The 69,181-nt window shown below is 43.2% G+C and overlaps 2 protein-coding genes across 4 annotated transcripts; one reads left to right on the forward strand and one right to left on the reverse strand.

The window, feature by feature from the left end:
• Positions 1–14,573: 14,573 nt before the first annotated feature.
• Positions 14,574–21,531, forward strand: TMEM254 (transmembrane protein 254). The gene is made up of 4 exons (XM_056495496.1): positions 14,574–14,740; positions 16,493–16,596; positions 17,783–17,842; positions 19,949–21,531. Exons 1-4 carry the CDS (start codon positions 14,639–14,641, stop codon positions 20,067–20,069), a joined length of 387 nt encoding a protein of 128 aa, XP_056351471.1. The 5' UTR covers positions 14,574–14,638; the 3' UTR covers positions 20,070–21,531.
• A 1,040-nt stretch (positions 21,532–22,571) lies between these two features.
• On the reverse strand, positions 22,572–57,927 carry LOC130255118 (L-threonine ammonia-lyase-like). Of its 3 annotated transcripts, XM_056495488.1 has the most exons (12): positions 57,516–57,927; positions 52,880–52,906; positions 49,445–49,784; positions 45,133–45,249; positions 44,004–44,242; positions 39,774–39,939; positions 39,255–39,351; positions 38,261–38,336; positions 37,434–37,559; positions 36,118–36,285; positions 35,746–35,803; positions 22,572–28,145 (listed from the first exon to the last, which is right to left on the reverse strand). In XM_056495488.1, the coding sequence occupies exons 1-12, from the start codon at positions 57,605–57,607 to the stop codon at positions 28,047–28,049; spliced, it is 1,605 nt and encodes a 534-aa protein (XP_056351463.1). In that variant the 5' UTR covers positions 57,608–57,927; the 3' UTR covers positions 22,572–28,046. The 3 variants fall into 3 exon arrangements, with proteins under 3 accessions (XP_056351463.1, XP_056351464.1, XP_056351465.1); XM_056495489.1 differs by lacking the exon at positions 52,880–52,906 and having other exon boundaries at positions 57,687–57,927; XM_056495490.1 differs by lacking the exon at positions 52,880–52,906.
• Positions 57,928–69,181: the final 11,254 nt, after the last annotated feature.

A 69,181-nucleotide genomic window follows, 5' to 3' on the forward strand; every position in this document is an offset into this window, starting at 1 on the left:
TTGATACCCCTCTTCATGCTTTGGATTTACCAAAGGAGGACTAGCATTGCTGTCTGCAAGCAGAGGTGAACTGTGCCTCATCTGCTCGGGCTCAAGCTTAGGTTCTCCCCCACCATAACTGAAAGTGGAGCCCTTCCCAAAGGGAGAGGCGCTTGACTTGGCATACAAACAGTTCTCAGCACCCAGGCCCTGGTTACCACTGAAGTAGTTTAAGACAGGCTTCCTGTACACGTTCTCTTTAGCTTCTGGGTACTGGTGATCTGTACAAGGCTGGAAAACATCTGCATCTGAGTAGAAGCTTTCAGGGGAGGATTTCTTCAGGTGCGGGTACTGCTGTGCCTGCTGCCCGGGGAGCGAGAACGGAGGGGCGCTCCCCACGCTTCCCGCACCTAGCGGGACCCCTCTTCCCGAGCAGTCCAAAGCGAAGTCAGCCGCGGTCTGACCCAGCGCTCCGAAAGCGTTATCCAGGCTCCTGAAATGCATGTCGAGCCTGGAGTACAGCTGCCCCGAGTAGGACGGCGGCTGAGCACAGAAGCTCTGGCTCCCTCCCGGCAGGCCCGGAGGGCAGAGGAGGCTCCGCTCTGTGCCCGGACCCTGCTGCGCCCGGGGCCGCTCCTGCCCAGCGCACCGGGACGGCTTCGCCTTGCCCGGCCTGGCGTAGGCGGCGGCTTCGCTCTTCTTGTGGTTCAGCTGCCGGGCTCTCCTGTTCTGGAACCACACCTGCGGGACGGGACCGGCAGAGATTGAGCACCCGGGCCGCCGGGGAAGCCGCTCCGCCACCCGCCCGTCCTCCCTCCCGGCCCGCCCTCTCACCTGGATGCGGGACTCGGGGATGTCGGTGAGGCCGGAGAGCTGCTCCCGCAGGGCGATGCCGGGGTACGGCTCCTTCTCGAAGGCGCGGACCAGCAGCTCCAGCTGCGCCTTGCTGAAGGTGGTTCGCTTGCGGCGGCCGCCCTCCCGGCTCGAGCTGGGGCCGGCGGGGCGCGCCCGGGGCTCGCCTGCGGGGAGAGAACGGGGAGCGGCGGTCAGCGGGGCCGGGCAGCGGGGCCGGGCAGCGTCCTCCTGCCCCAACACCGCCAGCATCGCCACCAACACCGCCCCAACACCGCCACCAACACCGCCAAGATATCCGCGGGCAGCCCGCCCGGCTCACCGGCGGGGCTGGCGGCCAGGCTGGCGGAGGGAAGGCTGGCCGGGACCAGGCTGGCCTGGGGCAGACTGGCGAGCTCCATGCTGGCCGAGCTCTGCGGCGGTGGGACGGCTCTGGCAGCTCCGTGCCTTAAGAGCCCTCCACCCCGGCCCTTAGCGACCCCCACCCACCAGGGCCGGCCCCGCCGGGGCTCCGAGGGTGACTCACAGCTGTCTCCCACACCTCCATTGTCATCCCATCACCAAAATACACATGATGAGGGCTCGCCCCATCCAAGGAGCCAAAGTGTCTCCCAGAGAAGTCCCCGCTGCTGCCACCAACCCGTTCACCTTTCTTTAATTCAAATAGAGAGCGAATAATTTAATGAAGAAATCTTCCACCTTTGCTTCAGCCCTCTGAGGGAGCTCCCCTTCCCTCTGCACTGCAGGCTTGGAGCTCTGCTGGAAACCCGGTGCTCCCCCAATGCAAGGAGGCCTCCATAGCACCCTTCTCCTAAAGGCAAACCATCCCTGCTCTTACTGCACCCAGGTGACAAGTCCTTGTCTTCCCTATTTTGTTACCCTGCTCCTGTTCCCATCCATGGGACACTTCTTAGCAGCTTTACCGCAGGAAATAAAATGCTGGTGGCTTTACTAGACATTGCATCAACACCCACTGTTCACAGTGAAGGACAAAGCCTCCCCCAGCACACTCTGAGGTCACCCAGGTCTGATGGAGCAGTCTCCCTCCGGAGTGCATGCTGAAGAGCTCAGCAAAAGGTCTTCCTTTTCTGGGGCAGCTTTTTTTCCTCCAGACAGCTCTGCTCGTCCAAGTCAGGTACAAAACAAGCAAGGTCTGTACTATCAGCCCAAGGTGAAATCATGAACAACATATTAATTCAAAAGAGTGGCCAGAAATATCATTTAAGAGAGCCAAGAGTGACATAAGGGACTTACAGGGAGCAACAGTTGCAACACTGAAAAGGATTAGATATTAGAAGAGAAGTAAATTAATTAGTCAGTGTAATAATTTGTCAAATGAGGCCATTAATGGCTATCACTGAAGGTGTTCAAGAACAGCAGCATCATTACATCATGTGTTTTTCTCAACATGTCCCCATTCATTTTTCAAATTTGGGACCCACTCCAGCTTGCTGTGAAGCTGAAGGGTACAGGGACAGTGTGTGAGCTGGGACACACTGTTTGCATTCTGTAGGGACCAGTGCACTCATCATCCATCCTGCCACTTCGGGGTTGAACTGCAGTTGAACTGCACTGAATTACACACACTACCATAGTGCTTCACAACAAAAAATTCATGTCCTTCCACACAGGGATGGCAGTCAGCTCCTGTGAGTCTAGTTCTCTGGAGACTGGATGTCTTTAGCAGCTCAATCCATAAGGCAAGGTACCTGCCCTCAGAAACCACTACACCTAAATAATATCTTCAAGCAGAAGTGCATATGAAGACCTTGAGAATTTCAGGGGGAATGACAGCAGCAAGTACTTCAAAACATCTGCAAACAACAGCTTGAAGCAATTTCTCAGTACTTCTCCCCTTTATTCTATCTTAGCATCCTCATAAGCCTGAACTGTCATAGCACAAAACCATCCCACATGATTTCTTTTCTCCTCTTCAGCTCCAGGAGAGTTGGGAGTTTTTCCTGTCCTGTAAACAGCAAAATTTGTATTTAAGCAAGAATTGTCATATGGGAGAAAGGAAAAAATATGTCAGGTGGAAAATGGTTCAGCAGTTCTAGGTAGTCAAGGGATGTTTCTAATAGTTCAGGTTTATTTAACCTCTGTTACTCAGATACAAATGAAGGTAGGGGTTGATGAAGGCTCAGATACAGTAAGCAGACTTATAAAGATTGGGGCATAGTTTTATTGGCAGTGTTCACTACAGCAAATCCAGCTTCAGCTGTTGATTCTTGTTCTAAGCATGCAGGGTTCACCTCTAGCTGCCTTGAAGTCCCATCTCCAGTACACTCTTGGCTAGCAAAGCTCATGCAGCTGCTCCTTCAAAAAAAGCTGATTTTTTTTCCTATTTTTTTTCCCAGTTTACTTTTTGGCAAGCTTTATTCAAGCATCAGCATGGGATAGGGATGCAGAGGGGCAAAAGGTAAGAGAGAGCTGGGGAGCCTCTATTTGAGCTGGCACAACAAAGTATGGAATTGCATATGACCTTTCCATCTCTCTGCAATTTCAAGACAACTGTCCATGGGGTACATGCTACATTGGTCGGAGGACACCAAGGATGTTTGCAGGGTACAAAGAGAAGTTACTCATTCAGTCTGGTCAGAGGCAATGCTTAAATTTTTCTTTCTGGATTTCCAGTTTTCATGGCAGAAAAGATAATCTCATGGGACAAACTATAACACTCTTCCCCTGTAGGCAGCCTGCAATGTTGAGCTCAAAAAAAAACCAGGGAAACCAAGTCCTCCAACACACATACACACCTTATAGACACAGGCAGTGCAGAAGAGATAAGAAGGAGCCAGCAGAGGCTTGCACAGACTTGCACTGCTTGCTAACAGTGACTGTCCATCACTACTAGCTCGGCTCGAAATAGAACACGCTTTTGTTAACTTCCCCTAGCATAGAGAGAGCAGTTCACACTTCCCGGAGTTATTGTTTGAGGCACTCTGCCAGGCAGCCTCTTTACACCCTTCATTTTCAGAGATTTTCTTTGCAATGCTAATTGATCGAGATTGCGAGTTTTGTTTTTAAGTCAGATTCCAGGAAAGAAGATGACAATCGTTGCCTCCCCCTCCTTTTCCTCCTTTTCTGCTGAGGCATATGGATTTGGCCTAACATAAGAGATAATTTCTGCCACAGCTGCAGTTTGACCATACACTAATCCATCAAGAAAACTGACCACTCCTTGCTGTCCATGTGTCCCTTGGCATCCTCATGGCTGGTGCATGTAAGTGATGAACAACTGTTTGTGAGCTCCTGCATCTCCTCTCTGAATTCTATCAGGAAAATAGTATTCTGACCCCTACTTTTGATTCATTTCACAAAAACAGAAATGGGAAGAGTGTGGGAAAAGAAGCAGGAATACCCAAATCAGCATGCTTAACGAAACGAGCATCTTTTTCGTTCATAGATTGTCTTCAGCCTTCCACAGAAATCCACTGAATTGTGCTATAGATTTGAGTCCAAATGTGGAAACCCACTCTGCCCACTGCCAAGGTTCCTTCATGCCATTGTGATACAAGTGCTTCTACAGAGGAATCCAAATCACAGGTGGGATATGGTGAGAACAGAACAGAAATGAAGGATATATAAGTAAAGTGCATTTAGGAGCAACAACATAATTATTAGTCAAGGATGAGCCACAGTGCTCTTTAAAATGGCTCTAGAAAAAAAGGTTTGCCCCTATCCTGTGCAGGGCACTGGAAGCAGCTCTCCCTCCAGAGCAGTCCTCATGGCAGGAGTTGCAAAGGTGGCCCCAAAGTCATGAATGGCATGCTGAATCACCCACTGCACAAGGGCTCTGTCACCAGGCGCCTGCCTGGGGAGTCTTAGGACAAACACCCTTCAGAAATCCCTACATCAAACATTTTCTAGGGCAGTACAATGCTATTGATGTTTGAGCAGAACTTTCATCCTGAAGGAGGCAAGATCAATTTCACTAGTTGGCCTTCAGACATTAACACCTCATAAAAAGGATACTTATGCCCTGCTTATCTGGAATGCTTCTCTAATTATCTTTTGGTACACCTTTTGCAGCCCATTACTTACCAGTCAACACTGCTTTAATTATGGGTTTGGCAGCAACAGGCAGCTCTTACACCATTGAAATAAAAATGCCAGAAAGCAACTCTGGAGAATTGCAAAGAGATTTCATGTTCAAATGGAAAATGGTGGAATTCAGCAAGGCTCATGGATTGTTATTCACAACGATTTCATACCATGAGCAGCACTCTCATGGCCAGGGGCACCCAGGAACCCTCCAGAGAACATGAGCAGACAAGTGATGTTGTAGTCTCACCTATTCCTCAGGGAAAGGAGCACTTCCAGCAGCCCCACTTGCTTTGAAAAGTAGTTCAGTGTCCAGACATGTCCACTTCCATGGTGTCAGAAGGAGGAGCAGGATGGAGGCACATTTTGCACCTTGAGCAAAAAAAGAAGGCAGAATTCATGACAATCCTTGCTTTTCAAGAGTATTCATTCCCCAGTCCAGAACTGGATCTTGAGAGAGCTGTCACCTGCATTGAACTTTCCCTTACAGTAAAAGCTTACACCTTTGTTATGCCAAAGCATTGCTCCTGCCTTTTCTCCTACCAGAAATAAATGTTGCTTCTAATGCTTGAATGTAGAGGCAAAAATACTGCTGAAAACACCATACACTTTGGGACACACCAGTCTTGCTCTTGGTTGACACTGAAATCTACAGATTTCAAGGTGAAAACTGGCATTAGGCCAGTTTCAGATAACCTGGAGTAATCTCACACGTCAGTATTTCTTATATTTAACTCTTTAAGTAATCTTTGGAATTGATTGTACTGCTCTGAAATCCAGGGTAAGGATAAAAAAGGTCCTACGTATAAGACTGAATGTCTGTCTCACCTGGTATTTAACTGTTCACCAATGACAAAAAAGGTATACCTGCCATTGGAAGGTAGGAATCTATGACCAGCCCAGTAAATGATGTACTGGTACTTTTACTTGGAAATTATGATGAAATCCTCAATCACTTTCAGCCCAGGGTTTCTATTCAGTGAATTTATTCAGTCTTTCTCTGAATGTATGTAAAATTTTAGCTTCCAGAGCATCCTCTCACTAGAACATGTTACATGAAGCAACACTCAATTCTCTGTGTTCTGAACATGTAACCTGCTAAAATCACTTGGTGCTTGCTGCTGCCCACCCAAGAATGTGGAGTGACCTTCACTGATTCCAGCAGTTCACACTGCACCATTTTTTATCCCACCTTATTCATGCTAGCTGGCCCATGGTTATGCCCCCTATGGCAACTGCTCCATGAAGTCATTCACATTGTGTTTTCCAGAGTTTTTTCTGGTTATGCTGTATCCTTTGTGAAAAAAGAAGATAGAATAGCTCTCAGAATTTAAGATGTAGAGGAATCATCGTGATTTTAACTATTATGAAGGTAATGTGCAGGTTTTTTTCCCAGTGCTTTCCTAACAGCTAACACTCACTTTGTCTTTTTGACCTCCACGAGCTTGCATTCTCATAGAATTATCTATCAAACTCCAAGATCTCATTTCTGTATTGTGATGGTAATCTGCTGTGAAACCTGCAAGCAGTTCCTTGCTTGTGCTGTCACTATGATGCCTACTGGTGAGTTTTTGAGTCCTGTGGCAATCTTGAAAGAAATTGTCATCCCTGTCAAAGAGAAGGCTGCCTTAAAATTTAAAGGAAGTAAGACCCCAGATAAAACTGAAGCAAAAATATTTGTAAAAATTGTGTCTTTTATGAAGTATCCCACACTGCTCATTTTTTTCTGGGCAGCAGAAGAAAAGTCTTAAAAGATGGATGTAGAATAGCTGGGAAAGTGGTGATCAGTGCCCCCAGTCCCATACAATACAATGTCTCCTGCTCTGGTGAAGCAAAAATCTGTGTTCTGTGGGACAGACCTGGCTCCCACAGCCACACAGAACACTAACCTGCAGTTTGGATGGGCTGAGACTGAGATTGTAAAGGGTTAGGATGACCACAGGGAAGGACAAATAAGCAGAGCACAGTCCACACCAGTGCAGGAATGGGCTGGAGTAGGATTTCCCTGTTTAATAAGCCTAATGAATAGATTATCAGTATTCTTGACACCTTTGAACACAACGTAGAAAAGCCACACAGCCATGCAATAGCAAACCTATGGTCACTAAAGTCCTCCCTCAGGAAACATAAAATAATTGTGGATAAAATATCCTCCAGAAATCCCGTCTGGGCCTCCAGAGGGTTACTGAGCACAGTTCAGTCTGGTGAGCCCTCGCTTGCTGCAGCACCACTGAGATAAATATGATTTCCTTTAAATGTAGGGGTAGTTCATGCCCAGTACAGTCAGGCTCACAGGCTACATTACTTTATGGTAATGCTTTTCCCTGTAGTCTGTGCCATCTCCTTCCCTGTCTCCTTTCCTTGGTGAGAAAGTGTCTGTCATTGTCCTCACTCATGCTGTTTGTGTAACTGCAGATATATCCTGTGACTGATCAGCTGCAGAAACACCACTGGACTCTCAGCACCCGAGAGGATCAGACCTCTGAACTGCAGACCTTTTAGGAAAAGGATTATCTTCTTTTTATGCTGACAGGATACAAGCATACCCACATGGAACTATAGAAATACAACAGATCTCAACATCATAGTCTGCTGAACTTGATTATGATAAGTAGTCACCTAAAGACGAGTGAATTTGGCCTTAAGGCTCGTCTGCTGGGACTGGAGACAAGTTGTCTGGAGTCTTCTCCTCCCTGTTTAAAGAACTATTGCTCTAACCTCCCTTGTCAATCCTATTCCTGCTCATCTCCCAAATAACACCCCCACCCATGTGGCTGTAATGAAAAATGCTTCCCATCTATCTCACCCATCTGCTAGTCAGTGATCCCATTTTTTTGCTAGATCTGTACTGGCCTTTTTCTACTGCACTTAGTTTTTCCATCACAATATTCCTATTGCAGACACATAGGAAAAATATTCAGGACTAGAAAACTGTATCAATTGACATGTCTTGTTCATTAAGTGAGAAGCACAAAAAAGATCCATTACTTGGTACCAATGTACCCTCAAGAGCAGTAAATTAAACGGAAGCCTTTACTTCTTCTCAACACTGCACTCTGTTTACTGCCATACCACTTGGCAACTTAAAGCAGTCTTTCCAAATAGGAAACAGTGATAAAGAGTTAGGAATGCCTTCAGAGAGAAAGAAAAAATAGTGTCAGATATCAAACACTATATATTAAAATACACATGTACTGCCATGCAGTGGCTAAAGGACAGAACAAGGCATCAAAATGCTGAGAGTCTGGTGGAAATTTACTCCTTCATCCTGTTACAACCACTGTATGTGCAGTTGGACACTAGTGTGCAGAGTCATGGCCCTGCATCTGTATGAAATATGCTTTTGAATAGTTTACACTACTCAGTTCTTTCCAACATGACCAACATGTATAAGGCTGCCTGGTCACAATTTATCCTTGCAAAGTACATTCAGTTTTATTAGATATGACATAAAATCTTTTTTTGCTCCCTTACCTTCAAAAAAATCTTGTCAAATACTTGTAGTTCATATCTAGTTTCTAAAATTCCACCAAATCCATGTAGCATAAATCCAACATTTATAAACTGAGATTTCGAATGGATGTTACTTGTTAATATTTCATTTTCTAAAGCTACTTCATGTAATAAAGAAAGACATCAGAGATGTCCACAAAATATTTTTAGTAGGACTCAGGTTACTGACTTCCAGCAGAAAAACAAAGAGAACTGTAAACTGTGCAACTGTGGTCAAAACTGAAGCTCTCTGTGCAACCTGGACTTCAAACTGCTGAGCCTTGGCTGTCTCTTTGCAAAGGCTTATTAAGGCAGTGTTGGTTGAAGCACATCATGATAATGGTGGCTGTTTCACCTTCCTTTTCCTTTTTATCATGAGAAAGACCCCCACAGTGGTATTGTTAGGATAAGAATATGGAACTCTGACATAAATTCAGCTCTAAAAATTGCACAAATTGCATTTTTAGTAAAGTTAATGATAATTCAAAATATTTCTAACTTAAAGATGTTACTTATTGCTTAATATTTACAAAAAATAAAGTATTTGTCTGGGACCTTTATAGCTGACAATCTCCAAGACTTGAATTATGCTCATAATTGTGTTTAAAAGGTGATAGAAGTAGTTTTATCAAACGCCCAAGGAATCCAATGACAAACAAGAAGGATATAGCAGACATATGCAAAGGTTTAGTCCCTTCTAGTAGCAAAGGCTGTTGACCACAGCAACAAACAGAATTGCTATACCAGATTGCTCCTTCTTATGCACATCTCATTACACTCAACATTTTCTGTAAGGATGGGAATCTGCTGAAAATCTTGTCCATTAACCTCAAAATATAATGCTTGTCAAACTGCAGCACAAAATATTTTAAAAGACCGGACTTTTCCTCAGCTTCTCTAGTCTTGGAACTAAAAGATTAGGGTGATACAATTCTGAGTCCCCATTAAAAATTAAAAGTGGCAGGGGAATAGTCAGGTTAACTAGCTACATTAAGAACCAGGCATTGCTTGCAATGGTTTCCTTATAGCATTGTGCCATTTAGCTCTGATTTTAAAAAAGTCCTGTTGATAATTCTTTTTCCTTCAATAACTTTCCCTGAATGCATCCCATCTCTTTTTTACCAGCTTCAAATCCACTTTAAAATTGGTTCCAGTTTATTTCCAAGTAGCTTCCTAATAAAAGCCCTAACCCCAAGTTGTTATTATACAGAAAGCTGTTTAAACAAGTCACATCGCCGACTCTAACATGATGACTCATGCCATAAAATTTGTTCTGAATTTGACTAATCCTCCCTTCCCCTCCTCCTTTTTTTTTTCAGGAATTTTAAAAGACAGAGAAGAGCTAACGTGTCTCTATCTATTCTCTGGCATCCACAGAGAACACCAAACAAAAGAGGCCGACTACCTGGCAAATACCCTTTGTACTTCCCGATGGAAGTGAGATAGTCAATATCTCTAAGTTAGAGATAGCAAATGTTTCTAAACTGAAGAGGGAACAATTTTCTCCACTAGTAGGTGCAACAGGAACTTTAGTATTTGAAAATTGAAGAGAGTTATCTATTGCTGTAAATGGCACGTGAAATGTGTCTCAGGGATTAAGCAGAAAGAATGCACAGGTCCATCTGGTTGTTTCAGTAGAATTAACCCATCTCAGTGTACACATTAACATCTCACTGTGGAGACCCCTGGATACAGCTTCAGTGAAAAAAGAAAATTTCAAAATTAATGTGGCTGTCTTTTAAACCTCAAAGTTTGGTAAACTTGACTTATCTCAAAGACTGTAAGTCCCATCCTCAAGGTACTGTAGTTACTTTACCTTTTCATTTCATGAACATCTCTTTCAGATTTAGATTATTTTAAAGTACTTGAGTGTTTAATACCATCCTAGTTTAAATCTTAACCAAGAAATACAAATGCAAGAAAAAAAAAAGTTTGCGTGCAATTATGAGGGAATATGCTTTTTCATTTCCAACTTTTTTTTTTTTTTTTTTTTTTTTTTTTTAATTAGGCTTTCCCTCTTTTCTATGGCCTCAACTACTATGAAAACAGACTCAGTTCAGCAATCTGTGCAGCCTGCAGCAGGGTGAAGCTGGGTTAGCTCACCTCCAGGGCTTACAGAGCCCTGTCATGGGGCTGGCAGTTGTGTTGATTGCTTCCTACCAATATCTGTATGTTCTCCAGCACAGGAAAGGCCTGAGAAAGGACAGGCAACTGTGGCAATCCTGTCACAACTGACATGTGTGTTCCAAACCACAACTCTAAATCTGGCTTTGGTAAGCATGGCCAGAGCTCTGCCTGCTGTCTTCACTTAGCCTTGGTGGTGGTCTGGGCTGTGGCATGCTGCTGAGAGCTGCCAATTCGTAACACAATTCGTAACAGTAACACACTTAACTCACTTTTTGGCACTGATTAGGATAAAAGGAAAGAAAATCAAAGTACAAATCTCAGAAGTTATGGTGAAATAGTTTTACTTCCTGTAAACTCGGCAAAGTGAATGCGTTTTGCATTTTTTTTTTAATAATTCACAAAACTGTGTTTGGGATTTTTTGTTTCCAGTTTAGATTATACTTGTCAATAAATGCAAATCACTGACAACATTTCCAATGCTGAAGGCACAAAGATAACTAATCTATCAAAAATATGAGAGCAAAATTGCAAACTTTTGCAAAATACGATAGAGCAAGCTTTTCAGCTACTCTGGGAAATGACTGCCTCAAAACTAGTTATCAGGTGTATCTAACAACACCTTAACAACACAAGAAAGATTAATCAACGAAAGCTGTGGACCTGTTTTATGACACCTTCAAAGTAAGACAAAATGCCCCTTGAAAAGTATCCTGTAAGTAAGTGCAAGTCACTGACCTCTATTCAGAGAAACAAGATAATATTTAATAGGGTGTGCTGGCCAGACTGGATGATGCTACAGGTTTTCTGGCTTAAAATATTAAAACTATATTCAGCTTCTTAAATACTTTAAAGACTCCTCCCTTTTTCAAGTGTAAGAGCCTGCTTTAAAAAGTCAGGTAAAAGACGCTGTCCTGGATTAGAAATGGAATCTCTGAATGTCCGGCCCCCAGAAAAGGTTTGAGCAGGGAGCTGTCTTCATGAACTATTGCACATTCAGGTCCAAGGCTGTTGAGATGCCCAGGGCTGGTAGAGCTCCCATGACAGTCAACAGGGCTGGCAGCGAATGGGGGCTGCTGCCACACATGAAGCTGGAAGAATATCACTTAATTAAAAGACACATCAATTATTTTTGGCAACAGAGAAAGAAAACTCCCAGTCCTCTGTCCACGATGTGCGGGTGGTCCTGATTGGGGTGTGGTGGTACGGGTGGCACAGCACCGTCTCTGACCCCACCCGGCCACCAAAGCCACCAAGGCCAGTGTAACAAGGCAAAGGCAGCAGCAGCGCCTGGTGCTGCCAGCCCTTGCCTTTGCTGTGCATCCACTGCCCTCTGCAGCCACTGCCGGGCAGCAGCCCCGCCACCCCTTCATCCCGGCCATTCCTTAACCCGTCCATCCCTCAGCCCGGCCATCCCATAGCCCGGCCATCCCTTATCCCTGAGCTGCTTTCTGACTGCTTCCCTTAACACGAGCCTTGCTGTGATGTTCCTGGTGCGAGGCAATGCGGACTCTCCTTGTGCGGGGCAGTCCCAGGCTCTCCTACCGCAAAGCTCGGTCCGTCTCAGGATCTCAGCACCACCTTTGGCATTACAGGCAGAAGCAATTGCGTAGAATGTTCTGAAGAGGAAGAATTTAACTAATGGGCTACAAAAAGCCAAAGCAAAGCAAAGCAAAGCAAAGCAAATAAACCCGAGGGAAAAAACCACAAAAAGTTTAATTTTAGAAATTTCTCCCAGATACCTAGATGTAAGTGGGGCCACACACTCTTCTCTCCTGCATCAGCAAAGCAACACAGGGAAATTTATTAATCAGGTGTAATTCCACATAGCTAGCCTCAATGGGATTTGTAGACGGGATTACCAAGAACAATTTTACCACAGCAGGAATTTTTTTAACAAACTCTCCCGTAATCTCCAAAGAACACCCCAGAAAAAGAAGGAAAAAAAGAAAAGGGGGTTGGGGGGAAGAGCACAGGCAGACCTTTAACACATAATTAACAGAGCAATGTGTTTAGCCTTCAGGCAAGGAGAAAGAAGAGCACAGTGAACATTTTGCAGTGTGCCTACACCGTCAGTCATGCCAAGCAAGCAGGCAGCAAAGCCCAAAGGAAAACATAGACGCGCCCCAACATTACCCCTGAGCATCTGTCCCGAGGCCCGGGTGACTCGTCACCGAGACCACATTCCCCAAAGGGCACAGAAGCGCTGGATTTAGTACGGTTGGAACGACTGGTTTTCAGAAGGGAAGGCACTCTGTACTGCTCAGTGGCAGGAAGGTCAGCAGCTGTTTGTTTCACCCGGCAGCGAGCGGCACTGCGGCCCGTGCCCCGGGTGTGCCGCGGCAGGGACAGCGCGTGTCCCGGGTCAGCCCCGGTGTTCCGAGTCAGCCCCGCGTGTCCCGGGACAGCCCCGCGTATTCCGGGACAGCCCCGCGTTCCCGGGTCAGCCCCGGTGTTCCGAGTCAGCCCCGCGTGTCCCGGGTCAGCCCCGCGCTCCCGGGTCAGCCCCGCGTGTCCCGGGTCAGCTCCGCGTGTCCCGGGTCAGCCCCGGTGTTCCGAGTCAGCCCCGCGTGTCCCGGGACAGCCCCGCGCTCCCGGGACAGCCCCGCGTATTCCGGGTCAGCCCCGCGTGTCCCGGGTCAGCCCCGCGCTCCCGGGACAGCCCCGCGTGTCCCGGGTCAGCTCCGCGTGTCCCGGGTCAGCCCCGCGTGTCCCAGGACAGCCCCGCGCTCCCGGGACAGCCCCGCGTGTCCCGGGTCAGCTCCGCGTGTCCCGGGTCAGCCCCGCGTGTCCCGGGTCAGCCCCGCGCTCCCAGGACAGCCCCGCGTGTCCCGGGACAGCCCCGCGCTCCCAGGACAGCCCCGCGTGTCCCGGGTCAGCCCCGCGTGTCCCGGGTCAGCCCCGCGCTCCCGGGCGGCACCGGGACAGGCCGGGAGCCGCGTCCCGCTCGGTGCCACCGGAGGGCGCTCTGGTACCGGTTCCGCACGGGCGGGGGCCGCGGCGGGAGCTGCCGTGGATCCGGGGCTGCGCCTCAGCCGCAGCTGCTGCCATTGCCCCGTTCCCTGCATTTTATCCGCCCCTGAGCAGACCGCTCGGTAAAGCAGCAAGGGGTCACATGGAAAAGTTCACTCCAGCTTCTGTGCTGTTTGTTACACGCTGAGTTCGGTACAGAATCGCAGAATCGATTAGGTTGGAAAAGATCTCTGAGACCATCGAGTCCAACCTATGACTGACCGAACACCACCTTGACCATGGCACTGAGTGCCACGTTCAGTCTTTCCCTAAACACCTCCAGGGTCGGTGACACCCTCTCCCAGGGCAGCCCGTTTCTAATCACCCCAAACTTCCCCTCGTGTGGTTGTGGACTGTGTCGTCTTGTCCTGGCACTGGTTGCCTGGGAGAAGAGATCAATTCCCAGCTGGCTGCAACCTCCTTTCAGGTCAGTGTGGAGACTGATAAAGGTTTCCCCTGAATCTCCTGTCTCCAGGCTAAACACCCCCAGCTCCCTCAGCTGCTCCTCAGCTGTTTGTGTTAGTCCAGGCCCCTCACCAGCCTTGCTGCCCTCCTCTGGACACATCCCAGCAGCTCAACATCCTTCCTAAACCGAGGGGCCCGAACTGGACACAGCACTCGAGGTGTGGCCTCACTTGCCGAGCACAGCGGGATGATCCCTGCCTGGTCCTGCTGGCCACACTACTGCCAGGATGCCACTGGCCAGTGGTCAAGCGGGCACACTGCTGGCTCATGTTCAGCCAGCATCGACCAGCACCCCCAGTCCTTCTCCGCTGGGCCACTTCCCAGCCACTCTGCCCTCGGCCTGGGCTTGTGGGAGCCAGACGCAGGAGCCGACACCGGTAACAGCGGGGCTACCCCAGCCGCGGGCACGCGGTGCCAGGCCGCGCCCGCCCAGTGCCCGCCCAGGGGTGGCCGAGGCCGCCTCCCCCCGCCCGCTCGGCGCGGTGGCACGGCCCGGTCCCGCCCCTCTGAGCCAGGCCCCGCCTTCCTGGCTCTGCCCCCCTCAGCCAGGCCCCGCCCCCTAATCCCAGCCCCGCCCCCTCATCCCGGCCCCGCCCCCTGACCCGGCCCCGCCCCCCCGAGCCCGGCCTTAGCGGCGGCGCGGCGCGCCCTCACAGCGCGACCCGGCGGGATGGCGGCGGCAACGGAGCGGGGCCGCGATGGCAGCTGCCACTTTCAGCGCTCCCGGCTCATCTGGATGGTTGCCATCATCTTCGGCATGGTCGTCCTCGGCGTAAGGAGCGGCGGGGGCAGGGAGGGAAGGAGGGAGATCGTTCAGAAGGTTTCGTGGAACAGGTCCCTGCACAGGTTTCCGTGGAAACGCCGCTCTCTAAAATAAACTGTGAGAAAAAGGCGACTAGAGGTGCTGCGGTGGGCAGGCAGGGAGGAGGCTGGACAGAGGCATGCGGGAAGGCCAGAGTGAGGGATAAACCGCCTGGCTGCTAAGGGAAGCGAGGCCGTGGCGCTGGAGGCGTCCCGGGCCTGGGCAGAGCATCCACAACTGCGGGGCAGGTCCCTGGGAAGGGGCCGCAGCATTCCAGAGCTGCGGGGCAGGTGCCCTGGGAAGGGGCCGCAGCATTCCCAGAGCTGCGGGGCAGGTCCCTGGGAAGGGGCCGCAGCATTCCAGAACTGCGGGGCAGGTGCCCTGGGAAGGGGCCGCAGCATTCCCAGAGCTGCGGGGCAGGTGCCCTGGGAAGGGGCCGCAGCATTCCCAGAGCTGCGGGGCAGGTGAAGGGGCTGCAGCATTCCGGAACTGCAGCATTCCCGGAGCTGCGAGCTGAGGTGCTGAGCATCAGCATGGCTCGCTCGGGACAGCTGAGAGACATGCCAGTCCATAAGGAGCGTTTACAGGTGAGGGCTTTAGGCACAGACTGTATGAACTGGTGGTGCTGGAAAACACACGAGTTCAGTCACCGCGTTGTCTTAATTTCCAAAAACAGGCTTTAGCTAAGTTAGGTTGGATTACTGGAGCAGGGATATTAATTACTCTTTTGATGTATCTGATGAGTTCATGAAAGTCATCCCTGGACTTTCACATGTTGCGATTTTCCTTCTGTGTGCACAGATTTTCTAATCATAACAACCACCACTGTAAAAATGATGGTCAAGGACATCAAGCCACTCACAAAACAGTTTTTGGACTGTCTCAAGAAGGAGAAAGAGCTTTAAGCAGATTCCCTGTTTAAACCCATCACCTCACCACATCTTTGGCATAACTAGTTTTACATCCAGTGAGAATCTACAGCATTGATACCAGGAGAAAGATAAGGCAGTGTGAACTTTGGCCTGGCCTAGCGCTCACCTTCTGTCCCCAGTGGACTCTGAAGTGCACAGCTCATCACTCACTGCCTGCTTCTCCTCCCTGGCTTGTGAGAACCAGGGTGCACAGTGCTAAACACTGCAGACAGCTCTGGGACAGGAAATAATCCTGGAAAGAAGCTCTGCATCCCTGGTCTTGGGATTTGTGCTCAGCTATCTTCTGTGCCCTGTTTAAAAGAAACAAAAATCTGACATTTTCCTTTTTTAGGGGACAAAAGAAGACTGCTCCCCTAGTTTTAGATAAATAGTTATTCCTCCTAAACAGCGTGTTCATTGTTTGGCTTCTTCAGGTCACTTGCCTCAGATTAACTTCTTCAGGACAAAGACAATGTAGGTTTTGCAGCTTCCATGTCTAATCAGTAATGAGCTTATAACTTAAATGCCATTTAGTGTGCAGATGCACTCTTGGTATCCAGACAGCAACCTTAAACTTATCCCCTTGGCATCTGGTATGTCAAGGAATAGAAATTTTCTAGTTGGAATCTTTCAAGGGCTTCTGGAAGAATATGGTCTTTGGACAAAGTTAATAGAATGAAATAAGTATGATGAATAAATGAGACCTAAACTCATGGATCTCAAAAATAAAGTGATTTTGAAGGTTAAATTGATAGTGCTTCTACCTTGAAGTAAGATAACTAATTTTTTTTTTTTGTTGTTTTTGTTTTAGTGGGTAACGCTTTGGCCTTCAACTATACCTTATAGTTACCTGGGAATATTTGGTACCTTCCTTAATTATTTAGTGGAACACCACCACAAGTGGGTATGCTACATGTAAGTTGTATTTGACTATGTAATTATTTTGCCTCTTTCTGACTTTGGACTTAGTCTGTGTTAACAAGCTTTCCTGTAACCCAGTTGTTAATTAGATTTAAAGAGCTCCTTTCAAGCTCATTATAATTAAGGGTGTGGGGTAATAAGTATGTAGAGGACTAGACAGGCTAAGACCAGTTTGATAGTTTAAAAATTCAACTTAGAATTTGGCATCACTGATGGTTTAACAAGAAAGGGTAAAATGTTAAGATATTACTTTTGATGACAGTTATTAGTCCAAAGTTACACTTGTGCCTCTACAGAAAGTCTTTCTTTGCTATAGTTGTTCCTTGTGCAGTCCAGTTCTTTCTTTAGGAATCTCTTTTATCCAGCTTCAATTAAAGGACATTTTCTACCCTGGTACTCATTTATCCTGATCTACATGAGAAATAACGTGCTGAACAAACTGCATAGTGCTAAGTTTTGCTGGGTTACAAAATTTAATTTTTGCTACCTTAATTAACAAAAGAACTGGAAAATATTTCCTTGAGATTGCTGACTTCCTGTAAAAACAGAAATCAGTAGGACTTTCTTGTTTATTTTACCATGCATCGTGTAGAACCTCCATCGTTTTTCAGAGCATCTTTTTCTTTAGCAAGGTATTAAACTGATTCTAACTGAATATCCTCTCTTAACTTTTTTCCTACAAAAGCTTCTATGTAAAATTTTGTAGGCCAAGTGTGGCTTATCAAGTCACATTATATATCTTGAATCTATACACACAGTTGTTTTCCTAGAATTAAATCTGTAAAAACTTAAGCAGCTCCTTAGGACCACTAAAAATACGTGTGTAAGTAAAAGGATAGATTTTGCATGCTTAACTAAGATTAACTTGTACTGCTTTTACTAAGCATTTGGCTTTTTGGCTTAATCTTAAGTGCTGAAAGTTTTGGAAGCCTAGTGGATGCTTCAAATAGGAAGATCAAGGCTTATTGCACAAGCTGCAGTTGCTCTGATCTTCTCATGGGCTTCAGTTTCTTTTAAGTATACACTTTTTTCAAGATGAAAAACACCCCTTCCTTTCTAGGGTAAAGTTTAAGTTGTTGCTTCAGTGCTTCCAGATTTATATTCTCTCAGTAGTGCTTCTTGGGTACAGCAGTCTTTTCCCTAGTTTTCAACACAATAAACCATGTTTTCTTTCCATCAGGTTCTGGGTATCCTGGTTGATTCACATAGTGGAAGCTCTCTACGGTATCAAGTTATGCCAGTAAGTTGTTCCCTCCTCTCATTCCAACATAGGTTTTCTGAAAGGATTTCTGAATCCAGTAACATAAGCTACAGACTGACTGTGGTGGCCCTCAGCAGCAGTGAATTCAGAGGGTGCTGGTAAAATTGTTGCTGCAGTGATAGTTTGCTGTCCCCCACAGTTGGTGCTGCCAATTCTCCCAGTGGTTACTGTTGTGCAGGGCAGCAAAACCAAGGGCTGGCAACTTGCAGAACTGGCAGCAGCAATGTTTGCCAGAGCTTGCCTGGCAGCCTCTGAACTTGCTGTTCACTGGGTAACACTGCTGCTCAGGAGGCAGAGGGAGCCACAGATAGTGTAGAAATAGTCTGATAACTTCAGGTGTTACCATTTTACCAGATGTTGCCTCATCAGGATTGCGATAGTGCTAATACACGGTTAAACAATTGGGTCTGTATTGTGGGAATACAACTGGACACTTTCATCTGGGGTCTTTCAGATCTCCTTGCATCTGCAGGTCAGTGGGATAAAATACTTGAACTGATGGGACTGTACTAGCAAGGCCATCTAAGTCTTAGGTTAGGCTAACAATTTACCTGGAAAGGAGCACTGTCCAAACACATCATCCATCTGTTCATTTGACTTGTGGTTGCAGTAATTCAGAAGAACATAGATATTCCTTGGGTTCTCATGCTCTGCAGAGTAGGTGACCAGTCTGCTTGCCTTTATACAAATGATGGGTTTCCACTTCATTTGGGTCACTTATTGCTGTTTGTCCCAGACAACAGCTCTTGGAAGCAACAGGATTTTGTTTCACAGAATGCTGCATAAGAAGGTTTTTTTTTAAGAGACAGTAAAATATGGATGAATAACTTCTGCCTTCAGAAGGAGAGTTACTAAAAATTTTGTGGTTATCAGACTCTCATTTTAAGTTATGTGCCTTAAATTAAAACTTTAAGTCTGAGTGTGTAAATAAATGGGTATCTGGGCCCAAGGTGGCTTTTTTAAGTATGAGGAAACTTGACTACCAGTGAACATAACAAGTGAATGTATTGTAATTAATTTTTCTAATGAAGTTTTACAGAGTAGTGTTAAAACTCACAGAAAAAAAAAAAAGCAGAGGTGGCCTGCTCTTCATCATCCGTTTAGATTACCTAACAGCTGTAATTCTGTGAGCACCAAACACCATTTATTTTTACTTATGTAAAAGTTATGTCTACTTGGCAACATCACAAGGGAAAAACTTTGAGGACTCAGGCACAAATTTGTTAATTGGCAGTAGTATTTTCATTGGCTTTTGGCCTGCATTGCTGCATATGGTTTATTCATTAAGCTTGCTTTGTACCAACAGGTAAATTTCTTAAGCCCTTGTTCTCCAGGTTCTGCACTAATTTGAAAACATGGCAGGTGGGATTATAAACAAAAAAATACAGCTATGCCTGATGGCATTGTTTACTGGAAATGTGAAATCCCTTGGGTTTGCTGTTGTGTTTATACTCGTTCATTTCAGTAGGAGTACTTCTCAAGAACAATGGAGGAGAAAGTGACATTTTCTGTAACATACAGAAAAAAATCACATATGTTACATTTAAACTAGCTAACATAGGAAGGTCTCCATAAATCAAGTGAAGTGCCTTCAGCCCTGTTATCTGTCTTTGTCTAGCCACAAATTCAGCTATCAGGTTTCTCCATCCCTCATCACACAGTCATTGTCAGGTATCTGCTCTGCCAGCATGAAGACTCCCATGACTAATACAGTCAATAAGAAATTATATTTGGACTTGTATATTAAGATCAGTATTAAGCTAGTCTAGTTTCTTGTCTCTTTGCACACAAACTTCTGGGATAAGTAATTTCAGATATGACAGACGAGATTGAAATTTATGTATTGTTGAGGAAATTGTATGCATAGATTGTTTGAAAGAGCTTTTGTTCAATAAATAGCTTAAAATCTTAAAACCACAAGAGCTGGTATGTTTAGTTAGCACATGAGATGGAAACTAATGTGCTGAGCTGAAATGTTCTAATCCAGTCTGCGTCTCAAGGATGGGTAGAGATAGAAAATCTTACTTTGTAAGTACCAGTACAACCAATTTGTTGACACATTTTGTGTTTTTGTTAATGTTACAGAGCTAAAGGAATCACTGACCCAGCTGTTCAGTTCCAATGGTTTGTTCAGACCCTTTTATTTGGATATGCTTCCTTTGGTCTCCTGGTGTCTTACAAACCTGCAGCCAAGAAGCAGTACTAGAAGACAATGAAAGAAGTCACTTCTCACATACTTCATCTCATTTTTCTGTAAAGACCCCCACATACATGTCTAGGTGCTGTAATTTGCTAAATTACATTCCTGCTGCATGATGCAGTGCCCTTCTACACAAGCAACTCTCCTTTTACTAAGTAACATGATTAAAATTCACAGGGCCCTGTGGATAGTTCAGTAGAAAATCAGCCTTCAGTCTTGGCACTGCCAAATTTTAATCCTATTTATTATGCAAGAATCCAAAAGTTGATCCTCTGCAGATTTTGACATGTATACTGTGTCAGTGACAGCTGGTAGCAGTGGCTGATAAATTACCTTTCCATGAGGAGAATGGTCCTTCTCCAACAGGGAGGGTTATTGAGAGCCAGAAGGCAGCTTGCACCTGTTTTGTAATAGGATTTAAATTTTTACCTATCTTTTCTCTACGGGACTGATGTTGTTGTTAAAGCCTGCTCTTTATTCTTCGTTTTGTCTGCTTATTTTGTTCCACAAAGGACACACCACTGTACTCTGCAGGCACATTGAAAAGACCAGGTCTCAGCTCAGGCTGAGATGCAGTGAGCTTGGATACATAAAGCACTTTAACTTGGTTTAATACAAGTGCCTTAAAATTCCTGCAGCATGACCTCATCTTTTTAATGAAGATTTTAAGTTATGAGTTATTATAGTATAAAGTAGCTTTGAGGGCAGCTTTTTTGAGAAGTAATTTATTATCCAAAGGAAAAAAAAAATTGTTTAAATATCTAGCTGAAAATTTGATATTTGGGAGTGAAATTAGATGTAGTGAATAAACATATACCACTGTTTCCCAGGTCTTTTGAAACCTAAGGTTGAGAGACCATCTTAAGCACCTCTCGAGTATTTCCTGTATGTGTAGAGAGTCTTCCATCAGACTTTTACTTTTGAATATTTAAACAAAAACTTAGCCTGTGTAGTTTTAGCACTTTTAAAATAAGTAACTATTTAAAGTACTAACTCTGGTGTGGGGAGAGGTTTTACCATGCCACTTGCCATGATCCTGTTCTGGAAGAAAGGGTAAGAAAAGGTTGTTCTTTCTCTAACCTCTAAGAGCTCCACAAGGCTGTAAGGAGTGGCTTTGTGCCTTGTGCAGTACCTACAGGCTGCAACACTTTGTGGAAAGCCTTGCTCAAGAACAGGTACATAAGGTTTTTGCTTTCAGTGAGTACTAAAAGCATGGAGAGCTGAAGGATTTGAAATGGTGATTTGTTTGTGGTTTGGGTTTTGTTGCTGTTTAATGGCAAACTGTTAACTTAAACATTTTATGAAAAAGCAGAAACTCATTTAGTGGCTAGAAATCCAATCAAGAGCCTGAGCTACATTTTACTGTGTAACCTTTTGTCTTAGTCTGTGACCCTGGAATAAAGATTTTTTAAAAGTGAAGAAATTGTTTTTAATGCGTCCTAGAAATAAAATGCCCATACAAAATGCATAGACCCCTTCTTGACTCCAGTATCAGTGTTCACACTTGGAACATGCAGGATAAGCTTTCCTAAGTCCCATCACTGATACTATGCTGCCTTCCCCTCCCATGGGGGCTCAAGCACTAGTCAGGCTCACCCTCAGCCCTTCCACTGGGCTTTGGAGAGGCTACAGGTAAATCACTGCTCTGAGAAGTTAACTCCCCCTTTTAGGCAGGCAATGGCAAAGGTTCCTCAGTGCAGCCCAAGGAAGCTGCTATAGAAAGCTAGATTAGAAAGAAATGTGTCCTGCCTTAGTTTAAAAAAACGACCAAGTTAAAACAAGTTTTAGCCAGGCACTGGCATCACCATTTTTTGAAGCCTCTCTGGGATTTTTGTTTAGCATGATAGATTTCAGCAGATTTCTCCATGGAGGTTGCTGGGTATTGCTTCTCAAAGATTTTAGAAATGCAACTCCCAGGTATTCATCTACCTTCACCCACTTTCTCTCCCCAGCCTTTAAATCACAGCAGTTCAGTTTTAACACTTGTTTTAAAAAAACACAGAAAACCCACAAAAATAAAAACCCAAACAAAAGCCAACCAGTGTTTGCTGTCAGCCTCTGTCCTAGAGTCGTAAACAGCACAGATTCCTGTTTGCTAAAGTTTTGGAGGCTTCACAATGAGCTCCCAGCTGCAGACCTGAGGAGGATGGGATAACCAATGCTGACTGGCCTTGAGGAAAAGGAGCAAACACACAGCATGACAATACTGAAAATAATACTGATATACCATTTCTGAATAAGTGTTTATAGTGCCCTTAACATCACAGTAAGGTAACCATACCCTTAATATGCTACAAAATTATTTTTAAAAGCCAGCAGGAGCATGAATCCAGGTCGGCACCTCAGTTCACAGACACAATTCTGGCTTTAACAGCTCTGTGGAAACACTGGTGGTTACACCAGGCATAAGCATTTCTCCAGGCTAGTCCAATAGCAGCAATAAAGGATTACTCTTAATCACTTAGAGCAACTCTTTCCACTGCAATCAAAATGCCATTTCCACAACAGAAGGGCACCCTGTGTTCCCAAAGGCTGGGCTGGGTGTCAAAGCATCCCCATCAACACCCAGCCCGCCCTGCTTGCCAAAGGAAAATGCTTGGAAGTTAAGTAATTCGCTGCAACAAAAGATTTCAAAATGTCACTTCCCATTGAAAGGAAACCCCAATGAAACATACAGAAAAGCTTTTACTTTTTTTACTTACCACTAAATAAGAAGATGATTCACCAAGAAAGCTAAGATGACTTTAATAAAGGTTTTTCAGGATGGATATTTCTGCCAACTAGGCTGGTGACAGCACTGAAAAATAAATGCTGTTTAGACATCCATTTCAAATTGGAAAGAAAAAAAAATCCAACCCTTGCTTTGAAAGCTAAGTGCAAGACTGGGTATGCATCATATTAACAAAGATGCCAAGAAAATTTAAAGCAACTATGCCTGTTTTTTTTCTAGACATATAAGAAAGCCACCCCCATTCATTATTTATTTGACTTGCATCGGTGATCAAAAGAAATTATTTCATACAAGTCACAATCATGTCACTTGAAACAGTGCTTTTATGCTGTGATTGCTTGGTAGCTTTGTTGTGGAAGGAAACAAAGAAACCACCAGATCCATTTTCACCCTTAAATCATAATATATGGAAATGAGTGTAATTTGCTCCTTAAAGGCAAGTTATCCAAATCGGCATGCTTGGCAAATCACTGCTCAAATCAAGCTCTGTTGGGGAGAACTGGATGTGTAGATCAGGACGTGCAGCATCAGCTCAGAGACACTGCTGAGCCTGAACTAAAGCAGTGAGAGGTCTCCCACCCATTTTCAAGAACTGGTTCTAAAGCCTTCAGGGCTGTAGCACATTTTTGTGAGGGAGTGATGAAAAACTTTTCTCAGAATCTCAGTATGTTGTCTTGCTTTGCCTCTTTTTCGTGCTGACCTAGATTTTTCTAAACACAACAGGAATCCACTGAGCCAGACTTTGGAAATACCCAAGTTCTGGTTAATTAAGGATATTTAATTTGCACTGGGGCTGGGCAGCTGGTCCCCTGCAGAACAATAGAACCCTGGTGAAGCTGAGGGAATGGTCACTGCCATGGAGTCTGCAGTGAATTTTACCTCTATAAGCAAGACCCTTGAGGTCCCACAGTCTGATGTTTGTGAGCATTCTGGTACAGTCTCTGTATGCAAGAGCTACATGAACAGCTCAAGAAATTATCATAGCTTGTTGAAAGCAAAAGGAACAAAATCCATCCCTTTACTCCTGCTGTCAGAAGAGCAGTAACAATATGGCACAATCCACGTACTGTAGTAGACCTTACATGGCCCCTGCAACTCCAAACATACCTGCAGCACATGCATGAGGGGAAGGAGGGGAGAGGAGGAAAGAGAGGTGTAAGGAACATTATTGTATCATTTATCAACATTCTTTGAGACCACTTTCACAAAGGAATCCATTCCCTTGTGGGAATGCACAGGGTGACCAGTTTACTAAATGCAGCAATTACACAATTTAAAATATCCTTCTAAAGACACTCTAGGCCTCTTAGCAAAAGGAAAACTACATCCTTCTCCAAAATTTCAAAAGAGTGAAGATAGGGATTTTCATAGTTGCAATCTGCCTCTGCACCCCCTCACACCAGGCAAGTAAATCAGAAGTAAATCAGAGTGCCTGCTCTGATTAGGGGCTTTCAGACATCAACAGCACAGGAGAAGCCCCTCATATCCTTTGTGTGGATGCACTCAGATGTACTGATCTGGCTGTGTCCTTAAGGACTCTTTGTTTTTTCAGACTGACAGGCTGCATGGGCTTAGCTGTATGGGATATTGATTATTATTGACATACTTCAAAACATATTAGAATATGTTCTATTAGAATATTTTCCCAATGCTACCACCAGTTTTTGCTGCAGCTTTAAAAAAAACCATAAAATTTAAAAGTGCTTTTGAACAATGGGGAAATTCATCAGCTCAGGAGGGCACAACATACTGAAGGATTCCTCCTCCTTTGAGATGTAGCAGAAGTTTGGGAGAACGTGAAAACAAGATTTGCAATGGAAGAAAAAACTCTACAAACTTCAATGTCCTATACATGGTAGACTGCTTACAGTTAAACAAACCACAGAGAAAGTGACAGGAGAACCATGCAACAGATAACTGGCAGTAATTACAGCCCAACTCCAGAGTCTTATATTTCCATTCAGTAAACCACGTGCCTATGTTTGGGTCCAGCAAAAGTTTAGCAATAACATGTCAAATGCACTTACTGCTTTGTGGGATGGGGAGGTTGTGGATCTCCCAAAAGCAGGAGGCCAGAAGGCAAGGTGCTGCCTGTGAGGACATGCCACCTGCATGGGGAGATGAACTGCTCCTGATGAAGCAAAAACATGTGCTGGCAGAGATTTAGATGTTAATCCCCAGCTAACAGGACCTGGCTGAAAAAATTAAGGAATCAGTGTGGGAAGAGATTTTGTTTCAATTTAAGATGCACCTTGTTTGCATCAGTGCTGGGAAGAAGTTGTGCCCCTGACAAGCAGTGTGTGCCTAGGACAGCTCCCAGAGTGGCTTAGCTCCAGTGGCACTACCTGGGTCAAGGCATCTTGTGCCTCTGGAGACAACTTAGTGCCTGAATGGTGCAGATTTTGAGCCAAAGTCAATGACAGATAAAAGAAAAATATTAACTCTGATTTTTAAAGTGAGGCTGCTATCAAGAGAATGACAAATCTTTCATTGCTGAGGTGGCATAGCAGAATTTTAATTATTTTTCAAATAAATATGATGCTTAGATTTACATTTTGCTGATGTAACCTTTAGTGAAATTTTTACATAATTATTAAAGTTATTTTTCAAGGTACATTAGAACACTCTATATAAAAATACTTCTTTAAATAAAACATTCAAAACCAAATTATTAGGTGTTTGAAATGCCATAGATCTTATTATATTTCATAATTCAAAAAGGAAAAGGTTAGCAGCACAGGTATTTCATTATTCTTTCCAAACACACAGTCAATTAAATGTCTCATTTTGAGGTTGTTTTTTCCCTTGGAAGATCTTCATTTTATCTTTTAAGCCAATGAGACTTCAATAAAGGCAATATAGAATGAAAAAACACCTCTGGTATTATTATATTCATATATAAAGTGTTTATTACTGAAGAGTGATTAACACTTTAAAGTATGTTTATACTTAAAACAATAAAAATAAAACCAAACTGCAAATATAATGTTGACATTTTAAGCACCTTCTGGACATCACCTTCTTTCCCCACTCCCCAAACACATTTCCAAAATCATATAGTGATTTCAAGTCCATTGATTCTTAGTTGCTCTATCTGCTACATCTTCTTGCCCCAGGTTTGTGAACACTTGCTAAATGCAGTTCCCCCTGATTTGGAAAGAAGCTGTTAATGCTCTGATCTTCTAAAACAATAAAGTCCAGGATAATGCAAAATTTTAAACCAAATATCCAGACAGCAGAACCTGTTGGCCACTACTGAGAGCTTTGGTTATAAAGCTCCATTTTTTTCTCATATAGGTACCTGAGACACCCTCAAAATTTTCTGAGACTTTTGCCAAAAAACATGGGAGGGTAATTAGACTCTTATTGATAGTGGGTTTTCATCCCCAGATCTGCTCTTTGATGGTGTGGTGCATTTCTTGTTCCAATGGAAGGAACAAGTATGTTATATGGACTCTGTCATCTATTTCCATACAGATGTATTAAACTTTTCTGAGAATGGAGAAAGGAGTTATGTCTGACAGGACACAGCTGTGATAGCTGATGGCCTATACCCATCATTCTGGATGGCAAGAAGGGAACAAAACTAACCATTGGGGCATCAATAATTTTTAGTTCCATGTGCAAACCAGTATGGTCCTTCCAAAAACAGACCAAATCTGTAAACTTCTATTTTTTTGTCCACCATTTGTCAGACTCCGTACTCCTGCTCCTTTGTGAACCACAACAAGAAGGAGCAGACAGATTATTTCCCAGAAAAATAATACTGCAGAGACAGCCACAATGCTGCCCTTCTCTTCCCATCCTGTATAAGCTACAGAGAGAGTTAGATCATGGAACCACAGAATGGTTTGGGTTGGAAGGGACCTCAAAGAACATTTAGTTCCAACCTCCCTGTTGTGGAGTTCTGTTCACTAGACCAGGTTGCCCAAAGCCCCAACCAACATGGCCTTGAATCCTTCCAGGGATGTGGCATCCATAACTTTTCTGGGCAACCTGTGTCAGTGCCTCACCACCCTCACAGTGAAGCATTTCTCCCTAATACTTAATATAAAACTGCCCTCTTTCACTTTTAAAGCCATTGCCCCTTGTCCCATGCAGCTTTCCTGTAGGCCCCTTTAGGTACTTTAGAGCTTAAATTAAATTCTGCCCAAATGAAAAGGCACAACTGTGTTGTGTGCACATTCAGAAGAGGGCCTGAACTTCTCTTACATTTCTTGCCATCCCACTCTGTTATATTATTAGTTGGTCTCTGCCTGTAGTGATAAAAATGGTATTTGGGTCAATGTGTTCTTTGTTAATTGCATTAGCTATGTGCTTACTTAGACTTAGTCTTCCTCTACTCCCAGCACTGCCTTTACCTATTAACATGTGGTCTTTAAATATATGTCACTATTAACAGTGTACTTAATCTGTCAGGTGAGATGGATAGAGTCTGTTTTAGACAGACTAAGATAATCAGTGGAATGCTAATTACAAAATTCACCTGGGTAGCAAGACGCCTTTTTGTATAGAAACACAAGCCAGTTGCTACTTTTTGTGCTGAGTCTCCAAAAGCAGAGGGAAGAAATACATTTGTGTTCTGTTCATGAGCTCTAATCATACTCAACACTTTTTTTCAATTTCTGTAAAATATCTTATTTTATTTTGCAAATAGGATCATTTTCCCTTGGGAAAAAAATTTAATATTATAATGGCTTTTATCTTCCAAGGGTTTTCTGTTTGTGTTTGTCTATTAGCATAATTTTTCCTCACGTGGCAGCAAAGATCAGAACAGAAGTGTGTTCAACCCTACACACACGTGTGCACCTCCTGAAGCAGATTTAGCAAACAGAAAACTGCTTCTGGCTTGGAAACAGAAAGTTTCTGTACTTGTAGTGTGGCTAAGTCCAGCAGAAGGAGCTGCATTACTTTAACAAGGGGCATCAAAATCAAAAGACCTTTGAGAGGTCTGTATTCAGATGTAAAGAGAAATGCTTTCTCCCTGTTTGGATTCTACAAACTAGCTAAAATCCAGGCAGCCAGCTGATAATGAATTGAGGAATTCCAACACCAGCAGAGACTAAGAGCTTCCCTTAGCTAAACTAAAGTTTTGAGTTTCACTTTTTTTTTTTTTCCCCAAAGACTACATTTTGAGCAGGAAATAAACATCCTGAAACTATTTGCTAGGTGTTCAGCTTTGAAGGATAACATTTGTTGTGAAGCCTCAGGGCTGGGCTCTGCAGCATCCTGGTCAGAGGTGGTCGTGCCCGTCACCGCTCCGTCCACGCCGTCGTGGGGTAGCGCTCCAAGAGCGCGTTCCTCAGCTGGGCTGCGTGGATCTTGTCTCTGGTCTCCACCGTGCAGATGACCTGGGAAAAGAATTAGGACCGTTCCTGATGGCATGGCAGCAATCTCAGACAGAGTCGTTTCCAACTTAAACCTAAAACACACTCATAAAAACAGTCAGCTCAAAATAAAAACTCTGGCGCTCACATCCGCTCTCTGTGCAGGTAAGAAAACTGACATTGCAGACATCTGGGGCTCTTCCAGCCCATCTGCATGACCATGAAACCTTCCAAAAACCCTGCTTTATTGCCTTCAAAGTTTAAATAAGTCAGGCTGATCCTCTGCTGGCTCCTGGGCAAAGAACCTCCCTGCTCTTGGCCTCCCTGAAGACATATTAGCAGCTTCTCTTTTCCGTTCCTTGGGATATGCACGTGGCATTGCTGCCACCTCACCCACCTCTGACTGCTACCTCAACACATTTCCATATTTCCAGCAAGTGTTTGTTCCAGTACCTCCATTCTTCGAGCTTTTTATATTCTCCTTCTCTTGTCTGTCATGGAGTTATCCCCCAGCTCTTTATCATCTCTGCAGTATATTGGCTGGTTTCACTTCTCACACACCTTCCTGCTTCATTCTGGGTTTTGTTTGCTTGTTGCATCACTTCTAGTTTTCCTTTATGGTTGTTCTGCTGCTAAATAAAACAACTTGGGCATAACTAATCCTGATAGTTCTTTTGAATTCTTCACTTGCCTCCACAGGTACTGTTGAAATCCTGTCATTTAGCCACTAAAGATAATAACTCCAATGGCATCTTTTCAATTTTTCTATAATCTCTCTTTTTTGCATATTCACATCTTTGCCCCATCACTTGAAAGCCTGGGCACTAGCAAAGATGAGGCACCAATGTAAAGGTGCAGAAGGAAAATTATACTTCACCATTTGAGACCACTAATTTCCATTTCTGCCAGTCCTGCTGGAATAATCACTGGTGTTGAAAGTGCCACATGGAAAAAACAGACCTCACAGAAACATGGAAATCTAGCAAGGAAAGGGCCCAAGATGAGTCATGGTGCAACTACAGAGAGTTCATTGCAACAGGCAAATCTACAGAAAGCAGAGAAACAATGAGCTGTGATAACCTGATGGTGGGCTGCTCCAGACATGCCCTGTCAAAATGCTCCTATCAGAGCTGCATCCCTTCTGGAAAGCAACAAGGCAAAAAATACTCTTATTTGTTTACAAGGACATTTCTAAGTAAGAACTCCGAATTCATGTTTTCTGGAAGTGTCTTAAAATAACAATAAACCTTTAGCAAAACTGTTGAATGAAAATATAAAACACTAGCACTCCAAGTTAATCTAAATAGCCATAGCTTACTTAATTAGAAAACTGGCTACAGCTTCTCAAATATCCATCATGAAATAAGCCACAGTTCTGATCTGGTCTTGTAATTCTTTGTCTCTTGTGCTGCACATAGTTCTATTTGTTTGGTTCTTTGGAATGCAAATTAGATACTAATTTTTTTTCTTCTTCAAAAAAGAGGGATTTAATCTCAAGAGAAGGACAGTCATGGAGGGCAAGCAATAATGAGGAAAGGGGAGAGAATACAATGATTGGGAAAAGTATCTGAGAGTGCCAATGTACCAAACACCCATTATCCATTCCCTGGTTCATACAAAATCCCTAAAGCTTTGCAGCCATGTCTTCAAGGGGATACACACATCTCACATGGAGTCTGTAATTAAAAAAAGTAAGGTTTTCCCTCTTCCATAGTAGTTGTGCCTGTTTTGTCCTGGGTAAATCAATTGCTGCTCCTGGAAGCAGTCTGGATGTGGCAGGTTCAGCCCTGAATGTCTGGCAGCAAGCTGCTGCTCTGCCCTGGGAGCAAGCACAGGGAAGAATTTTGATTTTGGCTAATTATCCTCCCTGCCCTTTCCTTTCTGCTCATGATGGAAACCAGGCAGGCCTCACTAGACTGGAGAGAGCTTGTGAACAGTTTGGATAAACACTGTCATTTAGTGCTAAGCATGCAGCACAGCCAGCAGCTGATATGGGAGATACTCTGCTGTAGTGTCTCATAAAAGCAGTAGCAGCAACAGCAGTGATAATGAACAACTCCAGAAATTCACCTGATTTTTCACAGTTGTCAAAGAGAGGAGTAGAGAGCATTTGTTCAGCAGGAGTGAAGAGAGAATCACACAACACCTCAGAGCAGCTACAGATAGCAGCAGGGAAGGCAGGAATTTACTTTCTTGCTTAGATTAAGCCAATTTACACTCCAGTTTTGCTTTCACAAACTGCTCTCTTGCTTGCTCCACCTGGGACACATAATTTACACGTGTCTAACAGAGCAGCCCTCACATTTATGGAGGGGTTTATGGGGTTATATTTTGTGTGGGATGCAGAAACCCCCCAGTACCACTCTCTACAGCAGGTTGCAGCTATCCATGACCTAAGAGTAAGTGCCCCAAAATGGTCTTATTTAGGAATAAATGACAGAACCTATTGCCTGATCTTTCTTGTACACCTGACAAGGTAGTTTATGATGACTAGAGAAAAATTTTCTTTAAACTTATTTCATATTGATAAGCCCTCAGAATTATACATGGGATTTTTGAACCTGCAGAGCTTTCATTGTCTGCAGGGCCAGCTGTGCACAGCTGTGTATCAAAAACCCCACAAACCCACCAAGAACAGAAGTGCATTTCATTAATTTCTATCCTACATATCATATCTTTGCTGGATTAAATTAATTAATTAATAAATAAGTAGCTGTCTGGTCCAGAAAGACCATTAAAATTACCAGCCAGGTGGATCTTTTCCTGCATTTAATTTTCCATTCCCTGTAACAGGTAATCTAAAGATACATCTCAGCCAAAGGGTTTAGTCAGAAAGGTTTTTTCAGAGCAGGCCTACAATAATTAAAGACAGAAGAGATTTCACTGAATATTGATGGCTTGTGGGCTTTATTTAATGACTGGAAATAATTGAGGAAGCAGAACAAAGGCTAAAAAAAAAACAATTAAAGGAAAAAATTTATTACAAGTTACTGCTGTGCAACACCAAAATCCAAATGCATAAATCCAAATACTCTTAGGAATTACACTGATTTCAAAGAGAAGAAATTCCATAACTTCACAAAAAGAAGAAATTTACAAAGTTCTGTGCTGAATAGGCTGAGCACCTCTACTCTTTTTTAACTGCAAGTTCTCATTATGGAGGCACTTTGCCTTTTAGATCATATTTTCCTAGATTTTAAAAATTAGTTTGGTGTTCCTCTCAGCTCCCTGGTGCCTACTATCTGTAGGTTGTGTGTGCAAATAAAGACAGTGGGTGGACATGCTGAGTCAATGTCAGAGAGCAGAGGAAATGTGAGTAGTACTGCTGAATGAGGAGACTTCAGTCTTTTGTGCTTTTCCAGGCTCCATGTAAAGCCAATCCTGAGTAACTAGTGCAGTTCTTTATGTCTGTGAATCATCCATTGAACCCTTGTATCCTGCTTCTTTAATTCTAGAAACCATATTCATCATAAGCTGCTGCTGGTGGATTTGCATAACTTAGTATCCATGATACACACATTTAGCAACATTATAGGTTTGTTAGCATGAAAGTCACTGGAGTTAAGAGTGGAAACTTTATTTCTATACACTGGTTTCAGTTCCATATTTAGAAAATGGGGTTTATTTTTAAAAAATCAACAACTGGGCAATTTTGTGAATTATTTGGTAAACACCATTGTGTAGATCACTTCACATTACAGCTGGTTTGGTAACAGCAGCTCAATTGATGGTTTGGGGATCAGCTGCCAGATTGTCCCCAAGGTCAGAGCAGTGGAATGCTTGAGAAGAGTGCAGCAGCTGTCAGCTGGTTGTGCAACCTGAGCCCTTCCTTATCTTTTGGCAATTGGTGCATTCAGGTGGGTGGGCACGGGCAGGAACAAGCTACAGCCACATTACACAAGGCAGGTGCTAATCCAGCAGGAACACTCAGACCCTCCCAGGGCCAGGCTCTCATTCTCCAGCTGGGCAGTGCAATGCCATTAAAGAACAGGGCCAAATTCTTCTGGAGAGCCTCAGAAGAAATGGAGTGTTGAAGTTCCCACTCCCAGAGTCTCCACTTTGCAGCTGGGGAGTGGAACATGGAAGCAGAGCCTTGCCCAGGGTCACACAGGAAATGCTTTGGGAATGATTGCATCCTCCTGTACACCTGCCTGCCCCTAGGTACTCCCTTCACAGGGCAATAACAGGGCATATGTTGGCAACTGGAGACTCTAATCCAAAATATTCCCTTCCAGCCTTTACAAAATGCAAGTTGGCCCTAACAAATTTATTCAAATTGACCAGAGCAGACTAAAAGATTTTATTGAGTTCTGGCCTGAGGTGAATAAACTGTATGAGAAAAAAAGGCATTACACCACACAAAGCCAGGAATTCCAGCACCACTGGGAGAATGTGTCATGTTACTGAAAAGGGAATATTTGATTTATGATTTAGCATTTCTATGCACAGACAAGAGGAGAAGTAATGTGGCAGATGTTCTTTTTACAGCTGGTCTCTCTTCCAAGCTCTTCAAAACCACAGCACAGTGAAGCTCCCCAGAGAAGTGAACAGACCAGACAACCCATAATGTCAGAGAGGAGTGAGCTCAGAGGGAGCTCTGCCACCACTGCAGTGCAAAACCACCCACTGAAAAGCTGCTGGGGCAGTTCAAGAGCTTACAGAGCCCTCCTGGACCTGCCAGTGTGACTATGCTGGAGCTCCAGTGGTGAGAAGACTTTTCTAGAAAATTGATGAGCTCAAATATTTTTTTTTTCAACTAGGTTGCCCAAGTCCAAAAATGAGACACTTATTAAGCAGGCAAGGTGCTAATCTACTTCATAGCAAAGAATGTCCTTCCCTTATTAAACTGTTTATTGATTTTGCTCATTGACTTCTCTCTGAGCCACTAGTAATATGAAATTAAAGGGACTTAAATAGTTTTAAAGGGGTTTACAGATGGAAGCAATTTAAGTGATAAATTGTCCCAATAGAATCTGAGGAATATCACTGATGGAGAGCAGAGAGAGTTCACAGAAGCAAGTTGTAGCTTCCCCCCATGAACAGGGTTGTCCTTTAGATCTCTGTATCCAGTTAACTGGTGATACCAGATAATTTTTTTCATTAGCTCTGATCTTTTCAATGTCTAGATATTCCCATCTAATCTCTTTCAACAATTGTAAAATGTAAAGCCTACCAGACTGGTTATTTGTCTGACTTGCTAAGAGTTTTCTATTTCAATATAGGGACTTTGGAAGTAGTTCCCTAACCAGCCAGGTCAGAGTGAATTAGGGTGTAGTCCTTTGTGAGGAAGAGATCCAGAATGAATCACAAGGGAAGAGAATCTAAACTGGAGGTATGAGCAGGCAGAATCCTAAAGAAACTCCCATAATATTCCAAGGACCACAAGCAGCTGATCCCTCTGCACAAGGCAATTCTTACTCTAACATAGAAAAATTCCTTCCTTATTTTTTACTAAAAAAACCAGTCTTATTTTTGCCAGTAAAATGTTCCAAAAGCTCCTTTTTTTCCCCAGAAGTGTAGTTTGAACATAAAATTTCATTTCAGGAAGTCCTTACTTTTTCATTAAATCAGACTATCAGCAAGGATCTTCCCACAGAGTGTTTGTTCCAAATGTGCTCTAGATGAACAAACACTAACCCAGGAAGACATTTCACTAGAATGAAAAAACCACCAAAGCAGTTCTATTACCCTGATAAGTGACTAGAAGTTTCTCTTTAGAAATAAAAGGCTTAATCTAAAGGATGATTAAATACTGAGGCAATAATATTGACAGGACAGATTCAGTGTTTCAAATCAGCATCTGTGCTCACTGCTCTGCCCTGTCAAACACCTAATCTATATCCACAGTCAAAAATAAACGCTAAAGTCTGAATGACTTTCTTGTTATTACCACCAGTACAACACAAAGTGACAATTTTGGTTCTTAATCCAGGTTTAAATTCATGCCTTATTTTATATGTTGTGATTTACATAAAAAATGCTTAAAATATTTTGGTGACACAAGTCTTTGGCTCTTAGGAACAACAAAGGAAAAAACCAAAACATCCTTCACAGGTATTAGCTTTACTATGAAAATATGTATTTTTCTTGCACCTGGATTGAGCATATTAATTTTGATGCTTACAAATAAACTATATTTTACCCTTTTTGATTACATGAGTTTTAATTTTCAAAGAAAGCTTCACAATTCACTAGATGTCACCAGACAGAGCTGCCTTCAGAGGTCTGTACGTCTGGGTCACTACTTTGTACTTCACATCTAATTATCCAATAGCCTTTCCCAGACTGATTGAAAGGCATCATTAAAATCCAATATCCAATTAAATTATACAGGGGTGCAAATTCCTTCCTTCAACCTTTTTGTAGTACAACACTGTCAGATTCTTGAAGTCGACAGTCAGTGAAAATACATTGTGTTTAAAGTGCAGAGAATAGCACATGGCAATGTTTTCATTCAGGGCCTGTATTTACTAAAAACTAAAAAGAAACAAAACCCACCAAACAACAACCAAAAAAAAAAAAAAAAAACACCTAAGATAGTAGATTTATTTAATTTGCTTAACAGAATTAATAAACCCTACAAGCCTCACTCCATAAAAATGGCATTGAAAACTTTGTAAGAGTTACAGGTTTTTTGAACCTAGCCTTCAGTGAAAAGTGTTTCCAGAGCTAAGTTAGTCACTCAGAGGGATTTATCCACCTGGTGCAGTGAGTGTTGTGCTATCTCCAAATCAGCCAGAGCTGTGAGCTGGCCTATCATCATGGCACACTGCAGAACAATGTGGGTTAAGTCCTAGATGCTTGAGAGTATTGATGGTATCATGTACTACAGTGATCTTTAATCTACCTCTTCTTTATATCTGCAAGTGAAAAATATAGGACAGGCTTTTGCATCCAGGTGGGAAATGAAATTTAAAGGCCAAAATGAAAAACTTGCTTACCCAGTAACATTTCTGCACCCCAACTATGACCCTGTTTAGCAAAGATCTCTAACTTGACTTCCTCATTACGTTTCTCAAACTGAGTCAGGCTGGACCTGGACAGCATCAGTAGGGCCACACCTTTGCCAAACCAGTTGAAATAAGAGACACCCCATGAGACAAATGGTCCTTTTGAGAGACACCATCAGCTGCTAACACCTCTTCACTGTTTCTGCATCCAATACTTGACAAAGGAATAATGGCTTTCCTCTGTGCCATTGTGGATAAGAAACAAACCTGAGTCTCTAGTTAAAAACAAGGATTCCTTAAAAGTAAAGGTGCTCTCTACATTGCTTTAAGGCAAACAGGTCAGACAATTACAGCCAGCCTACTCAGCTGGCTCGTCAAGTTCTGGATGGAAGCTGCAGCTTGCTCACCTCCTCAGCTCCCTGCCACAGTCAGGAGGGCTCAAACCAGCACAGTCAATGCAGACCTGGAGCACTGCACCAGGCTGTGCAGCAGCAGGTCAAACTGGTCCTGTGTTATTTATATGCCTGCTAAGTGCTTGGCAAGCTGTATAACACAGAGGAAATAATCTCTGGCAATCTCTGTTGGACTTCAACACAGGCATAAGAGAGAGGAAAACAGAATGAACCAGGGGAGGCCAGTACTATGAGAGAAACTGAAATTGCATCTCATCTTACCTGGACAGTGAAGAGCTCAGACGTCACAAATGTGCGTTCTTGTTTGATATCCAAAACTCTGCATCAAATGAGGGACAAATTAGAGATCACAACAATCCCCTGTCACTGCAAAACAGTTTCTGTAAGTGTTTGGAGAGAAAATTTTTTTCCTTTTTCTGAATTAGACACAATTCTATGCTGCAAAGGTGCTTTCATATTGGAATAAAAATGAAGGAAATAAAAACTTTTCTGCAATATAACAAGAAAAAAAAAGTGATTTATTAATTAATTACTTACAGACTTTGCTTCAGAGATGTTTGGAAACATTTCCCAGTCTTGAATAATCTTTGTGCTAGTCTGTGATTATATTTGCCAACTATTAGTTTGATTTACCTTGCTTCTTCCCTAGCCAAAATCTCCAGTAGCTTTGACATGTCTCCTGGGCAGTCAGAAATCACAAGGGAAAATCTGCACACTCTGTTATCCAGGGTCAGGGCACGAGCTATGCACTGTTGCAGCAAATGTAATTCCAGGTTTCCACTGCATATAACAACTGCCACTCTGAAAACAGACAGAAAAATAGGAGTTTTGATTAGTGTAAAGGATCCATAAATCATAAACACTTCAATATCAGCCTAAGGTCTCCCCTCAGTAAGTATTGCATGTCAGAGGGTTCCTGCCTCTCAGTATCCATTGTGAGCAGGTAGGGGAGGCCTAGAAGTTGCCTGCATTAGTTGGTCTGAAATGTTGTTTTCATTTTGCATTTGCTGGAGATTTGAGTTTTGTTAGAGATAATTAGGTCTAGGTTTCAAGTTTTAAAAATTTGACATAATTCTCCCCTGGAAGTTCTAAGTTTCAGCCTCTTACTGATCAGACAATGTGCATTTTCAAGGCTTTCTGTAACCATTTATTAAATTCATCACAACACCAAAAAATGAGTGCAGAAATGTTTGAAGTGGAAGTGAAGAGCCACATGATTAGTCTGTGAAAATCTCTCTTTGCAGAGTTAAACCTAACCAAACTTCTTTGAGACCAAACCTTTGCATTTTCCCTTTTATTTTAGCTGTACTGAAATGTGCTGCTCTGTGTGCACTGTCAGCCTCTTCTGAAGAATTGCCTCAGCAGTATTTTGGTGCACAAAGAAGTTTTATTTTGTCTTGAGGACATGCATGTTTAAATACATTCTGGACTATGACCCGAGCCAAGGCTCAATCCACTTAAGTGCTGAGTCCTCAAGCTGAGAGGCAAGGCAGCACTTAGCCACACGTTCAGCACTAAGCACAAGGATAATCCCTCTGTGTGGATGGTTCTCAGGGGGCAGGAGCCACTGGGTCACTGCACAGCTCCTGTCCCACCCCAGGCAGGGCTGGGTTCACAAGGGGAACCAGAGGAGACAACGGGCTGACAAGAGCAGGACCTGTCCTGGCAGGTGTCTGGAGGTGATGCCTTGTGGAGCTGTAATTGCCTTTCCCTCAAATACCTGAGAATCAAGGAAAGGGACAGGCTGGCATTTTCTGGTTCAACACAACCTTACCACCTGTGACTGGTTTAGTCAGTCTGACGTTTCTGCCACCGCTGAGCCCCTTGCCAGTGCAGGGGCAGGAACTGCCTTGTCACCCACAGAGCAAGTAGATTTTCACCATTTCCTAGGACCAAGGAGCTCAGTCCCACGATTTTGCCACAGTTCCCTGTTTGCAGTAGCTGTGTACCTTTTACCCTTGAGCTCAGGCAGCTTCCCTGCCAGCAGGGCTGCCAGGGCAATGGCCCCTTCTGCATCAACCGTGGCTCGCTCGTACTCCAGCAGCCTCAGCATGGAGATGAGGATGTCCTCCTCCCTGAAAGCAACAGACCTGGGTCAGAACTAACCAAATGAGCTCCCCACAGCAGCAGATAACACATTTATGTGTAACTGGGTTCTTGCCATCCACCCAGAGAGATGTGACCCCAAAGTGGTGTTACAGAATGCTGTGATGCTGGGGGTGAACGTACACCTCAGACTCTTTATTAACTGAAACACAGGATGGCTTTTTAACTAGAAATATTACCTAAATCCTAGTAGTAAGTATATTCCACAAATGTGGACTTTTTGTAAAGATTTTGAAGAGGTTTGTCAAGGGCTGCCTTCAAGTGTTGTAGAACACAAGGACAAGTTTTACACCCAGAGCAAGATCAGGTAGTGGTGGCAGGTGAAGTTTTGGCCAAAGGGTCAGTTTGGAGAACACTTTTAGTCATATCACTTAGCTTTAGACAGTCCTGTGAGGAGCGGGGAGTTGGGCTGAATAATCCTTCATTTATCCCTTCCAATCTGAGATATTCTGTAATTCTGTAGTATGTGGGTTTGGGTTCAGTCTTCAGTGCCTCTCTTGGAAGGAAAGGCACCCCATTCCCACTCTGCCCCAGTCTCTGCATGATGGTAACTCCTGCCAACCTGCTCTGCACTGCACATGCAGAACCACCATACCCTGCTGGTAGAGCACACTTTTCATATACAACAACATCCATCCAGTATTATTCATTACAGTTTTTCTTCACCTACCTCACAGCAACAACTTTATCCACAAGCTTCCCAGTCAGCTGCAAGGAATTGCTGCCAAAGCAAACTCCACTCACATCTGCAGATTTCAAAAGACAAAAATATGAAGTTGGCTGCTTCAGACATATTCAACATTTTTTAGAGTCCTGGCTGGTTTGTGCCCTTAATGAGTGCAGCACACTGCTGTTACATGACCTCAAGTTTCTTGATTTTTTCATGCAACAGAGATGATTGGTAACAAAAGACCAAATCTCACAAGAAGATTTTTTTCATTTTGGACCCCTTCAAGAAATTTCTGATATTTCACTGGCTTTGCTGCAGTGTGAGAGTGACCCTGCAGCCCAGTGCTTTTCACTGCTCAATGAGGCTTGAAGGAGAGAAGACCCAAGCACAGCACTGGGCTGGTTTGCCCCAGCAGGACAGCTGGCTAGGGGTGCAGACACAGGCAGAGACAACCAAGAGAAATTAGAAGTTTCTTACAAAAATCCCATTTAATCCAAAACTTCCAGAGATTTCAATATCAGGCAAACAGGATGTTCTTAAATTGCTTAACAGTTGAGGTTTTTTGAGTAAATGATATGGAAATAACTGTACCATTTGTAAACACTTTTGTTCTGAGAACAGTTTTGTGTCTAAAAATTTAAGCACTGCATCATTTTCCTGCCTTTTCCCAAATTAGTCTTTTACATGAGAGCTCTCCCATTGACTTCACTTAGATGCTACTTAGATTTAGATGGTTTAGATGCTGCTTTTGAGCACAGTGTTCAGACAAATGCTCTCATATTTCTAAGTATTCATGTGCACTAGAAATAGCATTTTACCCTATCAGGGTGTGGAGGGAAATGTGGCAGAAGTTGCTTTTACAGGTTGAACTAAATTCTGACTCTTAAGAACTCCCTTAAAATATGTTTGAATTGAAATAATAAGAAAATAATCTAGAAGGAGAAATCTGTTACAACCTTTATTTTACCTCCCAAAGAATACTGCATTTTCTCACCTCCATAGAAGTGATGATTGTTGCAGGCCTGGTCCTCAGTAGGGTGGCCAGCTTTTAAGGACTGTTGCAATACTGGGAAACTTTCAGATTCAACTCCCTGAGGGAGAGAGATGTTGTCACTTTTTTATGAAACCAGAAGTTGCCACCAAAGTAGATAACAAAACCTACAGAAAGTTCCTCTTCAAATTAACAATTAATTTCAAGTTGCAAAACAAGCTACCACTAAACTTATTCTGTGGCTTACTTAGGACCAAATTTTTCCAGTAAGAAATTATTTCAAAACAGGGAACTGGATTGGATTTGCTTAGGAAAAGTTTTTCCACACTTTTCTCTTAAATCCAGGCAAACAGCCAAGGGACAGGAACTTCCCAGGTTTTCACAGGGTCTTCTCTGAGGCAGAGCCCATGGGATGGGACAGCACAGGCAGTCTCTGCAAGTGTCACTAGATAAGTGTCTTTTGTAAACAGCCGTGGTGAAAGCCACCCAAATGCAATGCTTAATAGGTGAAAGGCAACTTACAATTACAGAAATCTGTGGGTTGAGGTGTTTGAGGGCAGCAGCTGACCCTGCCAGCAAGCCACAGTGGCCTCCTGCAGGGAAAACCACGGCGTCCAGCTTGGGCACCTGCTCGTACATCTCCAGCCCCACGGTGCCCAGGCCTGACAGGTACACAGCACTGTCCTCCCTGGGGGAAGGAAGGGCACAGGTCAGCTCTCAGAGGTCACAGCTGCCACTGCAGTAATAATTCAGCCTGCTATTTTCAAGGCATTGTTCAGCAGAAAGAGATAAATGTGAGTAAACCAGCAGCACATGACGGTGCCATCAGGTGGACCACAGCATTATTCTGCCCACTGGCAGAAAATTTGTGCTGTAGACAAGCCCCTCAAAGAGTCTTCAGACTGAAGAGCACTTAATCCCCATTGTTATCAGGTGTTCATAGAACTGGAAGGGACAAGTCATGTTTCCATTGCCATCACTTCCTTCAGCTTCATAAATTTTGAATGCTGCGGTCCAAACTATGATGAAAGCCTCAAAAATAAATCCCCTCTTTACTTATCAGTGGATTTAGTGTTTGTCATGAATGGAAATTTTCATGAGATTTAAGAAGTGTGTTCAACCTCACAAATACCAAACAGATTGCTAGAGTTGTCTTTCCACAGTCCAGGGCCAGTATCTGATACCTTTGCATTAAGCAAAGCATTTAGTCATGCCAAAATATTCACTGGTAAACTACTTTCAGGCAAATGTAATATAAAGAATAGGGACAAAGAGCATCAAAAAAATTGAAGAAAACTCCACTATACAGTCACATGACTGACTTAAATCTATTTCTAAAAGCTGGTTTGCATTTTATTTACAAGTTAGCAATGATGTAAATGTAGAACTGTCTATAAGAAAAAAATATGAGCTCTCTGCACATTCTGCTTTTTCTGGCAAACAGAATTATAGATCCAATGACTGTACTTGATTTACTTGACTCAGGGATGTTTGGGTACTAGGAAATTGTTTTTATTACTGTGAGGCAGGCACAGAGAGGCGCAGCATAGAGGCACAGAATTCCTGCAAGGAGGAGACCAAGCCCCTTGAGAAGTTATCTCACATATACATCAAGACACAGAAAACTCCTCAAGGCAAGGGGCTATATAACTACATAAGAAAGGATAGGATTAATAAACTTCTGCTCCTGTAGCACAGCCAAAGAAATCACAGTGGAATGAGTAACTGAATCCTTGTATTTACTGTCTTTATCAAGATACTGAAGGAACTCTCTCCTCCTTCTTTATATGTGACAAAATACATCACTGGCCTCCTGAACAATTCTGGGGATTTATTTCCAAATAAGATTCAGATCTGAGTTTGTGGAGCCACCCCTGCCATAGTTACATGGGGTACAAGGAGACCTCCAAAAATGAATGAAATCTTGGGATACTCAGTGAAGGAATAAAGCCTCTCTAACACTGAAAGCTGTCCAAATGAGACTGCTCTGGGCATGGAGAGCTGTTAGCAATCTGAATCAATACTTCAGATCATCATGTTTTCCTTGCTAGCATCCAGTTGAAACACCAGTTCACTGATCTGTCAGTTTTCATAATAAAGTGGGTGATTTTCTTTGCATTGTGACTGATAACTTTTTGAAAGCAAACATATCTCTGAGTATCATGTGCCATTGAGGCAAAATGAAGGAACAGGGCAGATAAATCTAAAGACTGTAGTCTGATACAAGCATTTTTGAGCCAGAGCTATGAACTTGGATATTTGCCTTCTGAAATGTGTGATGCATCAAAGATGGGCTGTCAAGCTTTAGCTTTCCAGTGAAGTTTTGGTGTGGCAGTAGAAGGCTCTGCTCCTATCTGTTCCAAGTAAAGGGCTCAGAGTCTGTTGGACAGAATAACAGACTAACTAGATCACAAATGATCAGGCTTGAACAGCATTTAGATATGGAGTTCCACAAGAAAAAATGGGCTCTCAAGTAAGGAAGGTGTGCAATTCAACCTGCAGCACTCTTTCCTCCCTGATTCACTAAGGAATCTTTCTCACATCCTCACAGGGGTACTGAGTTCGTTATTGGCAATAGTCACATTGCATTTATAATGAGGTCCTGAAGCCCTATAGTTAGCAAAAATTTCATGGCAACTAGGTAGCAATTAGGCAGGCTAAATGACTGAATTCCAATTTGAAAAATCACATTTCCTTCCTGGGATTTCCCAGGAAGTTGCAACTGGGTAAGAAGCGTCCTTCACCTATTTGTATTCTTGCATGGTCATTTTCATGACACAGTATTTTAATTGCACTCAAGCAATTAAAATCAAGCAATTCCAAGCAATGGGAAGAGCTGACAATGACACACCCAGCTGCAGGGCATGGCCCCTGCAGGTACAGCCAAACCCAGTCACGTAGTGTCTACTTCAGGAAGGACACAATGAATTACTGGGTGAGGAGAGACCAAATTGCTAGGGATTGTATCCAAGCTAGAACCAAACTGCAATAGAAGACATTTTGGAAGTTCCATTCTAACACTTGGGAGATCAGCTGGTATTTTACAAACAGCTTTGGCAAGTGACAAGAATGTGTGTCAGACCCAGATGGAGAAGACTGGCTATCCATAAAGGCATACAATACACTGGGAAATCTCTCCAGCTCTACACCTAACAAAATATTTTTCAGATATTCCATTACAAAAAGGTTCACAATTGAAGTGTGGGGTTTCTTCCTTTTTTTTTTTTTTTCCCAGTGAAATATTTCATTTGTGAGGTTTTAATTAAACATAGTCACAGGTTGAACAACTCTGTTTCTTGTAACCCAAAACCTGAAATAAATCAGGGTGCTTTAGTATTATTAATGGTAGTGTGTACATTTAGAGCTCTTCAGTATTGGAGGCTGAAGTTCTACACATGCATCATCCCTGGAGCATAATGAACCTGGAAAATATCTACCTTATGTAACTTAAATCATTACTTAGGGAGGAGGGGAAGACTAAAAATCAAATTACAATAAAGTAATTTAGTTCTTATGTGTGAACGTGATAGTTGATGTAAGCCAGCTGGAAGTCAACGCATCAATTGAAAAATGGCTGACAGAAATTTGGAAATCACAAGGTTAGGAAAAGCTGTGGCTTTCAAAGGAGCCTAAAAGTGTTTAAAATTCTTTGGGATTCAGGACACCTCATTCCCCATCATAAATCCCAGTCTGGGGCAAGTCTGTGCCCATGGTGGCAGACCAGGCACACAAACCAGCCCTGTGTGTTTTTGCCTGTCTTATTTATGTTTCGTTTTTTTGGGTTTTTTTGTTTGTTTTTTTTTTTTTAAGATCTGTCTTGTCAGTGACCTCAAGTAGTTCAAATAGTTCATCCTTATCTACTTTAACTGTATGTGTGAAGTAGCTTCTTAATAATCTTTTCTTCAAGGCAGTATCAGTTTTGTTCCTTACACCAGATATGGGAAAATCTTAGAGCATTAACCTTCTCTTGCTCCACATTACCCCACTGGACCTTCTGCACTAAAGATTAACTTTCACCCACCAAACTTCAAACAGAGAGACCAGAAATGAACACTAGCCTTAATGCTTTCTGTCTGAGTTCCTAAAGAATTAACCTGCAGCCACTATCATCACTACAGCCACCTGGTGAGGGGCTTGGAACACAAACTCTGTGAGGAATGGCTGAGGGAGCTGGGGTTGTTCAGCCTGGAGAAAAGGAGACTCAGGGGTGAATTTATCACTCTCTACAGCTCCCTGAAAGGTGGCTGTGGTCAGGTGGGGTTGGTCTCTTTCACTTTTCTGATAGAACCAGAGGACACAGTCTTAAGCTCCACCAAGGGAAAGTTAGGTTGGAAATTAGGAACACAGAAAGAGTGATAAAGTACTGGAATGGTCTGCCCAGGGAGGTGCTGGAGTCATCGTCCCTGGATGTGTTTAATAAAAGACTGGGTGTGGCACTGGTGCCATGGTTTAGCCGAGGTGTCAGGGCATGAACTCGATGATCTTGAAGGTCTCTTCCAACCCAGTGATTCTGTGAATCGTATCAGCCCACAGAAATCCCTAATCACAGCGTTTAGGGGCAGAGAAGAGTGTTTCATTTTGGTCTCCACCCCCAGATGTTCCAGAAAGACATGATTTGTCCTGGGAACACGTAACTGTCCGTATCCCAGGTAAGAGGAGCATTTTGACGAGCCGTGACAACACTTTAACGAAACGCATTGCTTGTGCCGAGCCGTGCAAGCACCTCACCAGATCCTGCCGGCTCTCACTTACTCTTCCAGGTAGAGGTAGCCGTTCTCCTGCGCCAGCCTCCTGGCGTGCAGCCGAGCGTCCCTGGCCGAGGCTCCGTGCGTGATGAGCGCGGCCCCGAACTCGCGGCACAGCCGCGCCCGCCCCGCCGCGCCCGCGGGCGCCACGGCGAACACGGGCACCCGCAGCGCCGAGCCCTGGTGCGCCACGGCCAGGGAGAAGGTGCTGTCCACGGCCACCACCACCCCTTTCCTCTGCTGCTCCTGAAAAACAGGGCGAGTGTCACACAGTGTCACACGGCTGTGCCCTACGGCCCTGGGTCGTTCTGATGATCCCATTTCCTTTTCCCCTTCGCTAGCTGATTGAATTGGGACATTATGGTACAGTACATGCACGTCTGGTGTGATCTCAGGATTTGCACACAAAGCTGAAACAGCACCAGAGCAATCCCTGTGCCTGCACTCCTCTGGGTTCAATTCTTGTTCCACTGGAAAGGGCTGAAAAACCCAGCTGATGGCAGCTCTGGTCCCTCAGAGCTGATATCTCTGCCCTGCCTGTATGAAATTATTCCATTTCAAGCTTCCTTTTAATAGAAGATATAATAAAAATAATTATAAGAGTTTTTATTATTACGAAAGGCAGGAATAACCACAGCTCTGGGCTGCTGTCTCATGCCTGTTATAACAATTATTGCTGCAGAGACTCCTACGACAATGGCAATAACCTCCCATGACAAATGATAAACAAGCTATTCATGTAAGAAAACTGAAATTCAATTGGTGATCTAGATCCTTGTCATCACTCATTGTCATTCAGTTTCATCATCGCTCATGAGTTTGGTGGTTTCAACATATCAGAACTACAGTACACTTGAAAACATTTGCATCTTAATGCCACAGGAACATGCTAATGTTCCCATTTTGCAAGCTTTTGTTTCAAACATTTTTAAGAATTTCACCAGCAGATCAGCCAGTTGTAAATAAAGCAGTATTTTATATTCAGACCTCTCTCTGTTCACACGCTGTGTTCAGTACAATGGTTCTAAAGACAAGACACACTGATTCCATGGAGATTAAATTTGTCTTCAACTCTGCTCCATTTTTGTGAAGCAGAACTAACCTGCTTCTTTTTGCATGCTGACATTTTGCTGTACCTGAGGCAATGACATCAGGAGGTAAAGTACCCCTCGTTCCTTCACAGACCCCGTGTACTGGAGGAACTCCTTCTTCAGGTAGATGTCCATTCCATACTGCTTGGATAGCCTAGAATACTGGAAAAGATAAATAACATTATGTCAATATATCTACTATTAAAAAAACCTTCCACACCCCATCAGCTGTCTGTTGAGGCATGAGTTCTACTGATATATATGAGCTCTAAAAAGTAAAATTCATCTTCTGGTTCTTATAAATACGCAACAGGGTGTTGTTATCTACCAGGTCCTTCTGCTTTATGGAAGTGATTTTCAAACCCACAGCAGTGAAATATGGACCACATGCCATTAAGAACTCTGAAAATAGCACTTGCTTTGGATCTTACTGCCCGAATACAGGCATTAAAATAAATATTTTCAATTATCTCAAAAGCCATGCTTCCAGCACTTGCCAGAACTGGATATTGAATACCCAAAAAATAAGGTCATCATCTAATAGGTACAAAAGCCATCAGAAAATACCTCCTTGAGCCCCATTATGGCTCTATTATGGTTTCTGCCACTGATTCACTACTGAGTGTTGTCTATTTTGCATCCCAAGGCCAGTAGAATATTAGTAAAGATTTCTTACTCAAAGCAAGATGGAAAAAAAAACAATTTCCCAGGGCTGTAAGTGTAAGCAGCAGCTGTTTGGAAAAGCTTCATGTTTGGAAGAGAAAAGATGCCTGAGCTGAGAGGAATTAGCAAGCACATGTGACACAGTGCCCAAGTGATTTTTAAAAATTTTGATGGCAAATATTTGTTAAGTTTTATAAGACACTCCTAGCATGCATCACCGTATTAATTTCCTATTACCATATTCACCAAACCAAGAGTTTTACATAAGATAACTTGTGAAATAGAGCTGCAGTAAACCTGTGGGTGCCATCTCCCCAGGCTTACTGCAGCTCTGTTTCAGAATTGGCTCCATCTCCTCTATTGGCTGCCAAAGCAAATAAGGCCCTGGTGATTTAGGGGATCAAGTCCTCATTTAAGATAAATCACAAAGTGAGACAGATCCAAAAACAGCATGACAAAATATTTATCTCAAGCAAATCTGGCTGTGCCATACATATAATGTATAGTGTATACATCAATGTGTATTGATGTTTTTCAGACTGCAGGATTTTCCAAGTGAATATACATTATATACTCTAATATATAAGTGAAATGCAATATAAACTAATGTATCTGAAACAGATACTTGCTTTAAAGTATACAGTTAAACTGCATGTTTCAGGTGAATGTTTCAAGGCTTTTTAGTGGATTTCCAAGCATATGTTAAGTTCCTCACCCATAGGTGGGGCCAGATTCTCTATTTTGCTTCTGAAAATCCTGACACAAGAGCAACCACTTGCTGCTCCTTTGCAAATCTGGCTGCAGAAACTGATACAATGGAAAGTGCTTAGCACACTAATAGGATAATAGTTTATATCCCAAACATGCTAATCTATGGAGAATGCCTACACAAAACAGCTCAAGAACACTATAAAAGCAATGCTACTAGTTCTTCACATACCATACTTGTTTTTGTAGAGAAGCTTGGATTCTAGAGCAAACAATCAGAGAAAGGATTTAAGGAGACTAATCCTGTGAATAATCAAGTTGCTAAGCCTCCTACTAAAACTGTGTCATTAAGTCACTCTTTACCACAGGGGTGGTGTGCTTTAGATTGATATTTTTCTCTAATTTTGATACACAGGATTTTAATTCTTTGGGTTATCCTTTTTGTCTTCCTTTAACTGAGGATTTTTTCATATGGCCTAAATATAGCAACCACTTCCAAGAAAGCAGGCATCAGTGCTATTTGCAGCTGAACTGACCTGATGTGTGACCTCATAAGGCCCATTGAACCAGCCTGTAAGATTTCCCTTTAGCCACTGTGATCTTATCTAAGGACTACAGATACCATGTCTAATGTACAGCACACAGCACAGCCTCCCTCTGTCAAAGCTGACACACCACAGCCCTTGCAGCTCCTTCAGCAGCAGCCAAGCCAGGTGTCCCATGTGATGCCAGTTCCTAGTTTTCCTTTGCTCACTACCTCTTTGACATGTTCCAGTTCACTCATGATGCTGTATCTCAGCTCCAAGGCAAACTCCTGCCTAAGGAGCCAGGATCTCCACCCATGGTTTTCCCTGCAGATTAGGAATCACCCTGCAAAGTGTTTTTCCCTTCAATGAACTAAATTGAGTCACACTCACTTTTTTAGTGCAAACAAATGTCCTTGAAAGGGACTCTTACCTCTCAATGATGAGTTAAAATAAAAGTTTTCTGTATTTTTCTTGACACCACTCTGTGCTTTTGAAACAATGCATGAAATGCACTAATGACCTCTGCAGGAACATTACACTGATTAACAAGAGTCACAGGCTATTTTCACACTAAAATAGATGGGTTTTTAATGGATATAGGTTTTCCACTATTCTGATAATTTTGAAAGCATAGTTAATAAAAAAAAGACTAAAAAAAGTGAGATTGTTTAGCTTGAAAGAGTAAATGCAGAAAGGGGATACAACTGGATTGCACAAAATCTGCCAGGGACACTCAGGAGAAAGGAGCCATTTATGTTGAGGGCTGTCATGGTTTAACCTCAGCTGGCAACTGAACACCATCCTACCACTTGCTCATTTCCCTGCCCCTGTGCTTGGGAAGAGATGCTGGAATTGGAATCCTGAATTGGAAGAGCAAAAGTGAGAAATCCCATGGGTTGGGATAAGAACAGTTAGTAAGAATAAATAAATAAATAAATAAATAAATAAATAAATAAATAAATAAATAAATAAATAAACAACAGTGTAATTAAAAGGAAAATAACAAAGAGAGATAAATAAGACTCAAGAAAGACAGCTTATGCAATTGAAAGCAACTGCTCACCACCAACCAGCTGATGACCAGCTAGGCCCTGAGCCACAAGCCCCCACCCAACTTCCCCCCTAATTTTATTGCTGAGCAAGGTGTTATATGGTATAGGACGTCCCTTTGGTCAGCTGGGACCAGCAGTTCCAGCTGTGTCCCCTCCCAGCTCCTTGAACATCCCCAGTCTTCTCACTGGTGGGATGGAGTGAGGAACAGAAAACACCTTGACTCTGTGCAAGACCTGCTCAGCAGTAACAAAAACATCTCTGTCTTATCAACAATATTTTCATCACAAATCCCAAATACAGCCCCATACCAGCTACTGTGAAGAAAATTAACTCTACCCTAGCCAAAACTTCCCTGCATTCCAGCCAATTTTTTTGTGCCACCTTCTAGCCCCAACTGTCATGCATCATGTCCTTCGACACATGACACATTTCTTCAGTAATGTGCTACAAAAAGCACAGATACTCAGATTTTGGCAATGCTAGGCTCAAAAACCCACCCTGGAAGTAGTTATGTGTCTATGGATCAGCAGGCATCATATGGGAACAAGGACAACTGCTGCCCCTTGAGGACCCAACCACTTCACTCCAGGGACTGCTAACCCCAGGCAGATTGCAAGGCTCTTACCCTGTGCATGCCAGAAAAACAATCCACAAGGATTCACTGAGAGTGCAATTTGGGGCTGCTGCTAGGAATTGGCATTTGGCAAAGACACTCTTCTCACCCACCAAAAGGAAAAGAGATTACCCAGAGTAGCCTGCCTGAAGAGCTCCCAAGAGTAGGAAAATGAAAAAGTATAGAAACACAGTACAGCTTGCCATTGCACTTCTCTTCTGCTTTAGGAGACCTTGTACATTGATGGGGTATCTCAGTCATTTCTACACCAAGCCTGATCAACAGGTGCACTTGTGTGTGTGTGTCTTGACATCCTTATTTTGCTGAAGACACCTGTGGCAGAAATATCTGGTTACAGAACACATGCAGCCCTTCCTGGTTGGCCTGACTGAGAAGGGAAATCTGTACCTTCAAACCCCTCAAGGGGCTGGTTCCAAACCAGACCCTCCCACAAGAGTGCTTACCCAGACACTGGGAGCCTGCCACCTCCAACTCAGGTTCCTCATAGGAGGAGTTTTTCACTGAGACCATAATACTACAGTGCATTAAGTCCATGCCTAATGTGGTTTATCCTTTGTTTACAGGCCACTGCAATCTTTGAGGATTTAGGTTAGTGTAAACAGATAAGAAAAAAATAATTATTGACAGTTAAATACAATTAATATGAACATGAGTCTTCTTACACAGATCTCTCTGCTGCAATTCACACATTAACTTTCTTCATTTCTATTCAACTTTCATAAGGAAAAAGAAAATAAACACTGGGAGATGCAAAACCATAAAGATTCCTTACCATACAGGGGGTTTTCTGAATCCCACTCTGGATTTTGAAGGCTGCTGCACGGATGTCTTCAAATCGAAGCAGCTTGTTGCAGCTTGCCAGGCTGGTCCTGCTGCCTGGCTGAGGGGTGCAGGGAAGGGCATCCCTCAGCAGCTCCTCATTTCGGCTCACTATCTTCATTTCCCAGGTCTTCACATCCCCGTTCAGGTAATCCTCCTCACCAAAATCCTTCAGTCTCTCGGGGTTGATAGAGGGCTTCTGCCCAATAAGGCCATTTCTTACGGGCACGTCCTTGCAGCAGTGGAGATCACAAACTGCTGGCATTTCTTGTTTCTTTATTCTATTGTCATCCCTGAAAACAAATAGATGTGTTAGAAAGGCTTGGATGATTAAAGGCTTGATATTCAGTGTTTTAGGAGGATGCACATCTCAGTAGCTCTTTGCAGAGTGAGTTACTACTGTCACATTACCTTCCTGTAGGTGCACTGAAAGATACTGAAACCTTCCAGCTGTTAGAAAAGCCACAGATGACCCAACACATGGGCAAACTGTGAAACTGTCCTACCCCAGAAAATAAGAAATATATAATCTGTGTTATCTGGACAGCCAGACCTTCCTTAGTACTCAGTATTCAACCAGCAATGATCCCAGCTCGGTGCTTCCAAAACTTTTGGAATAACTGGCATTGTATTTTCTGTAGGCAATTCTATCTTTTTCCAAAAAGGCAAGCAGCTGCTGCAGGCCATTTGAATACACTATTTACAGAGAACAAATGCCACTACACTGTACACAAGAGTTCTGCTCTCTGCCCTTGCACACTTGCAGACACTCCTGGCAGCCATCAACTGCCTCGTGATGGGAGGGAAACCACTCTGATAAGGATAATAATTATATCCTCCTGCAGAGCTAAAGAACTAGGTCTTCTGATCTGTGGGTTAGCATTCCATGGCTAAATACACGTGTGGAAATGTGGTGGCACAAAAATCTTCTTCCCCAAGAAATTTATGAGACAACACTGCTAGAAAAAATTTGCTGCTTGACTCTGTGGTCCATAGAGTTCAGTTCACAAGGAACAATGTACTGGAGTGCAGGATTTTGCAGTCCTGTTAACAGATAAATGCAAAACTTCTAGGAATTCTTGGAATTTGGAGATTATTATGGGGAAAAGGAGCATTTAAGCAGAAGACCAGTGATTTAGAAAAGAGCTGATACCACCCCTGGTTTGTGGCCATGCTTAGACAGATGGTATAAGCTCCTCTGCATGACTCACTATTAATCTATTTGTAGAAATGGTTTTCTAAAAACAAACATGTTAAATTATGTCAGAGATTCCAGCATTATCTCTAAGAAAAAAATATTTACCTTTTTCCTAAAATAATTTGGGTCTAAGTTTTGCAATTATTCATCAGCAGGGCTGGATAAAGCACATTTTACAGCAGCAATCAACACCATAAAATATGCTTTGCAGCAACTTCCCAAAGAATTTAAAAATATTTAGAAATTTGTTTTTTGAGCAATTGCCCACTTTGGCCAGTATCATCCATTTCCTTAGTGGTATCAATAATCTGTGCCAGTAGCTCTGGTTCCTATGACACTTGCAATTTTTCCACTGAGGAACTCACATAACAATATGGGCAACATAAAATATTTTATTTTTAGAATAAAGTAATATACCAGTAGCATCAATCATTGTGTATATCTTCACAGGAGAAAACTTTTGTAGCAAGATCTTCTCTCTACAAAATTATTGAGAACACTTATTTTCTAAGATAAAGTATATACACATTTGTAGCCTTTTTGTGTTGAAACTTGTGATCTGAAGTAGTTTCCCAATACTGTATCTCAAAGCTGATACAGCCTAACACCAGGTGCTATGCTTTCAAATCAAATAACTTATCAAGTAGCTCAGTTCTGTACTTTTCTGCATCTCTGCTCCATTGGGGTTAAACAGCTGGAACACTTCATAAAGGTGTTAAACCTCCAGTGTTAGTTTGGGTGCACATTAGTCTGCTCAATGCAGCCCCCACACAAACACCAGCAGCATCCAGGAGGCCACAGCACTGTTGGAGTTCATTCCATACCTCTCCCTTCCAAAAAAACATTTTCTATGTCATAGATTCCCACAACCACTCCAAAAGGAAGAACAGCTACCTCTTATTTCTGAATGTGCTGACTTAAATGTTTAGCAAGTATTATCCATTAATTATGTTTCTTATACAGGAAATGGGTTAAAGGGGTCTATGTAGGGTAAAAAAATAGGCAGATCAAAGATTTGTGATTTTATGGGTCAAATTTTTTATCCAGCTGGAATTCAAGATGGAAGAACAATTCTCATTTTTCATTGCATCTGTTACAATCAAAAAGTGTATAAAAACACTCAGACAAAGATGATCACAAGAAGTTTATTGATGAAGCAGGATTCTGTGAGAAAGAAGTGGTGCATGGTAATGCCTCACCACCATGAGTGGTGCCATCAAATGTTTGTATCTGCAAATAAATGGATAAAATAGCATATTGATTTTTTTGCCCTAGTCTTAGATTTCTCTGTTGTGGCAGAAAAAAAAAAAAAAAAAGAGAAGTTAATTAGATTCTCAGTCTTTGATGTGCAGTACTCTCATGACCACTGAGTTTCTGCTCAGGACTGCAAAGGAGACAACACCTTGTGACCGTTGGAAAAGAGGAACAGAAATCACACAGCTGTAAAATATGTATAGGCTTTAAAGGCTTGAGCTAGGTTTAGAGCACATCTGAATTATTACCATCTCAATATTTAATATGAAAACTATCATACATTTGCATCTGAAAGGTCAGTAGCCTCTTTATCAAGGGGATATGTTGTGTGTGTATATATATATGTGTATTTATTTCAGAATAACTTTGATTCTTTTTCTACCCCCACATTTCATCCACATTAGAGAATGAGACTTTCCCATACCGAGCCCACCTGGATGTGTCACAGATCCTCCTAGAGCTCTCAAACTCCCAAGGCAAACAGTGGGCTGAGGTTTGATCACCCATCTCAAATGGGCAACCAATGACCCTGTTTGGTCAAAAGTATTTCTTGCCTCAAAAGCATTCCACATGCTTGGCTGAGACCTATATGGATTTCTTCTACAGGAACAGCCAAAGCAGGCAGCAAAGCATGCAAGTGCTCACAAAAACACAGCACAGTAACAAAATATAGCCCCTACTCCAGCAATCATGTCCACCAGATGAAGATCTGAGCCAATATAAATACAAACCCCAGCATTATAAAACACTGCTCCTTTCAAATGGAGCTTTTCCTTTTTTGGAGTTTGTCAAAAGTTTTCAGTAAAAGGTCTGTTTATTTCCAGACATAAAACAAATACCCAGCTGGCAAGCGTTGTTACTTGGTTATAAATTACAACATTTTACCTTTAAAGTGATTAGTAAAAGCAAACATAAAAATACAGTTTATAAACCTACTTTTTCAAGAACAGCTGCTCAGCAAAACTGGAAAAAAAAGAGAAGATCTATATGCAGACATTTGATAAACAATTAAGGCACAGGAAAAAAACATAATTTGTTTAAGTAGATAGCTTGACATATTTTAAAATCTCAAAGTCAATGCAAAGACAGTGTGTACCAAAATGTACTCCTACAATAATAAGGAGCAACAACTTGGAATGAATAATTTTTCTATTTTCAGTTTGGTTTTCTGAACATATTGATAATATTCATCAAGTTAAATAGCACTAGGGAAAAAATTTAAAAATAGTAATATTATATTAACAAACTAATAAAATAATAAAAATAATAAGCAAAAATAATATTGGGAATATAAAAGGCAATAATCCATATTATACCTAAAGACCACAACTGTTGCCTTTGTTAGACAGAGAAAGAAGTGTGCAGATGATGGGCAGTTACCTGTCCCATGGTGAAGCATGTTCAGATTGCCTCCCTCAGGACCCACAAATCAGACTAAACAGATTAAACTGATGCACTGGATCTCCTTATCTTCTAAAACTGAAGGAGCAAAATCTGCAAAATCATGCATGTCCAGGGAACAGCAAATTGTGAGAGACTAGTCCCCATTCTGCCCAGTATGAATGTTAGGGGGAGATGGTATGATAGTATGAGGTAGGAAATTTAAAATTTCCTTTCTTGGAGAAAATAATTCTCTCACAGAACTCAGGACTCTATGAAGAACAATGTAAACAGGCTCCTAAAAAAATGCACAACTAAATGGAAGTAGTGACCAATACACATCATTCAAGAATTCATCTGTGATTCAGGAAGCCCCTGAGCACTTGGCAAACTCCATGAAAGCATATGAGAGAAAGTGCCTTAAATGGTTTTTATTTTTCTCCCACTGGCCACCCCTAGAGAGAGGACACAGAGGAGGACTTGCCCTTTGACCTGAGCCAGTGTTGCCATTTTGATTGCAGATATACCCAATGCCAGCAGTTTGGCAGCTTTTATCCTTTCAAAATGAAACATGTTTTGAGGCAAACATGAAATTGGAATTATGGACATACATCCCCATGTACTGGTTCACAGGTGGAAGTTCAACTGTCACAAAAGGAAACTAATTTTAATATAACACTGAGAACTCAGCCTTTCTTCTCCATTTGTACAGCAGCTTTTGCCATCTGCATTCACAGTGAAACACATTCACTATTAAAAGGAGCTGACTGGCAAATGTAAAAATTTTCTTCAACAAGGATGCTTTTGATGTTTGATGTTTGTATATTTTCAAGCCTAATCAATAAGAAGGGATATTTGATCCATGAAACAGCCACTAACAGGCTCTAAGTGATGTTCATGTGCTAGAAAAGCAAATTACTTGTTAGTAGAATTGCCCCAGTAATGTTTAGGGCTTGACACACTTCAATGATCTTGGACCTCATAGGAGGTTAAAGCTTGGGGAGAAGGATGTAGCACTGATAGTGGACACAAAAGATGCAGAATTTATGGACCCCAAGGACACTGGGCAGAGTTCCCAAGATGAAGGAGAAGCTAACAAAGCCAACTCAGCAGCTGTGCTGAAATCAGCTCCAACTGATTCAAAGGTGATTCTGGCAGGGGCAGATTGCAACCACTGACCCAAAAGAAGGGAAAGACTGAGCATGAGGACTAAGAGAAATAAGAGAACCATTAACCAATAGAAGATAGAACACTAATAAGAGAACACAAAGTAAATGAAAGCTAACTCCTTTGTTTGTTAAAATGTACAGATAATGAAAAGCATTGATAGTTGTGTGTGCTTGATTTGTGGAATCCACAGAGCACCCAGGCTTGTGCAACTCTCAGCTATAATGAATGGCTCTCTCAGTGTGTAATTACTGGCTTGTTGTACATCAGGTAAGGAACCTGATTTTTATGGACAACAACAGTATGGCACATTCTGTTCTGTGGAATACTTTAGCATCCTTATAGGCCTGTGCCATGATGACAAGAAGCTCCAAATCCAATGCCCAGCTTGGGCTGAGCAATCAAAAAATATTAAGTTTGAATACCTCTTCTAACTCATATGCACATGTTCTCTACATGTGGGTTTTTAATTTTGTCCTTTTTTAATGTTTTGGGTGTAGGGGTTTCTTAGGTTCATATCTATATGCTGCCATCATCTTCAGGCTCCCTGAAGACTCCTGGAGCACACTGACCAAGAAACATTGGAAAGATACAGTCTTAGACGTATTTGTCATCTGCTTTCAGGTAACTGGGCTCAGATCTTATGCCTGCAAGTCCAGAATACTTATTAAGGCAAAAGGTGACCCCTTTAAAGTCGCTTGTGCCTTCCTGCTCAGTGTTGAGCAGAGATGGGGCGTGTACAGGGGCAAGGCAGGGGAGCAGCCTGCTGCAGGTAGCAGGGTGCTTGGCTTATGACTGCAGTGTGACTGGGGCTGGGATCTCCTCCTACAGGAGTGAGAAAGAGGCAGTCTCAGGGTATGACAGAGAGGGCCCTTTCCCTCATCCAAATCCCCTTTACCCAGAACCTCTCCAGATCCATTAATCCTTCTAATTCCATGTCCCAGCGCTGTCTCCCCTGACCCTTCTCACTGCCTGAGCCTCCCAGACCCCTCTGATACTTTCTTCTTTTGTTGCAATCCCCTTCCTCAGTAGCTCCTAAACATTCCTGTTTCATCTCAACTCCTCTTCCACCTTTTTTGCCCGTCCCCAAATACATCCAAATAGCAGCAATTCTTTAAAGCATCTCAGCAACTTGTGCAAGTGGGACTTAATGAAAGACAGATGGTAGAAAAATAGAGGCTTGTTGAAATAAAAGTGCCAAGGAGAATCATACCAAATGTCATCTTCACCACCAGGAATCCCAGGTTATGCACTCTAAAGTGTCTGAGAGCCCTGCACACCACTACAGGGTGACAAGTAAACTCCTGCAGGCACAGGGAAGGAACACAAGATCTCTCTTTGACAATAAATTTAAAACAGATCAAGGACAATACTGTACTCTAAATATGACTGTCTTGAATTATCAGTATTTTGTGCAATACTAGTGCTTAGAAACACCTGCTTGAGACTGTATCCCTCCAACTAGTGGCACATACAGGATGGAAATATAATAATATAGGTGTATAAACCTCATTTATACACCTAAACCCTGTGCAAAGTGATTGTTCCTAAATCACACAGGAATCACCAACACCTTCCCCTAAACAGAAAGACAAGTTCAGCAAATATTGGCTCAACTTTATTGATGGAAACTGGGACACAGATCCAGTGACTCGCCTAAGACTTCCGCAGGGCTATTTATCAGTGTCTTAAAGACCAAGAGATCAGGGCTTAGTAACCAGCCTGGATGACAAAAGTGTAAGCACTGGGACCATCCAGCACAGACAGGTATGTGACAACCCAGCCTTGGGACTGAGCAGGCCTTTCTAACTCCCCTCACCATACACAGTCTGACAAACCTGGGACACTGCACCAGCAACTCACACAAAGAAAGATCAAGCTCATGCAGGAAACAGCCAAGCTGTGTTACCACCTCTGGCAAAATCTATCCCTACTTTTAGCAAGTCAGATTTATCAGAGCCTGAGCCTAGCACTACATATGCCTTCATTTGTGGTCATAATCTATTGCCATTCTTCTGCACACACTGTGCACCTGCTCATATATATATATATATATATATATACATATAATGGCATCTGGGTGTCAGCTGCTAAGTAGATAAGACTAGAAAAAGCAATCTGAAAACAAGAAGAATTCACAAGGCCACCTTTCATGGAAATGTTGAAGCAGAGGTAACCAACCATCCCTCAAACAGGCCCATCCCTCTCAAAAGTTCTTATAGGACATTCATAGCTGTGCATGTCAATGATCACTATCCAGCACTGCACAGATTTTGGCAGATGAAACTCTTCAAGCAATTAAACTTTTTCCTAAGTTGAATGTATTCTGAGTCTAGAGGTTTTCTGGTGACTAACACATCTCCATAATCCACTTCCAATTAGGAATGAATAGCATAACCCAAAATAGAGGAAAGAGTGGTCCTGTGCTGAAAGGAGATTGGCAGTGCACTGCAGAGCAGGTCATATCATGGGTGACTTTGACAAGCCCTCCTTGCAGTGCAGAAGACCTTGTCTTCCCCTTTATTAACAGCATCAGGCCCACCAAAACAATTTATGTGTTAAATGTTAACAACATCTGTGACAAGGAGATGCAGGAAATGAGAATTGTTCCTTGTTTGTACCACATCTGGCAAAACCAGAGCGTGATCTCAACAGCGGTGACCAGATTATAAAACTGAGGGAGAAACAAACTGTGGAAAAGGTTAAGAATGAGGTTGCACAACACCACCATGCCATGTGTGTGCACAGCCTCAGCTCATGCTACACAAGGACACTGGATGAGTCTTAAATTCCATCTGCACCATCCAAGTCTGAAAACAGGAATTTGAGCTCACCATAACAAAGACAACCATAGAACTGTAATAACAGGATCTGACATGGGCTATCCCAAGATAAATTTTCAGCAGTGCATTGGCCTGTCTAGGGTTATTTCTGACACAGATTATGGAAAATTACAAACATTTTCCTGGATTAATTTTTGTTTGGTTTTTTTTAGGAAGTAAGGAAAGGAAAAAGAAAGCATTACCTATACAGCACAGCGACTAAATACACAACGAGGCGAAGCAAAACTCCAACTACGGCAGCGTAAGGAGGCAGGAGGGGTCCAGGGGGTGCCATGTCCGTGGGGCTGGCCCTGGGTGCCCCAGAGGGGAGAAAGGAGCACTCTAGCTCTAATCAGACAGCAACATTCTCCAACCTTTGCCAGAAAGGATCGTAGTCTTCGTCTTCCCTGTAGCGCTCCCTGGGACTTCTGTTTTTTAAGACCCTGAAGTAGATAAACTGTGCTGCAAAATTCATTGTAACTCCTGGTGCACAGCAAAGCTGGGAGGCTGCTGGCAGGGACACACTCCCCTGTGAGAGGTGTGAACCCTGCACTGCTGGGTGGGAAATGCAGGCACTGTGCTGTCAGCAGCTCTCAGGCTGGCTGGGGGAAGAGCCTTAGAAAGAGATGGCTGCTGCTATTTAAAGAGATTATTTCAGAGCCCAACCTGTCCTTGTCAATTTGAGTCAGGGCCTGGATTATGCTTGGCTGACGCTCTGTTAGCAGGACACTTGAAGCTTTAGTTACTGCTTAGCTGTGCAGCATGATCCCGAGGGGCTGCAGGGCCAGGACTGAGCAGCAGGAAGGGGATCCAGGTTTGGGGTGGCTGAGCCCCTCAGGGACCCCTTAAGGCAGCTCCAAGGGACACAGGTCCTCGTGATTGAGGCAACAAGGAGACAGCTCAGTTTGTTCAGGTCTTCTCTTGGCACAAGTCCCTGTAGCAGAAAAATACAGGTATCTATCATTAAAAAACAGAAAAGACCATATAGGGGAAAGACTGCAGCAACAGCTAGCTATATCTATATAGACACCTGTTAGATATACTTATATATATATAGGGGTTTATATATCTATATAGAAATATATATGTATGTATCTATATAAACTCCACCTAAATCTGCCTTTCTTTGCCCTTAAAGAGCACTGGCAAAGGCAGAGTCATGCTTCCAGACACAGAATGAATGTGCAGTGGGGATGGGGCAGAGGTCCTTTTGTGGTACCTCTCCTCTCAAATACATTCCTGATGGAGTGCAGTCTCAGACTGCCTGGAGATGGACCAGGCATCCATTTCCATGAGTGGTCCCTCAGTACCCTCTACTTTCTACTGAGAGCACACAAAATCCTAATCTCCAAGACAGAGAACAGATATGTCATAAAGTCTAACCCAAGCTGTGACCTAACTCTCCCCAAAGGACACAATGAGAAATACTATAATCTGATTTATATGGGAGAGTCAGAATAAATGATCAAATAGTCTTCTGGGATCTCTGGAAAGTCTGAGCTGTGCTGTGGCAGGCAGGTCCATGTTCTCTTGACTTCATCAGTACTGGTGAAGCTCCAGATTCACCATTTTTTCCAGTTTCTCACACACAAACCCCTTTTATTCTTCCTTTTCCAGGTGGTGGATGTGCAGGTTGGTGGTGCCATGTGCTACAAGTGGCCACAGCTGCTGCCAGGAGAGATGAGATGAGATGAAAACACACTCAGCTGCTGCCAGCACTTGCAGCTCTGCAGCCAAGTCATGCTCAGGTCACCTTCACTGGTGCCTTGAAGGGCAGAGGGAGGGCAAGGGGAGTTATCACTTTGTTCACAACCCATCTGAGCTGCAATGGTGGGCAGGACATGGAGCTTTACAGCAGTGAAAATGGCAACTCCTCTGGCTTTTGGCTATCTGGGGGTCCAGACAGATGCACTCAAGTCTTGACATTAATTCAGCTCCTCACAAACAAGGCTCTGATCTGTGAGTGACCCATGTAGACCACACTGCATGGGTAAAAGGACTTCTGGGACCATGTGCTCAAGAAGCTGGAAAAAAATTCACCAAGCAGCCAACTATAGAAAAAGGATCTTTGGGAGTTTCTGCTGCAGATTTCAGCCCATGTCAAACATTCTTTCAAAACCCTTGCCACTTCCAAATCTGTTCACAGTGCTTTAAAAAACACCACAATTACCACAGGAAGGAAAAACTAGCTTTCAGCTTTGATTTTTTTCTTTTATATGGGTGGAAGGAAGGGATAAGTAAGATATAATTGCATTGCTGGTACAGTCAAGTGATATTTAACACAATTGCTGTGAAACTGTCAAGGACAACACAAAGTTATAGGTCACCCCAGCTGACATTTATTTTCAAATCCAGAGTTTCTTCCCTCCCAGCAGCTCTTTGGTGGGTCCTAAGGGAAGGAAGCCAATGCCCCAGTGCTGTATAGCTTTCCAAAGGTTTCATTCATAACTTCCATGCTGCCACAATACACCTTGTGTGTTTGTGCAAGGAAATCATCGTTCTGATCTGCCCAGCTTTAGGCTGAGACCTCAGTAAAACTTGACTTGGTTGGAGGCACAGTGTACATCTGAAATGGCAGTTATTGGGAAGCGGTTTTAGCCACATCATAATAAAATATTATCTTGTGCTTAGATGATTTTGAGTCCAAAGGAAGAAATAAACCACACAGTTTAACCAACAGACAGAACTGAAATTTGGTGCTTGTGTGCTGGTGTGTAAGAAAAAGTAATGATTAGGACTGGAAAGAATTGGAAAATCCAAGTCCCAGAATAACAGTTTTACACTCACCAGGTCATATATAACTGCCAGCCTTTCTCCCTCAGTCCTTGGAGCAAAACCCATTAAAAATAGCATAATGTGGAGAGCAACAGCTGCTTCTTTTTCTAAGAACATTTTAAACAAGGTTATGCTGCACTTTTCCTGAACTAAAAAATAAAATAGAACCATTTTGCTGTCAGAATGGAAAACAATGCTTCATTCTCCTGTAACCAGAGAGAACTCAGCTTGGACAGCACTGAGAAAAATAGCTATGGCCATTGTAAATAAGGACTTTATGGAATTACAGGACTTGAAAGATTGTTTTGAAGGGTTAGCCAAGCTTTTCCCTACACTAAATAAAATTAATAACATTTCCAACCTCAGTGAGAACAGCATGGGTGGGAAGTGATAGTCTATCCAAAGCAGAGAATTCTTTACAGAATTTGATCACTTGCAGAAGGAAAGAGGGTGGAGACAGTCTGCAGTTAAGCCAAGAAAAATAACAAAAGTTTCTCAGAGAATAGCAACTCAGAAAACCAAAATGATAATTGAGGATTATGCAACATATTGATGCAAATGTGGTGGTAAACCACTGATAATCAGTATGGATAAAGAAATACAGGCAACCCATAAAGAATTGCCAACTAAAAATAAAAAAAAAAAAAGAAAGAAAAAAAAAGAAAAAAGAATAGGCACCAAAAAGTTTCCAACTTCCTTCTAATTAAAGATATTAATTCAACTCCCATCTCAGATTCTTCATGACTCAGGATTCATAGAGCAGACCAGAGTTTCAGCCCCCAGTGTTTATATTTTTATTTTTTTATATTTGTCAGATGGCAGCTGACCCACAGCAGTAAAATGTCACATTCCCATTTGCTATCTTTAGGGATCTCAGAAAAGGATGACAAGGTAGGTTGAAATCAGTGGAAACAGAAGTAGCTTCCCCAAGCTGTATTTCACAGAGCCTGAAAGAAAGGGCAGGCATCCATTCAAAGAACATATTTGCTGGAGCAAGAGGCAACAGGGAAGCCTGGATGTGCTTTATCTAAAGTTATGGGACAGACTGTATCTGTTTATGTGGGACAGACTGTTTTATGTAAACGTTTTGCAAAAAGGATGAGATATTTCTCAAGGCAAAGAGCAAAAATTTACATTAGAGTCCAAAAATTATCTCCTCAGAATAGTATCTATATCCATAAGAGGTTTAATACTAAGATGCTGAAGCAACATTTTCAGATGAGGAAAAACTGATGGGACAAAGCTTGTGCCTTGCTTTTACAAAAAAAAAAAAAAAAATTACATTCTCTTCTACTGAGACTAAATAACTGATAAGAACCAGCAAAATATTTTGTGCTGCTATTTGGGATATTTAACTGCAACATCCTGCTTATCTCAGTTTCAAGTGGTAGGAAAACATTTCTAATACATGCAGAGGCAGCAGATTAGCATTGCAGATACTTGAAAGTGCCCAGTAGTGCATTCTAAGCCACCCCACAAAACCATATTGATGAACCAAGACTGTATCCAGTTATCTTTGGGTAACATGAGACCCCTCATGCTATCACTGGCTCCAGGGTTGTTGTCCATCTGGTCTAAAGCACTGGCCATGTAGCTGTGTTCACACAGAGTGAAGTGCACTGGCTGAAGCCCACACAGGGAATCGCTGAAAATCTACATTTGATTGTGCAGGGAACAGCAACTGTGATCAGCCACTCCACTTCTGCTTTTCCAGGCACATCAGACCATCACAGTGGCACCATATAATTTCAAAGGACTCCTGAAACACTTTTATCTCACTAATGGAGATCACAAGGCATTCAAACAGCAAGTGAACGTGAGATGAAACACAATTAATTTTGGACTTTTTTAATAGACCTGGCTCCCAAAGGGATTCTGCTTTGCCACAGCCTATATGTAATTACTCCATGTTATAAATTACTCACCACAATAGGTAGGTCAATCAATAAGGCAATTTATTAGTTTGTTGACAAGGAACAGGCAAGCAGCGCTGGGGACATGGGGGGACTGTGCTCTGCCAGCACATCCATCCTGCCCCTGGTCACTGCCCCTTGCACAGGCAGTTTCTTGGTGGGCTGTGACACGCCCACTGTGCTGGGGAACAAGTCTGAGTAAGCCCAAACATGTTGGGCCCAAGCAGAAATGGCCACAAGCCCCCACCAGGCTCTGGACAAGGCTCAAACATGTTCTCAGGTCACCCCTAGCAAGCAGGTAACAGCAGGGACAAGCCTGCTCATGTCCAAACAAGCTCACATTTACCTTACACGTAGAAGTGGATACAATTCATTCTTATAGTGAAAAATAATAAAACCAAAAAAGATTAAAAACTTACAACAAAGTGATTTAAACAAATATAATTAAATCATTAAATATTCTTTTGTCTCATGCCCACGCTTTACTTTGGATTCAATATTCTTGTTTATATTGACCCCATGGTATATTTTCACAATGAAACTAATCACTGTGTAACATCTCACACCCCGCGATGCTTTTGGGCTCGGAACTCCTCGGGGGATGTTACACACAGTCACCCTGGGATGCTCTGGGGCTCGGAACTCCTCGGGGGATGTTACACACAGTCACCCTGGGATGCTCCGGGGGCTCGGAACTCCTCGGGGGATGTTACACACAGTCACCCTGGGATGCTCTGGGGCTCGGAACTCCTCGGGGGATGTTACACACAGTCACACCCTGGGATGCTCTGGGGCTCGGAACTCCTCGGGGGATGTTACACACAGTCACCCTGGGATGCTCTGGGGGCTCGGAACGCCTCGGGGGATGTTACACACAGTCACAGCACGATGCTCTGGGGCTCGGAACGCCTCGGGGGATGTTACACACAGTCACCCTGGGATGCTGTGGGGGCTCGGAACGCCTCGGGGGATGTTACACACAGTCACACCCTGGGATGCCCTGGGGCTCGGAACGCCTCGGGGGATGTTACACACAGTCACCCTGGGATGCTCTGGGGCTCGGAACTCTTCGGGGGATGTTACACACAGTCACCCTGGGATGCTCTGGGGCTCGGAACGCCTCGGGGGATGTTACACACAGTCACACCCTGGGATGCTCTGGGGGCTCGGAACGCCTCGGGGGATGTTACACACAGTCACCCTGGGATGCCCTGGGGCTCGGAACGCCTCGGGGGATGTTACACACAGTCACAGCACGATGCTCCGGGGGCTCGGAACTCCTCGGGGGATGTTACACACAGTCACCCTGGGATGCTCTGGGGCTCGGAACTCTTCGGGGGATGTTACACACAGTCACACCACGATGCTCTGGGGGCTCGGTACTCCTCGGAGGATGTTACACACAGTCACCCTGGGATGCTCTGGGGGCTCGGAACTCCTCGGGGGATGTTACACACAGTCACCCTGGGATGCTCTGGGGGCTCGGAACTCTTCGGGGGATGTTACACACAGTCACACCCTGGGATGCCCTGGGGCTCGGAACGCCTCGGGGGATGTTACACACAGTCACCCTGGGATGCTCTGGGGCTCGGTACTCCTCGGAGGATGTTACACACAGTCACAGCACGATGCTCTGGGGCTCGGAACTCCTCGGAGGATGTCTGGGTGCGCACAGCCCGGCCAGCGCCGCTCCTGCCCGCAGCTCGCCAAGGTCAGGCAGGAGCAGCCGGGCTGTGCCTCGCTCCGAGACGCTCCCCGAGCCAAATCCGCTTCCCTCGCTCCCGCTGCGCTAATTAAATCGCTGAACTCTCGGTTGCAGTTCACGCTGTGCTGCCACCAGCTCACCTGGGCTGCGCTGCGAGCAGCCGAGAGAAGGGGCCCGAGGTGGGGCAGTGCGGAACCGGCCCCGCCGTGACCTGGCGGTCCCACGGGGGTCACAGCAGTGCCACCAGCTCCATCCACTCGTGTTTGCCAGCCCCACCCCGCCTCGCCTCCGCTGCTCCCACGCTCTCCTTCCAACAATCCCATCAAAGCTGTGCAATCCATCCCTGCCCGTGGGCACAGCAGAACACCCTGGACTGCTATAATTTCTTCTAAATTCAAACCATAGCCTTTTGACCCATCAGCTTCTCCTAAATCACTTTTTTAATGATAAAGAGATTACTTCAGAATTATTTATAGCATCTTGATGATTCAATTGGCTCCTGCCCTCACCTTTGATGCTTCTTATTCCTTGAACACATGCAATGAGCCCGCCATTTCCCTTCAACTTTTTTATCCTCTAATCTTTTATTTCCTCTTTTCTCAGTGTTAATGAGAGGAGGCGTTACAAAGCCATCCCTTCATTATTGTGTAAATGGCAAAAAGTGGTATTCTAAAACATAAAAACAGCACCTACAGAAATAAAAATTACAGAATGACATAGATTAGCATCTGCATTAAGACACAATATTTCTGTTATTCTTACAAAGAGTTCCAGTGGTGGGTCTGAACTAAAGGGCATTTGGGACAGATAATCTAAGGCATTTTACTGCATTTGGACAGAATACTGTAACAGATCTTTTAACTTATTTTGTGCCAACTGGTCTCTTAAGACAAGGAAGGATTTCCTAAAATCTGACATTGGAAGCAACATCCATGCTATCCTGATTTCCTACATGGATGCTGCTTTAGGTGGTAATTCTTGCTCCTACTTCTTTCATCCTTAACACTAAGCTGTGCATGCAGACACAGCAAACTAACAGCAAGTGTAGGCACCATCAGGCTCCCTCTTAAGTACATATGGAACCAATTGCACTTTAACAAACTCATTAGAAAAAAATTTTAGAAAAGGGGTGGAGGACAATAGTTGAGTTCACATCTGTTTTCCAACAACTGGAGTTAATGTCCTGCCTCTTCTAGAGTTTGTGGAGTGTGCTAATCTGTTCATTTGTTCATATGCTCATGAGGTTTTTCATGCCTCAGATCCACTACTAGTACAAACTTTTTTGTACTAAAAGTGGACCCTTCTCTTCTTCTAATGGTTATACTATTTCCCTATGGCAACTACCACAAGTTCTCCTATTAAGCAGTGGAATTATGAAAGTATTTAAGTTGTCTTTTAATGCAGTTTTTCAGCTGGAATTAAAGAGGTGAGAAGCCAGTACCACACAGTAATAACTAGCTGTAGTGTTGGGGAATCTTGTTGGACAGGATCCATCATGTGATTAACTACACAGGCAGCAGGATGAAAAAGATTCATACACATTCTTGCTCAGTCTCTGCCTGGAAACATGTATTGGAAGCATGTTTGAATAAAAATTGCTGCTAAAGATGTAAGGGATCTGTAATAACAAAGAAACTACTATCATCCTGCTACAGTCTTGTATATTCATTCACATACGTATTTTAAAAGGAATTTTAATCAGGGATTTTTACTGGGTTGGCTTTAAAATTATACACATACTGTAAATTTTCAGAGAAATAGCACTGGAGTGATTAGCTTGGCTTCTTTTTCTGGCACATCATTCTTCCCCTTGCAATTCTCCACGACCTTGGGGTAATTAACAGGAAAGCAGACCACGCTGAGCAGCAAACAAAAATGGGATTTATTTCCAGCTGTTTCTCTGTTTTGTTGGGTATCTCCACTCACATGGCTACCATTACCTATATGCAAAGGCTAAACATACCTGGCTGATGCCTTCCCTGATGGAGAAAGGTCCACAGCTGTTAGGTAACAGACCTTTGCTATGCTGCTGTTTGTCATGACTCATGTTCAGCAGGGTGCTAGTCAACACATGAACAGCTTCTCAGAGCTTAGCAGGTCCTTCATGGAATGAAACTGTGGCTTCAGTTTCAAGTAATTATCTCGTTTAATTGGTGTGGTTTGCAATACTGATCTGCTAAGGCCATTAGTTGAGTAATTCTAATTTGGGCATAATCAAGTACTTCCCCTGTATTATTCTCCCCAGTATTATCCACCACAGGCTCACAGATCTATTTCCCATTTTTATGTGACGCAAGTGGTGCACATATAGTTACAACAGCAAACCCTCTGCAATGGAAAATATAGCAAATATCAGATCACCATGCATGCAGTGCAAGACTGGGAGTCAAGAGTCTACTCCTGAATCACTAATTTTGCTGGGAATAAAGTTAACCCAAGTTTCTAAGGACAAAGGTTTCCTTTCACTAAGATGGGTGTGCACATGCATATCATATTTCACAGGATTCCTGAGGCATGGAAGGCTTCATAAAATGCCTGAAATGAAAGGACGTAACAGCGGGTTAAAAATTCAAAACAAACAACATAATTCACCAATATTCCATGTGACCCACCTTTCCCCTCAGCTTTCTGATTCAGTTTCCTTGCGGATCATTGCTCAGGAAGCTGAGGCTAGGGACTGAAAACAGCCTGAAGCCATGGGATGCTTACCTAATGCTGGCAAACAGAATCCAGCCTAGTGTGCTGGCACCAAGATGACACCAGAGAGTCAATCCCTGCAGCTGACTCACTGCTGGCTTTAGGCGTAGCACAAAATGTATTGTTTTGAAGAAGGCTGGATCAGAGTTGTCTGAGTTGTCTCCATGACACACATGCTTGTTAACTTCTCCAGGGAGGGCAGAGACAGAGCTGATCCTCACAGCACTTCTCACTGTGAACCATGTGATATGGGTTTTTAACTGCAGCAGAGATTATAGCTCTGTGACAACAGCAGAACTTTTTGATGTCCCCTACAAATCGAGGTAATAAACAGGAGTACAAGGTGATACACACATGAAGGTGATCTCTCATTCAAGGCTGCAGCCTTGTAACTCCAACAGAGGCACAGAGGCACCATGGAGACTGCCAGGGATGGGTGCTGAGAATCACTACTGTCCAGACCTTTAAATGCCAGTGTCTACTTCATTCTAATGAAACCACCACTGCAAGAGGCCCTTCATCTGCTCACCAAACAGAAGGACAGTGGCAGAGCAAACTTCTGCTTCCCTGAGAAGCAGCCCAAAAGCTGCATGCCTGCTCTGCCCAAATCAGCCTCTCCAGGTAATAAAATCTGCTTCTGCATCTGTTCAACAGCTGCTCCAACCCAGCAGTCAGAAACCAAATGAATTAAGGGAGTGAAAGTAAGTGACCTCTTCCAAATGGAACATGTAACAAGTCTCAATTCACACTGGGTATTCAACAGTCTCCAAGTAGCAAGAACTCCTGGTCATGAGCAGCTGACAGAAGTTAAGCCTGTGATGAGAGCCTAAGGTACCTCCAGAGACTCCAATGGAGACAAATCTTCTCTCAGGGGCAGGTAGGCAGGCTACACAAACCTTGCACTGATTTCATCATCCACCAGTGTTAAACCCAGGGTGGTGATTATACTCCTTCATTTCCTTCTCTTCAGGGTAAGGCACTTTCCTCTCCCTACAAGGATTAGTTTCCTATCATATTTTTGTCTCCTGAAGTAATCTCTTCTTAATTTTCTCTGTGTTTCACATAAAGTCCTGTTTTTCCCAGGAGTTTGCTCAGCTATGTCCTTTATCAGCCCATGCTGCAGGATTTCATGCCCAATAACAATGTGATTTTTTCACACAGCACATATGTCTTCTGTCAACATATATCCTTTATTTAGTCCATTACTTTTCCCTATGCATCCTGTGGGATCACTGTGCAGTTATTTATTGCTTTTGCCAAGCATTCAACTAATCCAAGAAAGAGATACAGAAAGACTGTACCAAAAACAAGCAAAAAAGCACCTCCTAAAATAGACTTAATCTTTATGTTTGCTCTCCCTTTCACCAAACTGCCTGCTGGCATAAATTCACATCCCTGTTCACTGGTATGCTTTTTTTGGCTGCCAGTATCTTGGGAACATCTCAACAGCTGGATTTTGTGCAAACCTACATTCATATGATCTCATTGTGTTCTCATATATGGCCATTTCCAAGATGAATGTGCTAAAGAATGCTTTCTTTGATGGTAATCAGTTACTAACTTCTCAGAACACAAATGTTTTTGCATCATATTCCTTCTTCTGCTCTCACATCTTCTGTGTTCTGAAAAATCTGCTTTACAGCTTAATGGGTATTGTCACATCCCCAGATTTTTTGTACTTTGGTTGCCAGTTTTCTTATCCTGCAGCTTCCTTCTGAGTATTTATAAATTCCAAAAGCCATTTGAGGTAATTAACCAAGATGACCAAAAATCTCAGGACAGGTAGTCCTACTGAAAAGAAGAATCCCACTTGGCAGAAATATTCCTTCTGGCTTCATTTCCCTGCAGTGGAAAAAACTACTCTGATTACAGAAACAACCCCTGGAGGATAATGTTAGAGAAAACCCACACTATTTTGTTTAGTTCTCCATGGCTATCAGACCAGCACCTCACTATAGTCAAACATAACACAGTATGCAAAAATATGCAGCAAGTGCCTTGGAGAGACTGAACTGTTCCAGGAGCCTGAGAGCAACTCAGGAGGAACCTCAAGGAAATGTGCTGTAAAGGGGGTGAGTGGCCTCAGCAAAGGTGGTCTGGAATGGAAATTGCCTTATTTTTTACAGTGTGCTGAAGGGAAAACTGTTTCGATGACTGTTCATTGCTTTTTAGTGTGTGGCATAGAGGATGGCAGAGAGAGCTTGCAGAAATCCTCCATGAACAGGCTCCCTTCGAACACAGAGAATGCACTGGGTGATTCTGCTTGAAAAAGGACAGAGGCAAAGGACAAAGACATTCAGAAAACAGCAGCCAACTATTCACAAACATTGTTCTTCTGCTCCCCAGTCCCCTCTCTTCAGAGCACAGACAACACACAGATAATGTCTCACTTCAAAAATCACAGCCTACCACATCAGCACCTCATACTGAAACACAGGCTAAAACTGAGGGTACACTCACTGTTACCTATTGTAGTTTCCCTCTCAGGACCTGTTAATAAGAAAATTAAGATTTATGTAAGTTCTCAGCAGGCATAATAAAATTTATTCTCAAAACAAGAATTCTTAAGAATTCTCCATAGTGATTCAAGCCAAAACACCCAGAAAAACACTGCCACTCCAATTTTCATAGCAAATTTAATTTTTTATTTCATAAAAATGTTAACTTATGCAATCCAACCCTGAGGGCTTAATAAACACTGAGGTTGTTTTATGCCTCATCAAAGGTATCAGCTAAATTCCAGCCACAGAATCTCTGTTACTGAGGTTGTTTTGCTTTG

The sequence above is a fragment of the Oenanthe melanoleuca genome, chromosome 6, assembly GCF_029582105.1.
Source record: "Oenanthe melanoleuca isolate GR-GAL-2019-014 chromosome 6, OMel1.0, whole genome shotgun sequence".
NCBI classification, from domain to species: domain Eukaryota; kingdom Metazoa; phylum Chordata; class Aves; order Passeriformes; family Muscicapidae; genus Oenanthe; species Oenanthe melanoleuca.

What these genes read in the sequence shown, in the direction of transcription:
- TMEM254 (XM_056495496.1), top strand. Translation starts at nt 14,639, where the DNA reads ATGGCGGCGGCAACGGAGCGGGGCCGCGATGGCAGCTGCCACTTTCAG. An exon ending in CACAAGTGGGTATGCTACAT is followed by an intron (nt 16,597 to 17,782) that starts GTAAGTTGTATT and finishes TCTTTCCATCAG; the next exon opens with GTTCTGGGTATCCTGGTTGA. An exon ending in TACGGTATCAAGTTATGCCA is followed by an intron (nt 17,843 to 19,948) that starts GTAAGTTGTTCC and finishes TTAATGTTACAG; the next exon opens with AGCTAAAGGAATCACTGACC.
- LOC130255118 (XM_056495488.1), bottom strand. Translation starts at nt 57,607, where the DNA reads ATGGCACCCCCTGGACCCCTCCTGCCTCCTTACGCTGCCGTAGTTGGA. An exon ending in CAATCATCACTTCTATGGAG is followed by an intron (nt 38,337 to 39,254) that starts GTGAGAAAATGC and finishes TGAAATCTGCAG; the next exon opens with ATGTGAGTGGAGTTTGCTTT. An exon ending in GATAAAGTTGTTGCTGTGAG is followed by an intron (nt 37,560 to 38,260) that starts GTAGGTGAAGAA and finishes TGTTGCTTTCAG; the next exon opens with GGAGGAGGACATCCTCATCT.